Here is a 72,089-nt window from a genome sequence, read left to right as displayed (position 1 = left end):
GCAGCTGTATTTTGGATGCAAGCTGTTATACATCTCTGGCTAGAAATCTAAACTAGTGATCCAGGGGTCACAAGAGAGACATGGTTTGCATTAAGAGGTGACATTCACATCTATAACAGTGAGAACACAACTGTTCACCAAAGGATGATATTTTTTCCAGACTATTACCTGCTGAATTAACACCTGAGGTTTTAAAAAATCACAACAATCCTTTTTAAAAAAAGGCAGAAAAAAGATACATGTCTCTGGACCAATTTAATTTGGGCTTTCATCTGTGATGTAGTAGAGACCACTTTGGTGGAACTATGCTTGTAATACAGGGGGACTGCCACAGCCACTCCAACCACAGTGCTTTGTCTTGGGGACACCCTAGACCAAGGCATTTGTAGTCTGAATGATGGAGAGAAAGCGACATGATAAGCAGTTTTTAACCTTTCCACTGCATTTATCCCTCTGCTTCCTGACTGTGACATTTTCCTCACTCAGAGGGTAACCACTGAGGCACACCACACTGGTAATATAGGGCCCTCCAGTGAGGTGGCTGTCACTCATAGAATCATAGAGCTGGAAGAGACCGCAAGGGCCATCCAGTCCAACCCCTGCCATGCAGGAATACACAATCAAAGCACCCCATCTAGCCTCTGTTTAAAAACCTCCAAAGAAGGAGACTCCATCACTCTCCAAGGAAGTGTGTCCCACTGTTGAACAACTCTTACTGTCAGAAGGTTTTTCCTAATGTTGAGATAGGATCTCTTTTGCTGTAGCTTGCAACCATTGTTCTGCATCCTATTTTCTAGAGCAGTAGAAGACCAGCTTGGGTTCATCCTCAATATGACGCTCCCTCAAATTCTTAAAGAGGGCTATCATATAACCTCATATAATATCATCTTCACCCTGCTTCTTGGGATAACTGCTCCCACTGCCTCAGGTGTCTGCTGCATTCTCCTTAATGGCAGGACTGGCCCTTAGAAAGAGTTCCAATCTCAGATTGGTTGCTATCATACACACACATATTATGACATTGCAAAATGCCTACTGAGAGTCACCCATACAACTTTAACAGAGGGTTCTTTGACTACCTGCCCCGTGCTTCTTAAAGTCCACATCATAATAGCTTGGGCGTGGGACAGACCACCCGAAAAGGGCAGTTTGTCGGTGGCATAATTTCCTCCAGAGGGAAGCCGCAGCCACCAAACCGTGCAGCTTCCATCCGCAAGAAAAAGAAACCAGAAAAACTGGGTTCTTTTTGCACCAAAGGTGCGACGTAATGAGTGAGACACTGGTGCACTCATTACGTAAGTGTCACATGGCAACATGCAGGGCTTACTGTGCAGCACTTACGTAACAATGGCGGTGCCCATGTACACAGGGCGCCACCATTGTTATGGTGCCGTGCCATGTTAGGGTTATGTGGTTGTCATGTGGTCCCTAACTCTAAAATTGGAGCCAACATGGTGCTTCATGCCAGTTTGTATCGGGCCATATTATTCTTCTATCATTTTGGTCTGTTCAGTAGTTTATTTGTTCTATCCATCTATGACATATATCTCTCTAAATATTTATTATTATAGGTCCTGGCAGATATCAGACAGTAATCTCTTGCAAATATTATTGAAATGAGTATGATTTCATCGATATGTATCTGTTTATAAAACCAGTCAATAAGCCTTCATATAAGAGGTTGAAGTAGAGACTGAAATAGTTTGCTGCTTCTGTGTTTTTGAGCCCATGACTTCCAAAATCAAAGGCCTGCCCCAATAATCCTAATGGATTGACTTCCAAAATTCCTTGGATTTGTAATACTGGACTTGTTTCTCTCAGAGGCTTATCTGGATTCCCTGCAGATAGATTTTCAGGTTTATAAACTGTAATACCACTTAGACCAGCTGTAAAATTGTGGTGGATGACTAATACAACATTATAGGAAGGGCGCAGTTTACCTAGGAAATCTTTACCTAGGAAAGTCCTATGTATCAAATACCAAGGGAACAGAGATGGGGAATGGACTTTTCAATTAGTTGGCTGTGTGGCCTGATTGAACAACTGCCCTGTGGCTAACAAAGCTTTGTCTGTAGTATCAGCTTGCTCTTCATCCAACAGGGCAAATAGAGTGATTCTATGGTTGGTCATTAATGGCCTAGTCATCGGGTGGGGGTTTTGTTCTTAAAAGGGGGCTTTGTCTTATCCCTGCTGTTTAAGCCCCCTCCAAGCACTCCTCACCTGTCATATCTGTCATACATTTAATTCATCACGCTCTGTGGTCAAAAGCTACACTGATAGTATCAAAAGGAAAGGAGGGGGCTTCTTATAACTTTAGCAATCAAAGGAGATTACCAAGCAAATAAGATTTTAATGAAGAAGGCAGGTTTGTAGAAGGACAATTTACTGCATTGTGATTCAATAGCTTCCATGTTTTTTTTTAACAGCCTCATATTCCTGCTGCTGTAAAAGAAGACATGTTTCTTGTTGTTTTAACATATAAACAGCTTATTCTTTTAAATATGTACATTTTATTAAAGGATTTAAAATACATGGCTTTTGTTTCCTTCTAAAAAGAGAAATCTGTAGGAACATTTCAAATTCTGTTTTAAAATCTGATTACTAGATCTTGCTTTTTGCTGAATATTTGTTTTACCTCTAGGATTAAATAAAGTTTGCCCTCTTAAATTATTTGCATGCTGTTATAACCATAAAGATTACAAATTTCAGCCATTTCAGATGGAAAGTAGATAAAATTGTCATATGTCCTCTGTGTGTGTGTCTGTGTATAATATATATTCATTTAGCCAGGACCTAGATATAGGTACTTGCTTATTATGTACAATAGTACACTTCCTCTGTAGTAGTGGCTTACTCTAAAACATACTGACCTCTGTATTAACCCAGTCATTAACACCAATAAAAAATAAGCACCAATCTGTATATCAGAATGATAAGTATTCTTTTTAATTTCCATTTTTTCTTTGGTTTTTCATTTGACGACTTAAAAACCATTGATGGATTATCTGCAACAGATGCTAATGCTGCTGAAGGTTGAGTGCAGCCTTGAATGTCCAGAGTCATGGGGAGGGGGAATCAATTAACTGCAAAAATATTGAACTGAAAACACACATAAGAAAACCAGCAATTATTTAATCTTGCTATAGTGTCCTGCCAAATGGGTAGACCAACAGTACTTTTTGTCTTAAGGACTTGCTTTCGGGGGGGTGGGGTGGATAGGGGTCATGAATGAAGGATCCAGTTGATTGTAAGTACCCAGGAAAGCAAACGAATATTAATAATTCAAGATTGTGTATGCTATTTAATAACAAGAGAGGACATGATTACAATGTAAGCAGAACTAATATTGAATAGGAGACATTGTCAGATTCTGTATAGCAGCTTCAGCCAGGACTTTAAAACAGCTGGAATCATGTCACTTTTAATTACAATATTGTCACCAAAGTTCTGTGTGTGTGCCTTCAAGTCCCCATGAATTTCATAGGGTTTTTGTAGGCAATGGATACTCAGAGGTGGTTTTGTCAGTTCCTTCCTCTGAAATATAGCTTACAGTGTTTGGTCTTTGTTGGTGGGTTCCCACCTATACTAACCAGGGCTGGTAGCTTCCAAGATCAGACAGAATCTGTTGCCTTTAGAGTATTTAGGCCCCTGACAAAGTTATTTGTATGCTTATCCTAAAAGCTATGCTGGGCATTATTTGTCAAGTGATTGTGTGTCAGTGTAGTTAGAGTTACGCATCCAACCTTGCTGAATGTGATATGTCTATGCCAAATGTTATATGTCTATGCCAAAACTGCATTCATATTCAGGGGAGTTGTGTTAGCCATATAGCAAAGTACAGTAATTTCCAAAGTCCACAAAACAGTGACACCTTCATGGCCAGAAAGAGCAGGGACCCATGTCCACAAATATCCCTCCAAAAAACATCAACAACACCTTGAGAAAATGCAATCCTGTGACTAACATGATCACTTTATAATTTGTTTCTCCTGTATGATTCTTAACATCTTTGCCTGAAGAAGAAACCAGTGGAGCTTTGAAAACTTGCATCATGTATTTTGTGCATTGTAGTTTTAACAAACGTTAGATTTCATGCAGAATGATGTCCAATGGTAGTTGATAGTGCACATATGTCTACAAAATACACCAAGATTTAATAGAAATAGAATTCATTTGAGAAACCTAGGAATGTCATTGGCAACGCCTGAGACACTGATGATGTTGAAGGAATGTCTAGTATATGAGAGAAATCCATGGCATGGCCCTTTTACACAGCACCTTCACCACCACCTCAGTGCACCACCACAAACAGCTCAAGGTTGAATAGGAAAGCCAGTTTTCAGACAACATAGAGGGTTGCAGGGAACAGGAGTGGGTGTCTACATGCACAGCATTGGCTGTAGGCCCCAATCTAGAAGTGCTTGAGAAAGTAATGTAACTGCTAATACAGTTAAGGATTTCATCTTTCTTCCTCTCCACCACCACTCATCTTAATCACCAACTAGTTGCACCATGCTATCCTTTTCCATCACTCACCCACTCACACCAACATTTTTGCACCGTATTGTTAAGACTATCCCTAAATGTATTTTCTGATCTGTATCTTGAAGTAAACACGGGCTGGATAGAGGTTGCAGATCCTGATGGAGAGATTTTCATATGAAATGCCATCACATCCATTCAAATGTCTACTTTATTCTGACTCCCTTGTTCATTTAACTAAGGCATATCTATATTTTATCAAATACTGGATAGCATCAAGTATAAATACAGGAAAGATATATGAACTGTACTGAATTAAATGTAGTTGGTTTGGTTCTCCCCTTTATAATGCTGGCAAAGCCTTCTTTTATCTCTGTACAATATGTGTAGTAGCACCATCTGTTGTAAAACATTGTCCTTGTGTCTCAAGAGCTCATTGGCTGAGGAACGGACTGCATGAACTAATAGTCTTCTTTTAAAGTCTTACTACTTGCCAATATAAATAAGATCAGTCCAGTCTAAGAATTGGGAAATGTCATTAAAAAAAACAACAAAGGAAAGCCCATATAAACACACTGAAGTCACAGGACAGAACAATCCACCTTGTTTATATGTACACTACTAAGTTTAGCTTATTAATGTCTGCTGGGAATACACTTTAATAAATAGTTCTCCTGTGGTAAGAATCTTCCCATAAAATGCTTAGTCCCTTTTTGAAAAAAGCTAATATTGAATGCATGAAGATCAAGACACTCCAGCTTTTTTTTTAGGTGTAAAGTTTTTATTTTGAAAGCAAGGGAGCATGCAGGTATTTGCCTTCTACAGAACAGCGTCGCTGTGCCAAGACCCAAGGAATGTATCAGTGTCACTTCACAGTTTGTGATTTTTCACTGTAGCCAATATTTGATAAAAGGAAGGAGTGGGATGGGGGGGGGGTTGTGGAGAGAAAGAAACAAGCTCTCCAGTGACGCGTGCCAAACTCGTGGAAGGTAAATCCCCTAATTCATTCTATTCTTCCAGCATTCCTTGGCGGGTGGCCAAGCTAAATATTTCAGCTGGATAAAAAATGTGCTTGTTGTACACAGCCCTTTCTTGACAGGATAGATGGCTGCAGTAGAGGGGGCTTCTCCAAGCAGATAAAGAGGTGACATGTGTGTGTTCCCTTTATCTATTTATTTATTTTATTAAAAGGGAGCTTTATGAGCTGTGATTGGATTAACAGTGAACCCAGGAGAAAGAGTAAAAACAAATTGGGAAACGGGTTTAGCACCCCCACCTTTTTTGTCATCTTCTTTTAGGATTTCCTGGCTGGCTGCCACCTTGAGTCTGTTGAATGTTCTTTAGATAAATCAATTAAAAAGGCTTTAATATTTGGGTGATTGGAGCACAACATATGGGCTGTGGTGCTGGTGTCATGTGGTGCTTGCTGTTAATTGAAATGATTAATGGAGGTGTTATTTTCTTTAAGACTAATTGACAAATATAATGTAATTGAAAGCATGGCAGGCTTTTGAAAATGCTGCTAAATTCTTCCTGAAGCTAGCATTATTTAACTATTTTCTAAATCTAGCAAATAATAAAGTTTGAAAATCAGTATACAGTAACTTGTTACTGAATGTATTTTATAAATGAGTCTTAAAATTCAGTGCATCATGTCCTGCTTGGAAGTTTTAATGAACTTGATAATCAACCCTGTAGAGAACCAACATGGTGTAGTGGTTTAAACATTGGATTATGACTCTGGAGAACAGGGCTCAAATCATTCCTCAGCCATGGAAACCCATTGGGTGACTTGTCACACACTCTCAGCCTGAGAGGAAGACAATGGCAAACCCCCTCTGAAGAAATCTTGCCAAGAAACCATAAGAGTCACCATATGTTGGAACAAATTAACGTTATACAACAACAACGATTCTGTCATACAAGGCCCAAATCTTATCAAATCACCCACTTGAGTCATATTCGCATTACTTAACATTCAGGTAGTGTGTTCTGAGTTGTTTTTCCATTTGTTGACCCTGTGTTTCCCTTCACAAAGGCTCATAGGGCAGCCTATTATTATTATTTATTATTAACCTTTATTTATGAAGCGCTGTAAATTTACACAGCGCTGTACATGCAATCTTTTTAGTTAGCCTAGAGGCCTTGGGCACTTTCATTGAGAGAGAGAGAGAGAAAGAAAGAGAGAGTATGGTGGGTTTGTTTGTTGTTTGTTTGTTTGTTTACAATCTTTATGAATAGGAATGAAAGGTTTACTTCTGAATAAGCATGTACAGGGGCAGAGGATTAAGTATGACTCAGCAGCTCATGTCCACCTTGTGTGCCCACTTGCCTGCCCATAGGCAATTTTGCTTGTCGCTCCCACCCCTGCCAAAGAGCCAGACTTTCACAAAGTAGACATCTCACTGAGCTGACTGCTGGTGGAAGTGTGGAGCCTCTGGCTGTCATTGCCTCCTGCTTTTGGGGGTGAAGTTTGGCTGGGGGTCAGCTAATGAGAAATCACTTGCCTGTAGCTCCTGCAGAAATACAACAGAGGCTGGATGGCCATCTGTCAGGGATGCTTTGATTTGGATTTCCTGCATGGCAAGGGGTTGGACTGGATGGCCCTGGTGGTCTCTTCCAACTCTACGATTCTATGATTCTATGAAATATAGTAATTTTTACCTGCAAGAACTATAGAAACAAAGTAGAATCAAATATTCTAGTTTCTGAGGTTTTCCTGTTATACTCAACCTTCTATTACAGAATTGTGAATTGAGTGTATAGTCTATTCATAGGTAAGTTCCTGACTGGATTCTTGAACTTGGCTTATGAATGTATATGTCTGCTTTTGTAAAAGATTCAGGGAGCTATTTTCTAGTCCTCTGCAGACCTGCTGCTGCGACCTTCCTGCTGCTCACCAGTGGTAAGGGAAGGGAATGGAATTGTGGCAATAATTTAAACAATTAGGATGTAGCTGCTTTGGGCTCCCAGGGGAAGAAAAGTGAGGATGCATTTATTCTGTGAGTGCACCCTCTTTTCTTTCCCAGTCCAAGTTGAGCTCAGTGCTAGACCATCTTTGAATTGCATTTGCACCTCTTCTCCCATTCCTACTGGTTATCAGGAGTAGCAGCTCCTGAGATTTGCCCAGAGTGTGAGGGACACAGAATTGTGTTTGCTTTTGAATTTGCTACAGAATTGTGCTTGCTATAGAATTTCAGCCATGTACCCCGTAATAAAAGCCAGCTCTCCTCTCATGCAATAAAAGACACACACAAATATATACACAGAAAGAGAGTGACGAAGCATATTTTTATTTTAGAATTTGCAATGGCTAGATCATGTGAGTGGGACTACCTGCATTCTTCAGGGTTCCAGTTTGCATTCAAGGTTCTTGTACCTGGTAGTATTTCATGTAGTGGCCAAATACTCAATCTACACTACTGAAATGTGTGAACAGGCCTTTTCTTATACAAACATGTGACAATATATGTTGTTCTTTTAACGTAGGCCTCAAAAAATAAGGATGATGCCATTCATTCTTTGTATTTTGTTGGTTTGGTTTTTACTAAATTATATGAAATGTCTAGCAGTCTGTGGCTGGCATCCTAATAGTGACACATGCAGATATAATTTTGAGTAACACTTCTGTATCTAGTTTTTAACACCTTAAGTATCTCCTTCAACAAGACCCTATCCCAGTGTGCTGCCACATTTGAAGTGTGTGTGTGTGTGTGCTGTCAGGCACAGTTCAATCTTTTCAGTCACTAATTGGCTATGGAGATGCATTCTGGCCAGTGATACTCTTGAGGATGTGTTCAAGCTCCCCCTGAGCTCTAAGGCAGCTCCTTCTTCTCTCTGCTCAAGAACACCCAGAAGAAGCTTGGGTGCATCCTCCCAGCCATCCAGAGGCTGGGCAAGGAGCTGCACCTTGCACCCCATTGTTGTGGTGCACTGGGACACAGACTCTGATATCTTCCATAAGTAGACGGCCTCAGATTTAAATCCACTAGCCTAATGTAAAATCTTCACCCACACTGTGTTATTTGTAGCACACTTTCAGTTAATTAATCTGTTGCTGAATAGCATTGCTCTTTTGTGAGATGTGTGCTTGATCCTTTTTGACAGCTAACTGTAGGTTACCTTTTGGTTCTTTGTAATCAGAAATTCTGAAATTGTGTGGGTGGGCACAAAAAGACTTCTGCAGTCAGTATCAAAGTTCATTCAAAGGGTTTAGTAGATACTGTATACTCTTCAGAACAATAGATACAATTGACTATTAATATTTATCTTTAGTTGTGTCTGAATGACTGGAAAGCTAATTAATTTGTCCTATTTGTTCTGATAGAAGAACAAGATGAGAGGCTAAGCAACACAGATTTCTTTGTGGGCTTCTGCTAATGACCAGACATTTGAAATGTTGGCTGGGCCTGATGGGAAATGTAGCCCAACACATCTGTAAGGCACTAGATTGGGGGAAGTCTGTTCTAAGCGATTTATGAGTGATTCCTTCCATACACATGTAGGAGCAGTAGAAGATGCTTGTACAATGTTCACACGGCATGATGGTCACATTTTCTCTCTATCCCTGTGCAGGATCCATATAGAAGAAAATGTGATGCTGTTCTCAGCAGTGTGTGTTTGTGTATGCTTGACTTTTACTTAGTTCCAACCAGTAAGACTTCAATCAAGCTTTCTTCTAAATATTTTTTTCAAAAGACTCCTTACAAAACATAGAAAGTTTTTCTTACTCTTTTGGATGTAATCTCTTAATACATTTAGTAGTGAATAAACACCCTGTTTATTCAGCAACAGGGGGAGCATGTGTATGTTACCTCTTGACTTATTAGGAGATAGACAACAATTGAGTAATGTGAGGAGGTGAAGAGTAGGGTCTGTGTCAGGAGGTAATTATAGAAGATTGTGGGGTATAAGGTACAATTAAATGTTCACTAAATGCAACAGGTAATATATATATGGCGGATGGAGAATACGAGAGCTTTGGTTCTTAGAAACCAGAGTTTGGAAATGTTCCTTTTTTGAGTACAACTCTTAGATTGCTCTAGCCAACATGGACTTCCCAAACTCTCTCAGGAAGCTATTCTAAAGCTTGGCTGAGTTGAAGAGAGGCTTTCAGCCCAAGGTAATCCTTTGTTACGAAGCCTAGGCATCTGTGTGGTTTTGCTGATGTGCTTTGTAGAGGGTGGTGCCAATTTTGCAGTCTTCCCACACATTGCCAGTCTTCCCCCCCTTAAAAGATCCTTTTATATCAAGAAAGACTCTAACTCATGTGGGGGAAAGTGTGGCCTGCTTGAAATGATTGAAGTGGACTGTGGACGGGAAGTGGCTGTCTTCAGGATAGTGGGTGTTTAGAACAATTAATTCTACAACCAGACTTCCTTGCACCCACTTACCTTGCTTAGAGGAGAATATGAGTGGAAATATTTTAGTAGTATTGCACTCTTCAAAAAAAGGAAGACTCTAATTGGTAAACTAAACTACTGTCCAAAAACTTAACTTCTGCCTAACACCAAAGGAACAAAATATACCAGGTCTCTAAAAGTGATCTCAGAGCATTTGAAAGAGGATGTAATTTCCATAATCATTTAAAAAACAATTTGGACAGAAGAGATCTATTATTATAGTCCCAGCCACCAAAGACTTGGACACCTTAATAACAACAGAGATTGAGCACTGGACATCTTTTTCTTATCATTTAACAGAACCATAAACACCACACCTACCTTTGATAATCTTTGAAAAGAAGTAACAATGAAGTAAAAAAAAGAGACATCTCCATATGCAAACAGATAGTGTTATAGAGATTGCTGACAAGGAGATGCTGTCGTGGCACTAAATACTGTGGGACATGCATTGCAATGCTGAAAAAGAATGACAAAATAATGTGCAAAGTTCCAGACAAAGACAACACTTTAAAATTATAATTAATACTCATACACATTCAAATAAAAACAGCTGGCACCCTGTATTACAGTAACCTAGAGTTACACATAACAACCATGAAAAGTTAGATCAGGGGTAGGCAACCTGTGGCCCGCGGGCCGGATGCGGCCCAGCAAGGCCTTGGGACCGGCCCCAGCCCGGTCCTGCCGCCGATTGCCGCCGGGGCCTTTGGCCTCTCGCGCGCAGGGGCAAGGGGGGCAATTGTCTATAGAAGCCTCAGAAACATGCATTTATATTAAGATTTTTTTAAAAATCAGCAATTTTTTTTGTGTGTCCTCCACTTTTTAAAAAAAAGTGTCCACCATTTGAAAATGTTGTCCTACATTTGTCCCGGTTTATTTATTTATTTAATTTTTCAAAAAAAAAAAAATTATTTATTTATTTATTTATTTTTTGGCTTCAGCCCCCCAGTTGTCTGAGGGACAGCAACCCAGCCCCTGGCTCAAAAAGGATGCCTACCCCTGAGTTAGATTATGGTAAAAACAAACCCATCTTCTATACAATGTCAAAGTTACATGGTACACCAGTGTATATTGAGATTACCATGATCCTTAAAGCACTGTGGATGTCTATGTTAAACTGAGTGCCACTTTTGCAGGCCTAACTTATATGCTTGAGTGCAGACATTCCAAAATGCCATCTACAATATATAGGTGACATCTACGTGCTTCAGTAGCCACAGGTCTGGAATCCTAATAAGAAGATAGTCATTGGCTAGACATTTTAATTTAAACATCACAATGATTGGAACTGAAATACCATTAGGTACAAGTACATTAGAGAAAAGGGAGAACTACTGGATTAACAGCCTAGGACAGGGGATCCAAAACTTTGGACCTCCAGGTGTTTTGGACTTCCGTTTCCAGAAGCCCCAGCCAGCTTGGCCAGGAATTCTGAGACCTGCAGTCCAAATCATCTGGGGGACCAAAGTTTGGGAATCACTGGCCTACGATCATGCTGGGGCTTTATGTTTGTCTAAGCATCCAGTTATGCAAATTGTTCATTCTCTATATTCTATAACTGTCATTATAGCTTACTTTTATTCAGAGAACTTGAAGTATATGAGTGGCTATAAAATTTAAAATATTTCTGTACTAGACTCTTACTATGTGGGATGGGGTATTTTGGTAATATATGTACTTACTGTATATACTCGACTATAAGTCGACTTTATTTATAAGCTGAGAGCAAGTTTTGGGGCCAGAATTATGGATTTTGATATGATCCATGGATAGGTCAAGTGTAAAACTTGGAGGCTCCTTCAGTGTATATATATGAGCTGCAAGAGGGAAGCAGCAATCAATATGAGGCTTCAGTGTTTCAGTCTTCACTCCTGAGACAGTGAAGTGCAAGGGTGGGAGAAGGATTGTTAAACAAACAGCAATCAATCAGTACCCAAAGACTATCTGCTTGGCTCAGGACAGAAAGAAACTGCATGGGGAAATCTGGAAGAGCTGCTATCACATTACCATACTGACCCATAAAGTTGACCTAGGATTTTTGGGTCAGTTTTTGGGCATAAATTTTTAGATTTATAGACAAGTAGAGATAGCTTAGACCAGTGCTACTCAAAGTGGTGATCCATGCATTGGTGCCAGTCCCTGAGCCATTAGCTGCCAATCCCTAACACATTACCAGGAAAGAAAGAAAGAAACAGTTGTAGCCAATGGGTACAAACACAATACCAGTCCCAAGCATGGGGGGGATTCCTTGCCCTCCCCCAACAGATACTTTGAGTTATACTGGCATTGTCTGAAGAGGGAATGGAGATTAATTACTGAACAATTGCTTGGGCTTTCAAGATACACTTTTCCAGTTGCATCTCCGCACCTGGTATAACCTAGCATGGGGGTGGGGCTTCCAGGGTGGAGAGTACTCTTTCCCCCATGCTGCCCTGTCCTTTTCCTGATGAGGAAAATGATGGGATGGTGCAGGGGATGGGAGTGAACATGGAGGGAGTGTGGGGACCACACAGGGGAGGGGAGTGCACATGGGAAGTCCAGTGACAATGTGGGGTGGGTGGGAGTGCATATGGGGGAGCTCAGGGACAATGTGGGAGGATAGCAGCATGCAAGGGGACAGTGCTGGGGGAGCACAGAGGGAGGGCCTGACCAGGTGTCACCCCTTTCTGAGTTGTCACCAGGTTTGGTTGCACCACCACACAACCCTGGTGGTGCCACTGCACTTTTCATTGTCATCATGCTATCTTGTGAGTAAGGGGTTGTGCACACTGACCATAAAGGCCAGCCTGGGGGCAGAGTTGGGGTATAGTGCCCACAGGAGGTGCCTAAGGAGTGCCGTAACACCATGGCGCCAAGGCTATTATGCCCTTTCCAAGATGCAAAAAGGAGCTATTTTTATGGCTCCTTTTTGCGCCCTGGAAAGGCCAGATTGGAGCAGCAGCGTGTGGTTACAGCGGCCCCAATCCACCACCCCTTGGAGGCAGTCTGCACAGCCTCTAAGTCCACAGTACAGAAGTAACAGAGTATATGCATCATTGCTGTAAATCTTCTTGGCGACTCATTGAGTAGAAAGACAAAGTAGAAATAGAAAAAAAAATGTGATTATCATGCTCTCCAGATGGAGTTTTCATAAATTTAAGATTAAAGTTCCTTTGATATGCACCCACAGTTGTTTTAGTGCATGAGGTGGGTGCGCGCGTATCTCTACATATCAGGTATCCCACCTTCCTTGTCATGACAGCTCTCATGATATTGATTATCTTCTGTGGTATTCATGAACATTTTCTACTCCATCCAGTAAACAAAGAACATTGAAAAGTAACAATGCAAATGTTCTGATAGATAGACAAACTAACATTTATTTTTGGAGAAGATCACAGAGTGCACTTATATTACTGTCTAAGTGCAAATGTACCAGCCATAATTAAGTTAATGCTCCCCAAGTGTAAATGTAGCAGTGTCCATGTACCTTTCTGATATGATATTTCTGTGGATTACGACTTACGTTTTAGGTACAATGTGTTACAGAAAGATTGTGGGCATAGATAGCCCTTGTGATGTACTTGCGTTGTAGATATGGGGACTATTTGAAGGTTCTTTTAAATATCGTGTCATTAATGTTAAAGTGGTCCAACAGTGCATAAGAAAATAATTTCCAATTTAATTCTAGCAATATACATTTTAGATAACTCTAGAGGGTCTTTATTATATATAAGATGCACAGAACCTATGTCAAAGCTTTAACGTTATTTATACCATAATACCTTTAAAACAGTTGCATAATGTTTAATAAATAAAAATAAATATATGGTACTTTTAAAAATCTAAATTTGTGTTTTAAATATCATATTGTTTGTATAATGGAAGAGTAAATCAGATGAAAGGATAGTCCTAGTATTTTTGTTTATTTTTGAAACGTTTGGGTAATCAGAATTATCAGGCCAGTCTTAGCAGAGTTTATTTTGTTAATTGCTCTTGTTAAGCCTAATTACTAAATGGGGTGGAGTAGAAAGAAAGGGGAGGGAGGAATACTCAGAGGAAGAAATTCTAAAATCCAAGACTCCCATTCCAGGCAGGATTAGATGAGAGTGTCAGAGTGAGCAGCAGAAAGCATGTATGGTGTGTGTTCGTGGATGCATGGGTGCGTGGTGTGTGCATGGGTGTATGGTGTGAGTGAGTGACAACAGACAGACATATGGACTAAAACCTTGGGATGTGGAAAGGAAGACTAGAAACTTGTCCTTAATGGCTAATCAAAGGTAATGGTAAATATCATAATGCAATAGATTTATATTTGTGAATTAGTTAATGGCAGTTTTTCAATGGTGCAATTTAAATATTTTGTATGACAATACTTTTTTATTTTTATGTATTGCCCCCATGGTTATTTTAAATACTACTCATGCATTTATCTTTCAGTCGCTGTGGGACTCCATATTTCAGTCATTTTGGCACCTCATGTTTGTCTGTTTTTTTAAAAAAATAACAAGGTGTTGTTTTGTAGCAGGCATAACAAGTTAGTTTCTAAAACCAACATGCCTATAATGAAGGAGCCAACATTTTTTTCTTTTTATTATTTTGAGCCTTGGACATTCTGATATATTCACATTCTACTCCTCCAGGTAGCATTGCATGGTTTTCCCATTCTTTGGCATCATCCTATAAAACCATTTTTCACCTGATAAAAATATCAGTAAACAAAACTGTACAACATAGATGGAGTTTTAGTAGTGTTATCTTGTGTGTTTATGACTAGAAGGGTTTTTTTTTATTGCTGGGATACTAACATGAATTTGCATCTTGGTTGGTTTAATTACACTTCTTTATGTGTTGCTAAAACTTTTTAGTGCTGTGCATCAAATAACACTACATTAATACACAGTGGAGAAAATGCTACTGTTCTGTAACAAATGAGTGTTTGGGTGGCATGGGCAAGTAAGTAACATGAGTGATTTTTCCTGGCTAGTTGGAGATACTGCCGAGTAAATGTGTTTACTTTTTCCCCCCACCAGTATTTATACTAGTTAATGTGTTGCTCCAGATAATTCTGTTTCCTGAGTCCATCTTTCAGCTTGCTCCTTTCCTTCCTAGTTGACAAATGGTTTGAGTTTTGACACAGTTTTATCAGCTGGGCTCCTGCTGGGTGCTGCTTGCTTTTGCTTTTATCATGGAAAGTAAATTATTTGCAATATTCTAACTAGCAGTTGGCAGGTCCAATTTAGTATGAACTGACCTGTTGTCTCTTCTTTGCAAAGCCCAGTTGTTACCCTAAATGGAAACAAAAGATTTGGGGCATTCTTTATAACAATCTGTTCCCTCCTTTTTACAGCAAAGCAGTTCTCCATTTATTTAGTGAGCAATAGCTCCATATGCTGAAAGATAAGCTGAGATGTCAATTGGAGTATCCTCATTGGTCTCTAGAATGTTGTGCCTTGTTAAAAAGAAATGTTTTTATCAGTAGAGTGGGGGGATTACATTGATATGAGACAGTAAGGGGGGAAAAATAAAAACTATACTTATAATGATCCCCCCTACAGAAACTCTTTGTAGAAGGGAGACTCTGTGGACTTATTTTTAATATTATTTTTATTTTATTTTTTATTTAAATGGAGATTAGTAAAAACATCAGTTGAGGAGTGATGCTGTCCTACCACTCACAACAGCCAATCTAACAACAAAGAAACCAGGAAACAGCACCACAAAAGGTTGGGCTGTGTGTGGATGATACAAATTTAATCTCAGTGCACTGAAGAAATTGTGCTAAAATTTTAAGTGTAGAGAAGCCTGTGATAATACAGAAAATGTTAGCTATATTGTGTAGCACTTTTCTAAAAAAATTATATTTTGTAAAAAAAATTTCTGGCATGATAAAATAGAGTGGCATGGGACATAGTGCAGTTATAATAACAACAAAGAAGGAATACTGCTAACTATGAAATATATAGTAATTCCATATTTTTTGTTGAAGAAATATTCTGAAGCAAATATTTTTTCAGATTTTTTTTAAAGACAGAAGGGCATTGTTATGATCATCTTCTCTGATCTCCTGGGTTGCAAACCCAAACATCCAGAAATTATTAATCAGCCTCTACAAGAGGATTAAATATTCTGTTTTGAATCTGGTTAAACCCAGATATTCAAAGTTTCCACTCTTATTATTCATATTAACAAACATAAATAATAGTCTGTCCTGTAAAAGCTAGATATGAATGTCTCAGGATTTAATATGATGATTTGCAGATTGCATAAATTGAGATTTAGACAATTAAAGTACAAGGGAGCATTATCAATATGAGTTTGTTGTTGCTGTGTGCCTTCAACTTGTTTCTGACTTAAGATAACCCGATTTTCTCATCAAGGTTTGTTCAGACCGGGGGGGGGGTGCCTTCCTCTGAGGCTGAGAGAGTGTGACTTGTCCAATGTCACCCATTGAGTTTCCATGGCCCAGCTGGAATTGGAACCATGGTCTTCAGAGTCATAGTCCAACACTTAAACCTCTACAGGATGCTGGGTCACCATCAATATGAGAGTGTATGGATGAATGGATAGGTAGATAAATAAAAAAGTGTTCAATAAAAAAGTTCACTTTAAAAGGCACTGAGAAAATTAATACATCAAAAATGTTGTACACCTTGTGTGTGCTAGCCCCTGGATATACAAGCATACATGAATGTGTTTGCATGAGCACTGACAGTCTAATATGCCAGTTAGACAGCCAGTACCAATACAGCACTTTGATATGTCACTGTGTATCAGTTGCAATTTAATCACTAGGGTTGACCGTGATCAACTGTTATTTGTAGAGCAGCATATTGCTTGGAGTTCAAGAGATATTGACCAAGGCACTGAGTTGTTATGTCTTCTCTTCCTCTTTACACTAGCTGTCCTTCCTGCTTTGGAGGAAGGTAGAGAGGGGAAGTGGGGGGGGGGGGAGAAAAGAGGTCCAGATGGGAAGAAGACAGGTCCTGAAAAGACCACATAGTAACTAGGTCAGGTACTCCAGAGATTAAGGAAGCATGCTTCATCCCTGTGTGCAGGAGGCAGGGCAAGCAGCACACAATTACAAGGAATTAGAACAGCAACAAGTAGTTCAGATTTATCAGCTTTAATTGTCTATTGTCAGGACAGAGCTGCTCTTGTAGATCAGGCTGGTGCCAGTGCCTTAATACCTCTAATGGACTCTCCATTGTGGGATTATCTCTTCCAGGGGACAGTGTCTTTCTTTAAAAGTTATTGTTTTGGGATATGCAAGGACAAAAAGCAACAAAAATAAAAAGAAAAGCAGCTTCAATCTTTAGATATTTTCTAACACAGAGGGTCACATAACACTCTCTTCCCCCCCCCTCCCCTTTTGACATATTGTCTTCCTAAGGAAGTAGCTCAAGACTCTGAAGGTTTTCTGTCAGCAACCTGTATTCCTTTAGTGGAACTGAGAAACACCTATTTGAACATTAACCTTCTCCTCAGTGAGCCCCATTGGCAAAACAATAGCCTGTTGATAAAGGAGAAGATAAGAAAGAATGCATGGTTCTGGGGGGGGGGGGTCGCCTAGTTCTCGTAGTTTTAAAAGCTTTCCTGGATTTTGCAAAACAAACATTTAAACATTTGGAAAGGAGGATAAGGTGTCAGCTATTTAAGAAGAACAGATTAATTTATCATATTTATACATGCAGTTTCACTGGCTGGAAAAGGATGCAGCCATTACTGCCAGAAATTAAAATCTCCCTCCCTGGGGAGAAGAAAGAAAGTCCCTACGACATGTGGATACGATGAAGGGAAAAGAAGCTAAAACAGACATTTTCTAAATATGGCTTAGATTTTATTCTGCTTAATATCAAGAATCAGATTTTGAAATGAATAATGATTATAAATGTCGTTTGGATATTGTAGCATTTCCCCCTAATGTCATTTAGGCAAAAACAAGTTGCAGTTGCACAGCCTTGCATTTTAAGGTGATCTCTTAATGCTCATCTTTAAATGCAGTGGACCCACACCTCTTTAACTATCAACCCACTTCACTTCTAAGAAAGTTTTGTTTCTGCTTGCCTCTTTCTCACACATACATAATCTTGTTTTAAAGCATAATGAAAGTGTAAAGCACTGAATTAAATGATGATACAATGGACAGAAACACTGGGTTTATCTTAGGTTCAAATTACACTTTATGGATTGACTTAGAAAAAAGTATTGGCAAAGCCACTCCATGCTAACCACGATTATTTATGAAATATGAAGAACTAATGATCAAATTTTAAAAATCAAAAAACAAAACTGAACATCTTTGGAAAATAAGTACAATATTATTAATACTAATTATACAGCTGTAGCATTAGTATCCCCAAGCCATGTTAAGTGCTGGTTCAGCTAGCCTTCTAGGTGAAGAAAGGAGATGGAAGCACCATCAGTGATAGACTTCATTCATATTTATTAACATATAGGTAACTGGTCCACCTAAAAACGATTGGTTAGAAATTTCCAGCTGCTCTTGCAAAACTCCTGTTTCCAAGTTTTCTGTTGGTAGGGTGAGAATGAGGATTTAAAGCAGTTTAAATCTGTAGCATAGAACTTCCAAGTTAATGTTCTGAGCATTTATTAAGACATGGGCATTCATAAACTAGACAGGACATCTCAACACTGAATAGTTCCAACAGATTTTATGTAACCTTTTCTTAATGGAATTGTGAAATAAAGGTAGCATATAAATAGCATCTGTGCATGCCAGAGCTACATACTATCCTGGGTTGTAACACCTAAGGGATATAGATCCAAAACACATTGTAGAAATAATTCAGTTTGAGACTGCTTTAACGGCCCTGGCTCAGTGCTAGGGAATCCAGGGAACTTTAGTTTATTGTGGCACCAGAGCTCTTTGTCTTGTACTGTTTTATACCTGGAAGTGAGTCCCGCTGATTTTAATGATGCTCACATCTGAGTAGACACATGTAAGACTGCAATGCCAGTTAACTCATATAACACCTCTTTTACAAAATGTTTTTATTGATAGGGATAGTCCTTCTATATAGGAAGATGCCTTTGGGTCCAACCTATGAGGCAATTAATTGTGGCACTATGCATATTTAAATAACTTGAGCATCAGAATCATGGTGTTTGAGAATATTGCAAGAGCTACACTTGGTGCAGCAAAGCATAGCCAAAATAATATTGGAAGTGGTATGAACAAGTTATCCAGTATGCTCTATAAGGTACTGAAAGATGGCTATACTAATTTAGAGGTCTGTAGCTATGAGGTTTATAAACTCTAAATATTTGTGTTGTTAAACAATATAACATTTCTGGTAAATTCTAAATGTGTTGCTATTTTTCCTCGAAGAGGGAAATGTCTATCACATGACATTACCATGGATAATAGCATTCTTAAAATGACATTTGAAATCTGTAGTTTGTTCTTGAAATCCTTTAAATCCCTGACTGGAGCCTTAATGTTTTCCTTTGTGAAGCATAGTTCTTACCTGCAGGATTATTTCTCCCTCACACCCCATCAGACTTGTATCAAGATTTGCAGTAATGAAGATGGAACACTTTGAATTTAGGCAAAGGGAAGCTGTCTCTTCATTGTTGGGGTCCTTGCCAGAGATGCTCCCCAAAATAATGTTTACAATCATAAAGGTACTTATATGAAGTGAGAGAAAAGTGAAGGGATTTATTGCTGGGATTGATATGGTCAGTCAGTCCCTGCCATTGTTTGTGTAAGGAAGGGGAGGATGTGAAAATAGTTGTGCTTTAATCACTTTTGCACTTTAACACCCCCACAAAATCTTAATGAAACTTTTCATCAGTTGAAACTAATTTCATTGCAGAATGCCTCCTTTTCTATCCCCCTTTTAAAACTGACATTTATACAAAGGCAGAAGGAAAATGAAAAAGAAAAAAAACCTTGTTGCTGCTGCTGCTGCTGAAGCCTGAATAGCATCAATGTGCTGTTTGAGCTGAAGTGGCCGATAGCATCAAAGGAAGTGGGGTTGGGGTGAGGAGAGAGTTTCTGACATCACAGCCCTGCTGTTGCCATTCATGATTTGCTGTTCGGTTAGTGCAAAGAGAGAAATGCTGACTAATAAAGTTGAGGTTTCTGTGAACAGAGGGGGAAAATGAAAACATGATTAAAAAGTCCTCTTTCTGAAATGAACCACAGTGAGACTGCAAATTCCAGATGATAGTGCCTGCAGCGATGAGAGACTCGTCTGCAAAACTAACAAACTGCTAATCACTTAACACTTTTCTATAAACACATGACATGAGAAAAGTGTGTATGTAGATATATGTAGAACACTTGGGCAGCCAATAGTTATGAGGATATGTAAAGGACAAAAAAATATCATGGTATTTGCTACCATAGAGCCAACCTACTTCCAATGTATTCATGCTGATCTTTGCTGTAGGGCCGGTAGAGACGGCCCTTTAAGACGCCCTCGACACATGTTAGGGTTGCCTCTGGGTGGTGCTTCCAGATGCCCCTCAACTTTAGCACGTGATGAGGGTGTCAAAATGGCAGCGCCCTGTACAAAAGGCGGCGCCATTGTTACACAAGTGTCGTGCGACATTCGCGCAGCATTCGCACAGCGCCACACAGCACTTACGTAACGAGTGCAACAGTGGTGCACTTGTTATGCCACAGCTGCGGCGTAAAAAGAATCCACTTTTCGCAGGTTCCTTTTACTCCTCAGGGAAGCCACACAGTTCGGTGGCTGCGACTTCCCTGCAGAGAGAAAACAGGCACTGACAGGGCGCCGTTTTTAGGTGCTCTGTACCACACCTTAGTTACCAAAGCACCTGTGCCCTAAAACTGTGATTAAGTAAGACTCAAAAAGATAAAGGTAGCCCCTTGACATGAATGTCTAGTTGTAACCGACTGTAGGGGGCGATGCTCATCTCCGTTACTAAGCCGAAGAGCCAGCATTGTCTGAGGACTGTTCTGGTGGTCATGTGGCCAGCATGACTGTGCCAAATACTCTTACCTTCCCCTCCAAAGTAGTACCTATTTATCTACTTGCATTTGCATGCTTTCAAGTTGCTAGATTGGCCGAAGCTAGGACTAGTGACAGGGGCACACCCCATCATGCAGCATTTGGGCCTCAAACTGCCGATCTTCTGATCTTATGATTGCCAGCATTGGCATCTTAACCATTAAACCATCACATCCCATAATACATTCTATGGAAGGTAACTTACATAGTTATAAAATATCAGTAGTGATATTAGAGAAAATAATTCGAACACTTCTTTGTCTTCTGAACAGCCACAATGTTTTCATACAATTCTTACAATTTTTAATGATGTTGCTTACTTAATGACATTTATTACAATATTTTCATTAATCAAAACATCTCTGAGACCTATTCATGTCAAAACGAGACTTACATCTTGGTACATGTGTGGGGAGAAAGAGGTGGCTTCAGTATGACTAACTGCAATGCTTTTCTACCCCACTGGGGCCAGTTCCTGTTACCTTAACATCTTATTCACTGCCTCTGTAGGGCAGCTTCCCATGGTTAGCAGCAATATAGGTAGGCGGTTATCATGTAGGTTGAGTTATATGGTTGATTTCAACTTTGTTAACATTGTCCCACCACAGGAGATCAGTAACACTGCTATGAGAAGCATCCAGTTCAAGGAAACAGTCTGCACAGTTTGTTCCAGCAAATGTTAATGGAGCAATGCACAGAAACATCCTTGGCCATTCTAATTTAGGAGGTTGCAGCCAGTAACCTCATGGCTGCCATTTTAATTTCAATTGATAACATGGAAAAGAGGTCATGGGTTGTTTTGTGCTGTGTGATGGAACTGAACTTAACCAATGTTCTCCCCACCATCACACATTTAGATTTCTGAGTGTTCACAGGAATGTGATTCTGTACCAACTCAGAGTAAGTTTTTAAGCAGCAACTCTGCAGTTAGCAGTCATGCTACTCTTTGTCAGCATCAGTTAATTACCCAAGTCAAGGTGGCTGGATTTCTTTGCTTTAAACGAATGTTTCTTCCTAGTGCATATCCAATTACCTTTATACCCGTCAGCTTGATGCCCTTACCACCTTTCTTGTGGAATTACGTACCACTAACAGTTAAGCCAGGACACTTGTTTGGCGCTGTTGTCCTACTTACGTCCAATGGTATGAGTACTTCTCTATTAGAAGATGCCAAAGGTCTTTACACAGATATGTACTATTTTCAGTACCATGTCACCTAGAATGACAAATAATCCCTTTCACCTTCTACTCTAAGAACTTAGGCAAGTGATGGTGTGGTAAATGTGTCGGGGTGAATGATCTTTAACTTCACAGAATAAAAGAAGTGATGATTTCTCTGAGTAATATAAATTCTCACATAAACAGGTACTTGTGTTATTGTATTTTTATAGCAAGTCAAAACAGGTTTCTGCCTACATAAGAGGAAAGGCATGATAAAAACATGTCTGCAGATGTGATGTAAAAAGGAAAAGTAGGAGACTTGTCCTCCGGTGAACTGACTGGTGTTTGTAATATTGTGAGTGACTATAAATGGAGCTATGCATCCTTGCAAGTTGTTGTGAGCTGAAAGATTTCTCAGCAAAGAGCCAGGACCACTGAAGGAAGTTAGGCATCTGGTTTGTTTGGTAAAGAGAATTAGGAATGCAAGGTCTATGTGCTTCATAATAAACAAACAGGACATTGTATGCCATCATCACAGGATGTCCTTCCTTCAAGACAGCACACTAACATGGACAGGAGGGAAAAGAAATGACAAGAGTGCATGCCCCTCTAATTACTACCCACCAATACTTTTTTTTCATTAACAATGTGAGCTTTAAGCAATCATGTTTCATATACATTTTAATGATGGAGCTTTCTTTCACAACTGTTTAATATATGAGTACTTCTTTGGGAAAGCATGGTTAGGGTGGCACTTTTGGGGGTTTCTTTTTATTTTAAAAGACTAGCACAATGTCACAATTACATTTCTATACTTATTTAACTGGATCTTACTTCTGAGTAGACATGTATAGGATTACATTATAAATGAAATTCCTGACATTTAAAAAAAAACATGCAGGAAAGATATTTAAAAATAAGACAAACTGGGTGAAGCTACATAACAATATTATATTAGAATCAGTATTAGTACTACTAAAATCTTAGATGTGTTTTGTTTTTTTAGTCTTCAAAATACTTATTTCAGAGATGGAAATAAACGACACATAGAACAATTGTCTTGTTTTCTACTAAGTCCAGTGGTTCTATGTAGCAAGTGAACATTTCTAAGAAGACACAAAGATTATACCGTAAATTACACCACCAAATGTTTCCCCTTCAATAGAGGCTAAGTTAGGTGCAGGCAGAATGTTAACATGCCTAAATGTAACAGGAAAATATGTATTGGTGTGACTTGTAGAAAGGAAAAATTCCTTCTGACTGGATCAGAGTTTCATTGGATAATCTCTGTGTGAGTTACAGGTATAGCCACACCCCCTTTGTTGTTGGCAGCCGTGACTATGAGTAAATCAGAGATGAGTGGCTAATGGGAAACCTGAAACAGGGAGGAGAAAGGAAGAGTCTGTTTGGTTAACACAGACTGAAAGTATTGTATCATTCAGCCCTCCAGTGTCTCAAAGAAGTTAAAGCAGTAAGTGCAGCAGCACCTGTCTGACAGCAGAGAGAGAAAGACCAAGGGAGGCAAGCACAAGAAAAAGAGTTAACTCTCTAAGAGTGTGAGTCAGTATTACTTGAACCGAACAAGCAGAAAGCAGGAGAAATGTTTACTCTGTAGATATGTTTGAGACTTACCTGAAACGCCGTGCTGCTGGCTGGAAATATTTGTGGACTGTACCTTGGTAAGCAATTTTCTTCCTTCTTCTGAATCCAGGAGACAGATCCTTTTATCACTTTTCTGAATGAATATGGCACCGAACATGTTGAAAATGGGAAATGTTTTCTCTTGGAGGCTGTCTCTCAAGCTTAAGGGACTTTGTTTTCTGATGAGTAATTCTTTTTCACTGGTAGTGGCAACTGCCAGTTCACTGGGTTTCAGTATTACTTCTTTCTCCCAGCCTACAAAAGTGTTCAGTCTTGTTCAAATCATTCCAGAGTATGTGGAGTCAGTCTCATTAAGCCCATAAGTGTTGTGTGAAAAATGACTGAAGCTACCAAAGTTACAAGATGTGAAAACTGACTTTATTCTTTCAAACACTTTGTCTTGCCCAAAATATTTGAGTTTTAAATCTGACCCTACTTTATTTCAGTCCAAAAATCTTTAATAGAATTAGTAACACGGTGCTGGAGCTTGAAGTATTTAAGTTGGAAAGGTTGTCATTTAATCCAGTAACTTTATGCCAAGGAAAACAAAGTGATAGGTTACCATTATCTTTCTAATGGGCAAGTTTGCTGATCCTCAGATGACCTAGCTTTTAGACCGAATGTTGTGTTTATTTATTTTTCTTAGAATACTAGTACACTGCTCTATTTTAGACATCCCCTCCAAAAAAAGGGGAAAAAAGAAAGAAAACTGTCATGCTGTTTTATTTAAATGACTGTGGGGTTGTTGTTTTTCAAAGCGGGAGACAAACAGGAATAATAAGTAGTAACATTTACAGCAACCCTTTAAGCTAGACTTTTGTCATTAGACTTGTGGAGGGAGGACTGCAGCTGAGAGACAATTGTTCCACTTTGGATATTTAGGGCATGCCATAGCTGACTTTGAACCATGGGGCCTTTTGGCCCATCCTGAGAACATGCCACCAAACAGAATTATCAGGGAGCTTCATATCTTCAAAATTAAAGTTTATTTAAGGATTTTGTCTTTCCTTCTGTAGAAAGGGTAAGAAAACACAATTCTTTTGTGGTGTGGGGTTTTCCTGATAAATGTTTCTAGTTATTTCAGAAGGCTGTTTCTGGAGTGATGCTGACAGGATGCAATCTCCCTTACTTAGCTTTCCATGCCAGAGGATAAGAGGATGTCAATTGGGGGGGGGGGGGGGGGTTGTTTTTGAAAGTTGTTTGTGTGTTGGAAGCTGGTGGGAAAGTTCAGCCTTCCCCATTTGGAAAAGGCTAGGCTGGGTTCCGCTCTTCCAGCCTGCACTTTCCATTTTTAGCTCATTCAGACGCAGACAGCAGTTCCTTCCTTTTCCTTTCCTTGTTTGTGACACTTTTCTAAGGGAGATTTTCCTCAGATTCTTTTGCACACAAAAGTCTTGAGTTTTCCATTGTCTTCCTCTCCATTCAGATATTTAGGGAAGGTCCTATTCATAAGTGCACGCATGTAAAATTTTGGCATTATTTTGGTGGTGGTGGTTGTGATTGCCAGCCGCCACCTCTTGAAACTATTACTTCAGGGAAGATACCTCAGTATATACAGCAGTTCAAGCTGTTCTGTCCCTGATCCCTTCAATGTCCTCAGTGTGACACCAGGTAGCCATTTAGAACACACTGCTAAAGATACTGAGAAGAGAATGAGAAGTAAATGTGATTTTCTTTTCCAGGCTGCCACACTGTGTAGATCACATATTGTGAATCACAGAGCACTGAGAAAAGAGACAAAGTTGATAATGAAAATGGACATGAAGGATGCTGACATGACTCTATGGACAGAAGCTGAATTTGAAGACAAGTGTACATATATTGTAAATGATCACCTCACGGAGCCTGGCACAGAAGGGTGCCCTATAACCCAGGCTGAGTCTTCCTTGCCAAGGAACTTGATTTTCAAATATGCTGAAAATGGCAAAGAGGTAAGAATGGGTTCATCAAGGATAAGTGCAACCTCATCCACCCAAATCACACGCTTCTTGAAATTGGGAATGTGTTTTTGATTTCTTCTTTCATACTTGGGCACCATCGGTTTTTAAGGCTGTTCTTCAGGATCACATTAAAAATGTGGGGAAAATTCTAGCAATTCTAGTATCCTGTATTAAGAAAATTCAAACACTTCCAGACTGGCACATAGCTCCTGTCTTTGATATATGTCTGTCTGTCTGCTTGTCCCTAAATTTCTTTAAATGATGATGAGTCCAAAAATTTCATCATAGACTATTGTAGCTTAGAATTAACCCCTTTAATTAAAGAGCCAGATATGCCTAGTTCACCATATTCTGCTGTGGAAGAATACTGTATTAAAATGAGCTGAGATATATATTGCATTATTAAACTGAGTTTTTTGCTAGCTTTTTGTATCCTTTTGGTCTTCTGAGATGATGAGCCTCTGACCAGATCATTCTGTCAGTACCCTGTATTTATGTGTCTTCTTTATCTAGGGCAGAATGCCTTTATTTGTAGCTGTATATTTCAGTCCAGGTCTCTAGAGTGGGTGCATTCCTTGTTGTTGTTTCAAAAGGGCTGAGGGGAAAAATTAGCCTAGATGAGCAATTGGTTGTCTGTTTATTCCTTCCTTCATAAAGAGTAGCTATTATAGCTAGGCGTGATGTTCAGCTGGCTAATAATGGTAGGGACAGCCCAGCATTTTTGTCCCTGTCCTGCAACTTGTGGTGGAACTGCTATAACCTGTGCGTCTACTGTGGCTAAATAAACTGACCACAGTGCTAAGGAAGGGAGTAAATTCATACCTTCTGTGTAGTTATTAAAAGTATTATAAAACAAATAACATGGAAAGGCTCCCATACAGAACTAGGACCAGACCTTCAGCTGATATAAATCAGTACTCTGTTATCACTGTTGTTGGGGTTCCCAGAAAATTTGTAAAAGGCAAGTTATCCCAGCCAATAGGCCAAAGAAAATAGAAGCTTTAAAAATGTCCCAGGTATGCTGAGAAGAAGCTGTAACAGGTGATGAAGCTGTACTATTTTGTGAAATATGCTTAGCAATTGACTGATCAGCCCAAGCATGAACTCAGATGAAGTAACTTGATAATAGTGTCTGTGTGTTTGAGTGCATCTGTTTGTGCATGTTGAAATAGTCCTTTTGTTTGGTTTAAACTTAATTGCTATGTCATAAGCAAAGTTATTTTGTGAAGTCGAAGGCTTTCATGGTTGGCATCCATAGTTTTTTGTGGGTTTTTCGGGCTATGCGGCCATGTTCTAGAAGAGTTTCTTCCTGACATTTCGCCAGGAAATGCTGAGGATGCCAGCCACAGATGCTGGTGAAACGTCAGGAAGACACTTTTTTAGAACATGGCCGCATAGCCTGAAAAACCCACAAAAAACTACCAAAGTTATTTTTTTAAAAAAATTGCTTGGTCCATGTTGACAAATTTGTGTGTATAATGTGTCTTTTTACATTATAGCATTCTTTTGCAATGATTGGCAAGATTGTTTCAAATAGTGGCTTTGAGTTTGGGAACAGTGCTTGCTGTTTCTCATCAAGTGTTAAATATATGAAATGTATCAAGGGAACCTCTGGGTAGACAATGCCCTCCATTTGGTTTTCTTTCTGTTTTCTTATGCAAAGTGGAAAGGAAATATGTATTCTTTCTTGAATCTGTAACATTTAATTTCCCTTCAAGATCAGGATATCTATACATTTATTTATTATAACCATGGCCTAACCATTCGTTACAAGCTTTGGGTTGTTTCTGTCTTGCAACATTCCCAAGAGAATGTTGGGTAGTACCAATATTTGATGGAAGGGGAATAAATAGGCAGGAAGAGTGTGAGCTGTTCAAAGCTACTTCTCATGGCTAGATTATATTGCTGATGTCCTGCATCAGAATCAAGGTTTTCAGTTGATTGACACTGGTTCTTCCCACTAATAGGGAAGCAGCAGTAGAAATTTGCTTTGTTTCCCTGTGTAATATAATGTTGATCTAACTCAGGGTAGTGTACAAAGAAATGTGTTCTGATCTGAACATTTTAAGTCTAGGTTGAGGCTAAAGAATTTTGGGAAATTCTGACAGCGGAACTCTTTTTTTTTTTTTGGTTACGATTACTCAAACAGCCTCACATGTAATGACACAAGCAATGAGCTGTTTTTACAGAGAAAAACATGCTTATGAAATATGATTGACGTCATTAAGCAATGTATTTAGAGTAATGTTCCAGAAGCCTGAAGATCTTCCTTGTATTCTGCATGTGCACCTTCGTGTGCCTGGGTTTTGGCTTTTCTAATAAAAGGTGGGGTTTTGTTGCTTTGCTAAACCTACAACCCCACCTTTTATTGAAAAGGTAAGACACACCACAGAATGTCAAGTGGATGGCTTTTGTTAGTGATTATCCTAAGAAGCTGTTTTTAGTTAAGTAGTTACAAAATGAGTTGGCATGATTTTAAAGCTACTTATTCCAGTTCTTATTGTTGGATGTTTATTTATTGAGGGCACTCATTCTATGGTATGTGCATGTCTTTGATTTGGTTTTCACAGCTAAACCATTTCTTTCTATTGAGATATGTAAAGTACAGACCATGAACAGGCAATTGATCTGTACTGTAAATAATTCAGAATAATATTTCTTTGAATGTTTCTATACCATTATTTAGCTGAATCTCCCAAACTATTTTCCATTTAAAATAACAGTGCTCAGTAGATTTCAAAGCAGTAGGAAGAGATGAAGATTTGGGGGGGGGGGGGGGGGGGATGTAGTAGAACCTTTATGACTAACTGGTTTTTACTTTTGCATGAGCTTTCATGGATATAAACTCACTTCTTCGAATGCAGTACCTGTACAGAGTATTATCTGCAAAAAAATCAACAACATTAAAACAGAGTAACAGCCAGATATAAATTAAGGCCAGGGAATGAAAGAAGCTGGATGATGAAAAACACCCTATACAAATAGAAGGGTTGGCCTCAAGCAAATCTTTCTGGAGGGAACTGTCCAAACACCGGTAGCTACAACAGAGAAGGTCCTATCTAGGATCATCATAAAGAGCCTACAGAATGGTTTCTACTGAAGACTATTGGGAAAAGGAGGTCCTCTGAGATAGCCTTGTTGTTGTTTTTGTGGCCCTTCAGATTGTTTCTGTGAACCCTAAAGTCTGAGGATCCTATCATGGGGTTTTCTGGCAAGATTTGTTCAGAGAAAGTTTGCCATTGCCTTTCTCTGTAGCTGAGAGAGCATCATTTCCCCAAGGTCATTGAGTAGGTTTCCATGGCTGAGTGGAGATTTGAACCCTGGTTTCCAGAGCTGTAGTCAGATTCTAAAACTGCTACATAATACTGGCTCTTTAAGATAGCCTGGCTCTAATTATTTAAGAGCTTTTAAAAGCCTTGAATTCAGCCTGGAAATTCATGTGGTTATTGTATGATTTGGTGAGATGCATGCAAGCCCATTTACTAACCAAGCTGTAGAAGCTGAGAGCTGTCTTCAGAGGCAACCCACATACAATACACTTCTCATTATTAGAGCTACACTTAAGGAACTGGCATAATAATTTCAAATATTCATCATTTTTAATAATGCTTAAAAAATTATCCGTCCTATCCAAAGGAAGCTCAACATAAGCAATACAAGCATTCAGACAAAATATGTTTTCCCTACACCTACACATTTACATATCTTCCCTACATATAAAAAACAGCTGTTAATTTTGTTGCTGCTTATATGTATGAAGGAAACAATATGAAAACATTTCCTCTCACTCCACCCTTTTAAAAAGAATAAATTATAGGATGTAAACCATCTTTTCAGCTGCATCATTCTTTCACTGAGTGTTGTTGAAAAACAAAGGAATGAAAGTGTGTATTGTTCAAAACAAAAAGCTCAGAACAAGGCATCATGGTAACAGTGGGGAAGTGGAGGTTAAATTAACAGGGAGCTAAAATTAAACCATTCTTACTCCAACACCTGGCCCTGAATCCAGTTCCTACTTGTCTGAGGGTTTTGCTTTGTTTAATGTTGTATCGGTGTTGTATCGGTACCCTCTAAAAGAAGTAACAGCATGTGAATTTAACTACTGTAACTCCATCTTGTGCATGTTGTCCTTCTAATAAGAAACCTTATTCAATTTGGGTATCTGATATTCAAAGAAGAAACCTTATTAGATAACAGATACCCATGGTCCCTTTTAATAATAATACTAATAATATAGAAAATGTGGAATTCTGATTCTTGTCTAGAGGCTGCAGCTTGTCAGGGTGTGCTCTGTGAGAATCTAGTGACAAAGACAAATGTGGTGAGACAGCCAAAAGGTCGGTGATGCTCATAAAGCATCTAGAAAGTAGCTTCTGTAAGGACATCTGAAGCATAAGAGTGTTGAATCTTTTCAACCGTGCAATGACGTGTTTATAAAAGGCCTACAGTAGCTATTCTCTAGCAATAATTCATTAGGACTACTGGTTAGATTCAACAGTTTTCTTCCTAGCTTTCAGAAACATCGTGTCTTTTAAAAGTTGCCTTCCTTTGTTCCTTTAGATATTTACAAACTCCCTCAACCAACCCAAGGTCGTTCAAGGTAATAAGTTAGATAAAACAATAACAATAATAAATTTAAAAACATAAATACATTGAAACAGTGAACTAAAAACAGAAATAGGTATATTCTTTAGGATGAACCATAGTGAACACTGAAATAAAAGCTTAACCGAAAAATAGTCTTTGCACACTAAGTGGCAGGTCCATGGTAAAGAGGAGGCTGATGTAACTCCCCAAGAGGCATGAACAATCAGGGTGCAGCTGTGGAAAAGACCACATTTCTTTTATTTGCCAGCCTAAACTCTCCAGGTGATAGGAGATTAACATTCCCAGGTAATAAGAAAGTTCATACAGGAAGAGGCAGTCCTTCAAATAACCTGATCCCAAGCCAGTTAGGGCTTTAAATGTAAAAATCAGCTCCTTCAGTTGGCCTCAGAAACAAGCTTGAATGCAGAAAAGCTGGTACATGGCTGGTGCCATGTGAAATATAACATCCACAATAAACAAATCTGCCTGCTGCATTTTGTGCTTGCTATAAATTCTGAATAACTTTAACGGATAGACCCATTTAGAACACATTTTGGTAGCGCAGATGAGAGACTACTAAAATATGGTACAGCTGACATACCAAACAAAACTGGGTGAAGACAGTCCTGCGCACTGTCATCACCAGGCCTTGCAACAGCAGTATTAGATGCAAGAACACTCCCAATCTGCAAACCTGATCCCTCAGAGGAATGGAGAAGCAGTGGCATCCCCAACCTGGGTGTCACCCAGTGTGTGGGGTGCTGCTGGAGGCGGGGTAGTGGCCTCAGCTCTCTCCTTTGCCACATCAGAAGTCTTCCCATCTCATGGAGAGGCTTCCTGTTCCAGCAAGTCAGGAGAGGTGGGTTTAGGCCTCTTCTTTGCCAACATGGTGAAGGTCTCCTTGTGAGGTGGATTCCCTGCCCCATCTAGCTGGAGGTGGCAAGCTCAGGCTTCTCCTTTGATGTGATGAGAATTCCTGCCCTGTTGCAACAAGCTGGGAGGGGTTTGGGCCTCTCCTTTGCTGTGGTGGCAGAGATCCTCTTCATGAGGAGGCCTTCCCCACCATGGCAAAGCCAGAACAGGTGCACTGGGCCCTCCTCACCCTGTAGTGGAAGGAGAGCTCCACCAGGTGTCACCCCTCTTTTGGGGTGTCACCTGGTGTGGAACACAGTCCTCACACCCCCTAATGATGCCACTGGTGAGAACAGATTGTACTTCCATTTTGGGGTGAGTTTGCCTAGTGACCCACAAGACTTTGAACTTGATCCCCATTTCATATGCTCACTTCCAGTCTGACCGTATCCACTTTGTAGTTCAAGACTTTCACAGCTTACATGCAATGAGAGGTAGGTAGGTAGAAGGAACTGAGTATTATCAGCATATTATGGTACTCAAATCCATGAAGACTTAAACTACAAAAATCTGGTCCATTTTAAAGGTACTACAAGGCTCCTTTTTCTTTCCTCTCCCTTTTCATGCTACATCTAATTCTCAACTTCAGAAGCATATGATGCTCAATTATCTGCCCCTGAAACACCCAGAAAAAGGGTTGAACTCCCTCTATCCAGTTCTTGTCCCAAAACTAGGCCTGAAAATAGACTGAAAGGGATCTGAACAACGAATTTCATCATAGAGTGGCGTGCAGGCACAACTTATCTCCAGTGTAGTAGCAGAAAAGTAATGCATACATTCAGCAGAGAAGCATTTTTTAATTTCTACACATAATAAACACACACACTCAAACCTCTTGCTACAGTCTGTTAGTCAAGAAAACAGCAGCTTCCCTTCCTTTTCTGTATGCTGGTAGCTGGCTTTTAAACTGGTTGAGAAAGGATAAAATCAGTGTCATGAGTTTATATCAAGTGAAAATGCAATTCACCCTGTAAGGAAAGACAAATAATGTCCATCAGTGGTTTTGTGTACCTTAGGTTTGTACGTTTAATATATGAAGGGGAAATTACTATAGAACCCAAACTGATATTTTCATGGGTAGAAATAAGAGTAAGAATGCATTATTAATTCCACACTGCTGTACCTTTAGTGTGGAAAATGTACTGGCATGTTCATAATTTTTGCCATTTTATGCATATAACTTTACCATACCACCTGTAGGACTCATTTCAAAAATATATTTAAAATACTGATGTGAAAATTTGAAAGAGAAGAGATGCCAAAGCCGCATTCCTAACATTCATAAGAGCTCCTGTTAGTCTTTAGAGAGTTTGCAGTGTGTTATCTAGATGTTCTAACTTCCTACAGAATCATTACAAAGCAGGTGTGCTTAATGACACCTTGTGGACAAATCTGAAATGCCAATTTATGCCTGTATTTCAGTAACCAACCACAAAGAGATTTGCAGTAATTTTTCCTAAACTTTGTGTACAACCAAAATCCATTAGGATCACTAAAAAAGCATGGTAATACAAGATTACCAATTCATCATGATAGGAATAATTCTGCTCTTGCTTGTGAATCCTGCTAACCAATCTCTTTCTAGTCTGAGCTAAAACTCAAGGATGTAATGAACTTTTCTAATGTTCAGGATTTCTGCTTCATTGCTACTTGGTTTTGCCTCATAGATAAATCACTGGAAGTACAATTTAGATATAAGCATTCTAAAATACATTTGTTAAAGCATCCACTTAATTACTGTTTATGAAGTACAGGACTATCTCAACATGTTGTGAAAGAGTTGTGTGCTGTTTACAGTAAATGTCAGAGCAGTGCTATGTCACAGTGGCCAAACACGGAAGGCCCTTTCTGTTCAAGAGGTTTTTAATGTTTGGTGCACATAGTCTAAATATTTTCCCTTAAAACTGAACTTCTAGTGTACATCTTCCCAGTCACTTGGATGTGTGTGCATTTTGTCCCTGAATAGTTGTTCCCCCCCCCCCCCCCTCACATACCACACCCAGTATTGTAAAATGTAACTTGGGATAACACCTCAGGACTCTGCTGACTAGATCCCTTAAAATATGCCATAATAAATCTTTAAGGTGCCACTGGATTCTTGTTTTCATTTCAACAGACAATAATAGGCATCCCTCTGGAAACAAGTTATTGTTGTGATTGCCTTGGACTATGTTACTGTATGTAGTTTTCTGATGCATTCGTTGGCTGTTGCCTGTGAAAGGATTGGTAACAAGCAACACAGCCTTTTCTTTATCCCCCACTGATTGTGTTCACATTCCCCTGCCCCCTAACAATAGTCTCAGAAGTTGTGAAATTTGTATGACATTTTAAAAAAGAATCTGGAAAGACTGTAAGCTCTAGTAACTGTGAAAGTGTACGTTCATCAGGCACAACAGAATGAGAGAGAGAGAGAGAGAGAGAAAGAACCAGCAAGTCAAGCGATATAGTTGATACTAGTAAAGAGAAAGAACATCAGGCCTGGAAGATGCATCCCATCCATCCTCTTAGGCCTCCAGTATGCTAACATACCCATTTGCCACCTGTTCCATCCTCCCACTCACTGTACTTCATGGAAATAGGATATTACAGTATAATCTTCCAAAACACTCTATTTAGAGCATAAAATACTGTTGGAGCATGCTTTGAATGATTATACAAAAATCCCCTAACCGTTTCTGTTTGACAAGTTCCACGTCATACTGATTCCTAGATGTTCTTTAAACTTCAGCATACATTTGAATTAAACATTAAATATTGTGCCCTCTTGCTTACCTATTTTCTCTAGGTTGAACACTATGTAAGAGCAAAAACTTACTTTACAGTCAGATGTCAAGTACATTTCATATAGTAGTTGTGAACTTTTCTTGAAAGTTTAACAGAATGTATATGAAGGTAGATGGGGAAAGCTAGAAGAACATCTGCCTTTTTCACCTCTATGAAAAATGCACAAGAGTGACAAAAATAAACTCAGCCATTGGACATGTTACTATTTGTTCATATTCATTTCTGAAAGTCCCTCTTCAGTACAGATGCACTGTTTTCATTTCTTTCTTTTTAAAAAAAGGTTTGAAATACCGGTACGTCTATGAAACAACTGCAGCAGACTCGCCAGTCATACTCATGGGAGACAGTGTCTTAGGTGTCAGTGTTAACCTGTGTTCCATTAAGAATTTCTCCACCCCAACAACTTATAATAAATATAATAAAAATTTTATGTGTATACCGCCCTTCCTGTGATCAGGGCGGTGCACAACAAATCAAAACAATACAATACATCAATACAGCAGATCAGAGCAATTACAATACAACAACAGTACAAATACAATAAAACTGTTAAAACCAATATTAAAACCCCGTCAACCAGCTACCACTGCTGTCAGAGGGGGGAAGACTAGCTGGAACATGTGTCGGGGAAGGCTAGTTGGAACAGGAAGGTTTTTAATTCCTTCCTGAACTGGGCCAGGAGGTTGGCCGAGCGGAGCTCTATGGGCAGCGTATTCCAGAGGGTCGGGGTGAAGATGGAGTATGACCTCCTTGCTGTGGAGGCTAGTCTAGCCCCTGGAACCCTCAGTAGTTGCTGCCCAGATGTTCTGAGGGTGCGGGGTGTCTAGCCCCTGGAAACTTAAACTTGTTTTGCAGCCCAGGCTGCCCCCCCCCCCAAAGAACACTGGAAGTTGTAGTTTTGGGAAGGAAAAGGCTGTTTGACAAAGAAACACAATCACAACTCCCAGGATTCATTGGGAAAATCATAATAATGGGCTTTTCCTAGAGATAGGGCCTCAAGAAATTTATCTGTTAGACTAGGTTTCAGTGTTGTGTAGCCGAACGAATCGCAATAGGCAGGGGAATGGGCTGGAATTCAGTGAGTCATTAAAACTGACTGTAGACTCAGGAAATCTAGATGTTGTCCTTTTAAATAATGGGCACAAGTTGCCATACTTGGAACTATGAGATGCTCATGTTTCTGAAGACATTTTCCAGGCAAAGGAGAATTAAAAGAATGACAGGGATACATATGGTTAAATGTCACTAATTCCCCCCCCCCCTGCTGCCGCCGCCAATTCTTGCCTATGAAGTAATAATGCTTTCAAAAAATAAAATGGAAGGGTTGACTCCAGTATTCTCATTTAAAAATATAACTGGTTACTATGGCACTATATCTGGTTATTTTGTAAAATATTTCTTGAGCTTTACTCACTACTAGTTGAGCTCTACACTATTATAAATATACTTCAGTAAAAGGAGGAGGTCCTGTGATGTTTTTAGTTAATATGCTTTTTTCAGACTTAAGTAGAATGGCTCCATAACGCAATTGTATCCTCTTATTATTTTGGCAGGCATAATGAAACTAGTCAGTAGTGTGAGAAGAATATGACTCATTAGCTTTAACATGAATGTTTACTAAGTCTGTGGAACAAATGTCTTGTATTCATCCCCCACTTTCCACTTAAGCTGCAGATATCAGTCTTTTAAAGCCCTTATTCATGTTTCCTGGTTTACTAAGATACTCTGTTGTTTGTACAGTATTTAGAGCAAACTAAAATTTAGCTCACTTTTTGGCAGCAGAGGCAAGAGGTGGGGAATGCAAACCCCAATTTTTAGATAGTACAGTCAGCCTTCCATATCCACAGATTGTTTATCCACTAATTCAACCAGGCATGAATTGAAAATATTTTTAAAATATATAAATTTCCAAAAGCAAACCTTGATTTTGCCATTTTATATTAGGGGGACCATTTTATTATGCCACTGTATTTAATGGGACTTGAGCGTCCACAGATTCCAGTATCCACAAGTTACACAGGCATGCATTTCTGATAAGTAGTCAACTAATGACTGGTTTATAGTCCATGATATAATAATTGGTAGCACGGAGGAAGCTGAAGAGCCACTTTATTTTGTGGGGTTTGGAATGAAATTGTTAGTCATCAGTGATTTTCCATATTCTTCTCCCATTCCCCAAATCCAGAGGTTTTTAATGGTATGTCTTCTACTTTTTTGCATGAGAAATTACTGTTATAATTTATACTCTAATTGAACTATAGTCCAAACTGCTAAATATTATTACAGAAACAAAGCAAATTAACTGATCAAACTTTATTCGGTTTTGCATGTTATTTTCAGTCTATAGAATTTTGAAATACATGTCAATCTTGATCCAAAGAAAGGGGGAATAGCTACTTTCCATTTTCATGGGTTACCAGTAACATAGCCCATTCCCCCCCCCCATAAGAATAGTTGCATTTTTTAAAATCACAGTTTCTTCTACATCTTTTAACATCCATGTATTTTTTGAACACATGAATTTTCTTTTAAGTGGTCTAATGTTGGGCTCTTCTTTTTTCAGGTTATTGGTGTTATTAGCAAAGATATTATCCCCAAAGGAACACGCTTTGGACCCCTGGTTGGTGAAATCTATACCAATGACACAGTTCCTAAGGATGCAAGCAGAAAATATTTTTGGCGGGTAAGCAAGAGAAGCAAGAGCTTCATATAAATCGCGGGTGCAGATCATGGGCAACTTGAAAAGAGGAGAGAGGGGAAATTGCTGGATTTCTCTTGGCAGCAAAAAAATAGTAATATTGATAGAGAAGCACCAAATTGATGAAGGGTCCCTCCAGCAAGAGTCCTTCCAGTGAGCCTAGTAGCAAGGAATACAAGCAGCATAACAAGGATCTTTTCCTGCCACAAAAGTGATAGGGGCTCTCCCAGGCCACTTGAGGAATGGCCAAGGACATGCATGGGAGATTAATTGCTCACTCTTTGTACAAATGTATCACTAAGTAAGCACTAATACATTTATTTATTTATTTATTTATTTATTTATATTCTACCTTTCTCCCTGGAGGAACCCAAGGTGGTTCACAGATAAAACCTTAAAAATTGTTATAGAATTCAAACAATTAAAACGTCTATATATAACATCACATAAAATACACACAATATAAAATATAATATAAAATCACAAAATATACACAAGTTAAAACAGACTAAAAGGACGCCACACTTCTCTTTTGAAATTTATTTGAGTAGAGGAAATGGATGGTTTAGGAGTTCCTAATAAAGCTACAAATGGAGTGCAGGTTAGTGGCCTCCTTTCTTCTATTGCAGCCACATTTCCCAATCCTGCTGTTTCCCACATATTAGAGATGGACTAACAAAGTCTGAAGTAGAGAATCCATGCAGGTAGAGTTGGTTTTCCACTTCAGAGCTCCCCATCTCCCAAGGATAGACAGTGGTGAAGACGAGTGATTGGGATGTAGTTGCCAATTTGCTCCTCGTTTGAATTCAGAGTGGTAGCAATGACAATTAAAGTCCTATACAGCTTGTGGCTGTTATACCTGAAGGAAAGTCTCTCCATACCTATATCTGTCTGAGGTCTGCAGATTTCATGTTCCTCTTTGTCCAACCAGCAAGAGCAATATATTACAGGATGACCTGAGAGAGGGCATCCTCTGGTGACCACATTTATGTAAATGCTCCACTGGGAGCAATATATTCTAGGAAGACATGAGAGAGGACCTTCACCATTCCGAAATAGTCTTTTAAGCTGTTTTAGCTTGTTGACTTGTTTAATATGTTTTTATCCAGATTAACCTATTTTATTATTTTAATCTGGATTTGTTTTTAATTTTTTTAAATACTAATTTATTTGTATGATGCTCTATCGTCCCATTTTAAAGCGTGGGACAGAAATATTTTAATAAATTGATAAAAGAAAATGTGATAGCAGGCCTGGCCTGTTCTTCTCACCATCACATGGTGAAGTTGCATACCAAAATATGGCCAGTGCTAAATGAGATACAGGTAGAAATAGGTGCATAGATGGAGAATGGCAATGGGAGCAACATCCTTTATTTATTTCCTAATAAATAAATTATTATTATTTAGTTTATTTAATTTATAACCCATGGCATACATCTTTTACAAAACAGAATACATCTAAAAATACACAATGCAGCTTAATCTTTTTAATTTAAACTTCCACTATATCAGATTTAAAACAAAAACAAAAATATGGTTTCTATTTTTGTACAGTGCCAATCGTTTTTTCAGCACGTACCACTTCATTTCCTACTGCTATGACCTTTGCCCAAGAACAATTCTAAAACTAATTACTAGTATTTCTCAATCTCTTGCTCTGCAGTTGATTAAATGACAAATTACTTTTTCAAATGCCACACTGTTGCAAAAGACTATTTACCTTGAGCTCAATTTCAATTACAGAAATTGTTAGGGCCACTTCCTAAAATGCTGCCAAGCCTGCTGTCTCAGGATGCCCCTTCACAATAATGGTGATAGAGGGAAATAGCACTTAATGTTGGGTTTGAACATTCATTTGTTGGGAAGTTATCTCTTAACTTAATTTGCCTTATGAGTTTGTTGTGACTTAAAAATGTCTTTAGACAAAGAAGATGAATGTACAGATGTTTCCCATGGATAAAATATTCAGGGACCTCAAGTAGCATTGCACTGTTTATGCTGTAATGTGTCATGGCATTATTTATGGGTTTCCTTGTAGAAATACAAAGAAATATCTGTACAAAGAAGACTCAAACATATTGACTCAAACACATAATAAAATATTTTCTGGACTGTGCTCTGTCTGGCCAAAGGCTGAGGAATTCTTTGCCCTTCAAATGCTAGCATATCAAGGAGAAAGTTGTTACCTGTTCTTCTCCATTTTAATGAATATTCTGTAGGATTGTGTACAAATAGTCCACTGCCTATAACTGTCTTTACATATGGTGAGAAAGGACATGAGGTTTTCTTCTGTGCATCAAGGTCCATGCTGTAGCTGTGGTCTATAAACACAACTTACTGGAATTCTGAAGCTGCCTTGTTAAAACTAGTGTGCCTGTCTTATATTAACTAGCCAGGGTAATTCACTGTAACCCACAGCTGGTTCAAACAAGCTGGGGGTAGGCCAGTCATTAGATCACTGAAGTAATTCAGAAAATCTTGGAATAGGATTCTGACTACCTAACAGGATGTTGTGCCAGACTTTCAGTGAAAAAGCTGACATCATGCTTGCGTTACTTGCAACTGTCTTAGTAAATTATTGTGTTGATTCTTAGGATTTACACAGCCTCAGATAGAGAAGGTTCTTTCCTAAGGGCTTAAAAACAGCCCTGCGCATGCAAAGGAAACTGGGGAAGATAATTTCCCACATGTCATATGAAAGGCATCCTGATGTGGCTGGCAGGAACAGGAACATCTGTTGTGTGGAAGCATAAGTGCTACTTTCAAATTATACCTTCTAAAAACAGAAGGTACAGATAGGCTGTGCAAACTCCAAGGTGATGTCGTTTCTTGTAATTGCTGCATTATGACTCAGCATAGTTTAATCTTCCTTACGTTACATGGAAATATCTAGTGAGGTGGCAAAATAAAGTTTTACGAGGCCATGAGACTTGCTGCAGCGGTGTGTGTATGTGTGTTGAGGAAAACATACAGTAAATTGTGTTAGCATTGGAAAGGTGACTGGAAGTCACTTGATCTAACCTCAAAAAGTACCTTCTATCTGTAACAGAAGTGCACAGCAATGGAACGCTTGAGTTCCTGGAAGTCTGCAAATCGGAGCTAACAGACTCCTCTTGAGAGCATGATTCTTCAGGCTTTGTTCCATCCTTCTCATAACAAAAACACCACAAAATCGCTCAAGCTTCTTTGATGAAGCCACATGTATTTCCTCAGCCTCAAATGACAGGAAGTAAGAAAGTGAATCTGGTGTTTACTGCCTGTGTTAAAAGGCCAGCTTTGTTGCTATTCCCCCCCCCCCCCCCACACACACTTTTTTTAATGACTTCTTGGTTGATCCTTACATCAAACAGCATTCAGATGCAACTGAATGTGCATGCTTTTTTAAAAAAAAAAGCACAGGGGAAATGGTTCAGTGTTGCATTTGGACATAGGAAAGCCAAACTCAAATCCTTTCTCAGTTTAACTGGGTGGCCTTCTGGAAATCACCTGACTAACTGCTGAGAATAAAATGAAACAAGGATGTATATTGCCATTTATCCAGAGCACTTGGAACAAGGCAGGAAATAGATCTGAATAAATCATTTCTATTTGACCATGATGATTTAGGAACTATAAATAGCCTTTGGGGATTCTGGCTATAATGTGCCAGCCTATCTCCCACAGAGCGGTTCCTTCAGAAAATAACAAATGATCATTGTATAGATACAAGACTGTGTTATCTTTGCTCATTTTCATAATCCCAGAATCACTTCATTATTTCATCTGCTACCTGATGCAGTCCTGTTTTTTGGTAAATTTACCTTTTCATGTAGGAAAGTATTTCTCTTACTGCAAAGTCTGGCCTGATTCCAGATCTCCATTTAGTTAACAACACTTACACTTCACCTTACCGCACCCAGTCCTTCAACAAAAGGCCTGCATTCCAAGTTTGAACAAGTGTTACAAGTGGGGGATATTTGCTTTGCTTAAAACCTGGGGGTGGTAGTGGTAAGAAATGGCAAGTGCAAAAGCTGTAGTGGTGGCAGGGTAGAGGGAAACAACAAAGACTTGGTTGTGACATAACTCCACTAATCAGTCTTTACCAAAGTGACTCACTGCATTATTGCTAGCACACAGTCAGACCTTAAGTCGATAATACCATCCACTTGTTGATCAGCAATCCTAAAGTAGCTTCTTAAAGCAGAGTTACGGAATGCTCACCTTTGAACAGTGTTCCATTTCAATGCTATAAGAAAACAAAGCATTAAACAAACAAGCATCAAAAGGTTATAAAGCATTTTTAATTTGGAACAACTATTTAACTAGGAATTTCTGTTTTATGTACAGTGGTAGCCTCCTGTTTAGAAAATAAGCTGGAGAACCTTTCTATGTGTTGTATATTTAAACTCTCTTCGGAAAACTTTGTTTCCATTATATCTTTCTTATCCTCTTTTCTACAGATCTATTCTGGTGGTGAGCTTCTACACTTCATTGATGGATTTAATGAGGAAAAGAGCAATTGGATGCGTTATGTAAACCCCGCCCATTCTGTTCAGGACCAGAACCTGGCTGCTTGTCAGAATGGAATGGACATTTACTTTTACACCATTAAACCCATCCCCCCAGGTCAGGAACTGCTTGTGTGGTATTGCCGGGACTTTGCAGAGAGGTTGCACTATCCTTCCACTGGCGATCTGATGATGATGAATATCAGTAAGTAGATTTGCAGCACACTTGCACACTTGCTGACAATGGGTCTTAATGATATACATAACCATATGAGTGAGTCATCTCTTAACACAAATTTACAGTAGGAAGCATTTTGAAAAGAGATGCTGTTTTCTCATTTTAAAGCAACCTAGCTTAGCAAAAGAGCCAGTGTGGTGTAGTGGTTTGACTGTTGGAGTACAAATCTGAAGATCAGAGTTTGATTCCACACTCGGCTATGGGAACCCACTGGGTAGGTAGGAAGGACTCACTTTGTGTGAGTCACACTCTCAGCCCGAAAAAAAACCATGATAGTTTCACATCAGGGTCACCATAAGTCAGAAACAAGTCGAAGACACACATCAACAGCTTAACATTAGCAAGCACTAAGTGTTTATATGAATGTTAAGAAAAAGTAGATACAGGACATTCACTTGTGTATATTCAGTTGTGTGACTTCTGTACATTCATCTGTGTGACTTTGTGGGGCTGCGATGCAGTCCTTGTATCATTTTGCTGTCAGAACCTGTACTAATGTTCAGTAAAGGACAGCATAACTCCTGTATCTTGGCAACAGAGTTTTGGAACTGCTGGGGAAAACGTTGTACGCATCATTAAGAGACTGATGGTGTTTCACAATGTCATGGTGGCTTTTAAGACTGTTACATATTAATATATGTGCTCTCAGGATTTTTTTTTAATTACTTTCAATGACCGTGTAAGATTTTGTGATGGAAAACGAAAATGTTTGTTTTTAACTTGGTACAGCAAAGAAAAGAAGTTATCTAGTATGCAAACAGGACATAATTATGCTACTTATTATAGAGTTCTTTTTGGACTGGGAAGGGCAACCCAGAATAAGTTAAAAATCAAGATACTCTTAAACTCATTACTTAAAAAAGAACAACAAAGTGAACGATTATTTCAACAATCAAAGAAATGTCATAGGGAAGCTGAAAAAGCTTTCAGGATGCATAGAAAGAGAGATATAAAGTAATTTAACGTTACGGGATGTTCTGTGTGGGGAATCCCATGTTGCCTGTCAGGTGTCTTTGACTAACTTGCTAGACACTCCCAAAGCTACCTCCTTCATTGGCCTTGTGCAACCCCATTCTCCTCTCCAGTATGGGAGCTGGCTGGGCTGGTGAAGAACACTCTGCCCCTCTTGCCAGTCCAATCAGCTTCTGCCTTTATTTACTTATTTATTTATTTATCTGGAAAGGGATCCAAGGTGGCTCACAAATAATTTTTTTTAAAAACTTTGTAATAAAATTTTAAAGCAGTTAAAATCATCATGCTAAAATCATGTAAAATCACATAAAACATACAGAAGTTTAAATGTGAATAGAGCACACACCTTCTATAAAACCTTCCTGACAAAGATTATATATTAAAAGCCTGCCTGAATAAAAAAACATTTTTGCCTATTGGCAAAAGGTAAGTAGGGAGGGAATAAAGGGCAGTTCTTTCTCCATGCAGGACATCCTGGCATTTCCTCTCTGTTAAACATAAAAATGCTGTCTCAGTCTGTTAGGTATGGGCTTAGTGTCTCTACCCATGCATAGGATAACAACTTAATTTATAGCATCAAGTAAATTTGTAACTTTTTTTTTTTGTTCCTTTGTTTGACACATTTAGCATTGCTCATTTAAAGATTAAACAGGTGTGGAATTCCAGATAGTTTTGCCAAATCAGTCTTATTCAAATTGAGTTAGAACTTTTGGGGTTCTACTGTCTAAAATGCCACCCTTCAGTTCTTTAAAGAAAGGGCAGGATAGCACTGAAATTAATAGACAAAGAAGCTTATTTCTTACTACCGGCCTGCTCCAGAACCAACTAAAATTTGAAATATCAGAATCTAAACCTGTGCAATGTAATTGACAATAGTTCAATTAACTGGTGTCACAACAAGGTCCACAAAATAGCAAAGATAACACTACATGTACAATCAAGAGGGTTTCTTTTTGTTTGCTATGGAATATCAAATTTCCTGCTGCCGTATTAGAGCTTTGATTTCCCATTACAATAGTAATGGTAAGCCAAGGACCTCAGCAGAGTTGCTGAAGAACACTCATGACCCACTTTAAAATAATTTATGAACTAATGTAATGGTAATTATTCGTCTCCATTCCTACCTTCTGTGGAAAACTTTTTACCTCAGAATTTCTAAGTTCTTTTTCTTTTAGCAAAACAGGCATCTTATTTAGAACAAAAATGTGATTCAGCATTATTAAAATTCATCACTGAAAATGTTCAGCAGCTTCTTCTCTAGAAATGACTTCATACACCCACAGCTATTTTTTGAGGTCTCAGGGGAAAGAATTAAAATAAAATCTCACAGGCAGCTAACAAGGAATACAATACATAGGAGATGTACTTCAACCTAGATTTGGATATGAAGATATAGAAAGCCCTGTGTATGTCTTTATACTCCTTAGACACAGCATTTGTGCCCCTACACAAAGGAGACCATAAAATTTGCAAGCCACAAAAAAGGAGGCAGATAGTTTTTATAGATAGGACTTGTGCTCATAGGACATAGGGGTATGCGAGGCTGAATGTATAACATATTATATGCATGGAGCATATGCAGACTCAAAGATTGACCGACCAACACCTGTACTTTACTGAAGTGCACTCTGGTTTCTATAACCTGTCTTCTGGTATTATCCCTACCATTGCCATTTATCTTCTTTAAAAATAACAAGGATTCAAGTGACCATTTAAGTTCCTAATAGACTTTGCCAAACGAGCGATAGGACTGGGATAAAATAGCATTAGTGTCATTCATCTAACAGCTACACTCCTGTCCCACCCCTCTAATAATCTTTTGCACTAGCTGCTTTATTGAAGAACCAATGGATAAGATGGGTGTGGGGAGATTTTTGCTTTATTTGCCTCCACGAAAGTAAGGAACTAATACATTTGCTGACTCAGTAACTTCACATATGCACTAAAGTAAAGGGGTGGGCAACGGAACCCTACTTTAGGGCCAGTTCCTCAGTCCACCTGAGGTGGGTCACCCCCCACCCCCCTTGTGTGCCAACATATCCTCTTTTCCCTGTTTCTCCTTCAAAATGGTAACTGGTAGTTACATTGTGCCACTTCTGTCACTATTTTGGAGTAGAAAAAGGAAGAAAAGATATTTGAGAGGGACTGCATGGTTCTGAGGGGTTTCTGGTATGTTTCCACACTTTGGAAATGCTTTGGGTGATCTCAGAGTGATTTTCATTCAAGAATTATTCCTTTTTTAAAATGAAATTGAGGATTCAGTAGACTTTGGGGGATTGGTAAAAGGCTTCAGGGGACACAAAGGTGGGAACTGAGGACACACGTAGTCCACAGGCTGCACTTTCCCCAGTTCTGCTCAATGGTTGTTTCACATGTTACACAGAGATAAAAATAGGTTTGAAAGCAAGTGCACAATCACTAGATAGGAAGCTGCAGCCAGTAATGGATCCCAGTGAGTTCACCTACTATGATGCATTTGTTTTCAGACAAACTTCTCTTGCACACAATATATTGTATGAAGTGGCCCTAAGAATATTGGGTGTGACTTCCTGGTTCTCTCTTTCTCATGCTGTCAATCATCTGACAAACCCCTCCCCCCCATGCTCAAGAGCTTAAAGTTGCCATACATACATCACATTAACTTCCTTAAACATATTTGTGCCATACGTGAGGCTGAAAGAAAAAAATACTTGCTTAAGTATACACTCTCACCCATGAAAGTTCTTGCTGAACAGGTCTCCCCAGTCCCAGTCCTATCACTCTGTTATCCATTGCTCATGGTGCTGAAAAGTTGTACACTATTTTTCAGGTTCCTCTACTAGCAACAAGTAAGGTGACTCAATTGTAACAGCTGCTCAGCAGGCAGCTGTTACAGTCACAAAGTAAAAAAAGCAAGGCCATGCAAGAACATTCCAAGATGTTAAATTCAGGATTACAGAGGAATCCTTTGAGAGTCTTCTTCATAGTCCTGTTGTTCACATGTGCCAGCAAGGCACTCATTCATCTTTTGGAGTTATAGACATTTGCTTATTAGAAGTAGTCAGGGGAGTGAAGGATACAAATCTGTTTCCTTAGTAAGACATGTAGGAGGCTGCCTGCCTATCTACAGATCAGAGCATCAGGTTTTACTATGGCCTGTTACAGACTGCCAAAATAAAGCTGCTTTGGGTCTCTTTGGAAGTATGCTGTTTAAATGATGCATGCATCCTAAGAATCCAGAAGCTGCACCAAAAGCTGCACTCCAGTGCTTAGGAATGGAGTGTGGCTTTGGCGCGACCTCCAAACTCTTAGGACCCATGCATCATTTAAATAGCATACCTCCAAAGAGACCCGAAGCAGCTTTATTTTGGCAGTCTGTAACAGGCCTATATTTCCATTGAATGGTTCCAGGGTGCTGATAGCTACAGTGGTACCCCGGGATACGAAAGCACCGCGTTACGAAATTTCCGGGATACGAAAAAATTCTATAGGAAAAAACTGTTCCGGGTTACGTTTTTTTTTTCGGCTTACGAAAAAAATTTTTGGTGCTTTTCAGCGCTTTTTCGCACGAAATCGCGGCTTCCAGCGCTAGCGCCTATGGCTTTATTGGGTTGCGAAAGATTTCGGGTTACGAAGGGCACCGCGGAACGGATTATTTTCGTAACCCGGGGTACCACTGTACTAGCATATTAGAAAAGCAGATTGGTCTTTTCTAAAGGTTTAGAAGATCCATGCAAGCAATAGAATACAGATACAATTTACATGTGTAATGTGCAAGTTCTCTGAAGAGTCTTTTATTTTCGTATTATAATATTGCATCCTCAGTATGCACGTGATTGAACTACCTCCTAACCATGACACACATTATAGCAGAATCAGGATCATATGGAATATGGTGTACATGAGGAGGCTGTATGTCTCGTTCTCTCACCATGTATATACCACAGAAAAACACTTTGCCAAGTTAGGGCCAGTCATAACATACCACACACTTCAGGGAGCTGGGGCTAGTCATAACAGCTCACAGTGTTTCATCAGTGTATGCGTGGTAGGAAAAAAATGTTTAGGGTTGACATATTACAGGATAGAAGCAGATATTTGCTGAATCTTATGTATATCCATTTCTACCGTAAATGTGGAGGTGTGCTTAAAATAGAGGCATATTAAATTAAGGTTATTGAATCAGCACAAGATAGAGTGGAAAAAAGGAGGAGAGATTCCATTTTGTGCAAAGTATAAAACGGATTCTCAGGCCTGTTACAGACTGCCAAAATAAAGCTGCTTCGGGTTTCTTTGAAGGTATGCTGTTTAAATGGAGCCCTGGTGGCGCAGTGGTTAAATGCCTGTACTGCACCCATCCACTCAAAACCACAAGGTTGCGAGTTCAAGACCAGCAAAAGGACCTAAGCTCGACTCAGGCTTGCATCCTTCCGAGGTCGCTAAAATGAGTACCCAGACTGTTGGGGACTAATTAGCTTACTTGCTGTTCACTGCTATGATATTTGGAATAGCGGTATATAAATAAAACAAATTTTTATTAATTATTAAATGATGCATGCATCCTAAGAATCCGGAAGCTGCACCAAAGCTGCACTCCAGTGCTTAGGAATGGAGTGTGGCTTTGGCACGACCTCCGGACTCCTAGGACCCGTGCATCATTTAAACAGCATACCTCCAAAGAGACCCGAAGCAGCTTTATTTTGGCAGTCTGTAACAGGCCTCAGATTCTCAAGATTGACACTGCACATCAAGATCATTAAAAGTGTTGAAAGATCAGTCAATCAAAATTACTTCAAAAAGTTTCTCTTTGACAAGAGCTGTTTTATTACCCTGTTTCAGTTGTGTTTGTAAAGTGTTCATAAATCTTTTAAGTAAACTATCTGAATTTATGTATCTGTGTTTTTTATTATTATTTCAGCACAAAGCGATATTAATCCAAAGCAGCAAGCTAATGACAAAGATGAATTTTATCAGAAAAATGTTCCCCGAAGAGAACATAGTGTGAAGGAAATCCTGAAAACTGATTCCAGTAATCCTAGAGGAAGGGACTTATTCTATAGCCACATTTGTTCACATACTCAAGAAAAAGACTTGGAGAGCTTAAGAAAAAATTGTAGCCCTGAGAGGCCTTTCTATCCTCGAATTGTCTACCCAATCCGACCTCACATTCCGGAAGATTACCTGAAGGCTTCCTTTGTTTATGGGATTGAAAGGCCTAGTTACATTGCCCACTCACCTATCCAGTCATCTACCACACCAAGTCCTTCAGCCAGGAGTAGCCCAGACCAAAGTTTGAAAAGCTCAAGCCCTCACAGCAGTCCAGGAGTTACAGTATCCCCCCTAGCTTCTATGACTCCAGAACACAGAGAACCTTATCCATACTTGAATGGACTCTATAACTCAGAAGGACTGGGGTCATATCCTGGATATGCACCCTCGAGCCATCTTTCACAAGCCTTCCCCTATTCCAAATTCCTGTTACCACCATATGGCATGGGTATCAACAATTTCAATCTGTTTCCAAGGATGTATCCTTTCTACAGCAGCTTCCTTGGTGGAGGAAGCATTTCTAATCATATGTTGAACTCATCTGCCCTTCCAAGTTCCTTACCATCTGATGGGAGCCGCCAGCTCTTGCAGCCTGACCATCCACGAGACTTCCTCATCCCTACACATAACAGTGCCTTCTCCATCACAGGGGCTGCTGCCAGCATGAAGGACAAGCCATGTAGCCCCACCAATGGATCGCCCACAGCAGGCACAGCGGCCACTTCAGAACATATAATGCAACCTAAACCTACCTCAGCAGTGTTGGCTGCCAGCAGCAGTGAAGAAGCCATGAATCTCATCAAGACCAAGCGAAACATGACTGGTTACAAAACCCTCCCATACCCACTGAAGAAACAGAATGGCAAAATAAAGTATGAATGCAATGTCTGCTCCAAAACATTTGGCCAACTCTCTAACCTGAAGGTAGGTCTTTAAAGGAAGCATTATTTCTCAACTACTCTCAGATTTACAAATAACAACAAAAGGCTCATTGCTTTCTTAGAAAGGACTGTATTTTCTTTAATATGATAGCTAGGTTAACATGTTTTCTTCCAAGTTAGTTAACTGGCCTATCTTTTATTACTATATTGGGATAAAGATGTAATACATTTCCTCTATATGTAATGTCTATATCCCTGCACCTTTAAAGTTTTGAAAACAAAGGAGTCAAAGGCCTGTTACAGACAGGCCAAAATAATGCTGCTTCGAGTCACTTTGGAGGTATGCTATTTCAATGATGCATGCGTCCTAAGAGTCCAAAAACCGCACCAAAGGCGCACTGCAGTCCTTAGGACTGGAGTGTGCCTTTGGTGCGGCTTTTGGAATCTTAGGACGCATGCATCATTGAAATACCATACCTCCAAAGTGACTCGAAGCAGCTTTATTTTGGCCTGTCTGTAACAGGCCAAAGAGCATATTTTCTCTAGATGGCTTGAATAATATTTTTCTGCAGCAGCTGAGCAAGTTTTGTATAATATGAAGTGGGCATCACCCTATCACTTTCACTCTTTCAGTGCTTCCTCTTTTGCTTTGTGAGCTTTTGTTAACTATACTAGAAAGTGAACTCATTGTGACGTCAACAGCTTTCCTGGCTGGCATCCATAGTTTTTTGTGGGTATTTGGGGCTATGAGGCCGTGTTCTAGAAGAGTTTATTCCTGATGTTTTGCCAGCAGCTATGAAACACCTACTGGTGAAATGTCAGGAATAAACTCTTCCAGAACATGGCTTCATAGCCCCCAAAACCCACAAAAAACTAAGTGAACATTCTTGGGTTAAACCATTCAGATTTAAAACAGACATGGCATGCTGAGCAAGAGGAGGAACTGCAGCAGCAGCTGAACAGCTAGTGGTGCCAAGTAATGTATGTAGGAAGAAGTTACCAACTCAGAACTTGGTGACTAAGAAGTCAGAAAAGAAGCTGTGGGAGCTCACGTATATGACAAGATAGTAGTTAAAACAAATATCAGATGTGTAGCTCATTACCTGTATTGCCATTGAGGACTACAGCCTGTGCAGCAGAAATATTCTTGCACAATTACTGAGACGCAAGAAACTAAGCCACCATGTTGCACAGGTTCTCTTCATTCACTTGAGGAACATGTTGCTCTCACCTCAAAATCTAATGATGAGGGAAGAAAGAATATTCATCTTGACTAATGTATAATAGTAACATGTGACTAGAAAAGTGATACTTCTCCTCAGGTTAAAGCCAGCTTTATCATAAATTAGTAATGACTTGATAAAGACCTTTTTATGCAGGGTCCCAGAAGGCTTATAACATGTAACCACTCTGAGGGAGGTTTCTCATTGAGATGCACACTGTGTTTTTTAACTTTTATAATTTTTAATCATAATTTTACACTGGTTAAATGAAATGATTTTAATTCTACTTAAAATTGTATTGGTAAAGTTTTAACTAATTTTATCTTTGAGCTGCTTTGGATCCCACTATGGGATCTCTGTTGTAATCCCACCTCAATCTGCAGAGAGAGGCAGGAAATATAAATAAATCATATTATATAAATAAAGTAAATAATTAATTTCTATGAGTTAAAAATTGTTGAACAGTCCTAGAACCCTGGCAAAGAGTTATTTTATTGCATTAATAAAAAGTGGGGGCAGGGGAATTAAAGGCTTCCTAATATAAGTATTTCAACATTTCTGCTTCATCATTCTTTTTACAGTATCTGGTATATTTGGTATTCAGTAAGCAAATAGTAGCATTGGCCCTGTCGTATAACTACAATAAATGTTCTGTCTTCTAAAAGGTTCACCTTCGAGTACACAGTGGAGAAAGACCATTCAAATGTACTACTTGCAATAAGGGGTTCACTCAATTGGCTCACCTCCAAAAGCACTATCTGGTACACACAGGAGAAAAGCCCCATGAATGTCAGGTAGGTAACAATTTGTGTAGATTGAAATCCTGGTTTTAATACAAGGTGCATTTTGTGTACGTGATGCAGAGTTGAGGCCATAACTGGAGCACTGGTTGATGCCCATTACCACTGCTGAAGAGACAAACTGCTTTTCACTTTTAGAAGAGCTGGGTTTCTCTTAGCAGATGTAAACAAAGAGTGTTGATGTTTGCCATATTCTGGTTACATGTTTGTGAACCCTCAGTTGTTAAAAGGCTGGCAGTCATAATGTTACAATCAGTTTTAACATACACATTATTCATGTGGGATTTTTAAAAAAAGAAATTCAGGAACTGTATGATTTTAATTGAGAAGACTAAGGGCTGAATGATGATGGATTGCATTTTTGGAGTAATTATGCTTTTGGATTTCATGCATTAAAAATCCACCAAACACGATCCTCATCCTAACAGTCTTGTCTGTTCCCCCTTAATTAGGTTTGCCATAAGCGATTCAGCAGCACAAGCAACCTGAAGACTCATCTGCGGCTCCATTCTGGAGAGAAGCCTTACCAGTGCAAGCTCTGCACTGCTAAATTCACTCAGTTTGTGCACCTGAAACTGCACAAACGGCTCCACACCAGAGAGCGTCCCCACAAGTGCATCCACTGCCATAAGAGCTATATCCACCTTTGTAGCCTCAGGGTCCATCTAAAAGGCAACTGTCCTGCCGTCCCTGCCTCCAATCTTTCTGTAGAGGACCTCAATCGGATCAATGAAGAGATTGAGAAGTTTGACATTAGTGACAGTGCAGACAGGTTAGATGATGCTGAGGACAATGTTGACATGGCATCTGTGGTGGAGAAGGAAATTCTCAATGTGCTGAGAAGAGAGATAGAAGGAGCCACGCTGAAAGGGTCATTGCAGAGGAACCTGGGAAATGGGCTCGTCTCCTCAGGATGTAATCTTTATGAATCGTCCGATATGTCAATTGTGAAGTTGCCTCATGGTCATCCACTACCTCGGGTACCTGTAAAGGTCAAGCAAGAAACAGTTGAACCGATGGACCCTTAAATATTGTGGAAAGTGCATGGACTGAATGTGTACGGGTGAGAGTGTGCATGTGTGTATGTGCACATGTGCATACTGATGCATTTGTGTGTGAGACAAAGAAGTGATTTTTTTTAATTTATGACTTGGCAAGTCAGGGTGCCTGTAGCAATTGCTTGTACATAGTGTCAATGCTGCAAAGCAATCTTGGCTTACAGTAGTTTCCTCTAACTCCAGTTGTTAAGAAGGAACTCCAAAGTTGTATTCTCAGGGCATGAAAGGAGGCAAGGACTGTTGATTGCCTCCCCTGCTTCCAAAAAAGACAATCTTTTATCCATAATCATTTTCCAGTAATTGTATTTCATAATTTATTATGCAATTTACCATCTAAAAAGCAATAGTTAGAAAAATATTTACAATGACAGAAACTTTCATTGTACGTGAAATACAAGTGTTCTTTTTTTTTTTTTTCCTTCCTGTTGTCTTGTGGCCATTCTTTGTAGAAGTTATGCCTGCACATCTGTCCAACAAACCAAAAGGCTGCAGGTGGGGGGGGGGGAATGTTATATACCTATTTCAAAAATGAGGTTTTTGTTTTGCCAAAGGTAAATCCTGGAAGTCCTTATAGATGCAGCAGTATTTTGTAATTGGACAAGGTGGTTAGAAATGTGAAATTACCCCAAAATGTATGCAGCAGTTGCAGAGAGTAAGTCATACTGGTATAGAGACAGATGAGAGATTTTCATCTGTAGTATTTCACACCTTAGATGAATAGGAAATTCTCTGTCAGAAATAATGTATAAAACAAGGAAAAAAGTGAAAGTTGAAAAAAGCATTTCTCAAACCAGCAGTTGGGCATCACGAAACTTTGAATAAGAGTTTTACAATCAAATGACTTTTTCTGCCCACAACAAACAGTATTGCTGCAGTTTTAGCCAGTGGGGTACTGTGAACAAATCTGGTTTTTTAGATTCTTTGGGAAAGACTTCTGGGACTTCTTTTCTCTCAGCTCTCCATCCCTCCCTCAGCTATTTGCCCTCCTTCCCTGGTGACAAAGCTTTTTCTTATCAAACCTAATTGGTGTCCCCCCTTCTCTCCCCCCCCCCCCCCGTATGACTTAAAATTTCTCTCAGTATTTGTAATTAGTACATTTTGTGGTTAATTTAATTAAAAATGAAGAGGGCATTGCAAAATTGTTGAACAACAGTTACCTCATTGAGTGTGTCCAGTGGTGCAGAAAATGCTGTTTTATCTCATGCTTTGCTACTTTAGAATACAAATCAAAATGTGCAGAGGAAATGTTTAGCATGCTTTTTTTTCTTTTTGTAAATTGTTTTATTGTGCTAAGCCCAAAGATACCATGTCGGCATACAAGGTGTAGCAAAGAATACATGTATATTTATGAATATTTATACCAATATACCCTGTGTGTGCGCGCACGCATTTATTTTTATACCACTTACGTTTGTGAGCCAAAACTGTATAAGAAAATCTGTTTTACCTAGCTTGCTTCACCCTACCAAAGAGATAAATTACCAACTTCAGAACCATGATACTGTACTGGTCAGTCATTCATAAATATATATGCACAGTAATTTTTACTGACAGTTGATTACTGTATACTGTTACGTAAATAAGTTTATCCACATATTGGCTGGAATTCTTTATGACAGTTATGAATGCATAAGCTAGCATTCTGCACACGTGACTGTTACGTATTCAGGGTCCATACAAGAATCAGCATTAGTTTAGCAGCTATGTGGAGACTATGAAAGTCCACTTACCAGGAAACAGCTACTGCAAGCTACAGGGGTCTGTCCTTATATCAGTTGGGAGCAAAGGCTTCTGTTCCCATTCCACCTTATATGATCCATCTCTAGCATGAGGCAGAATTGTGGCAGAGACCCTGATTTTACCAATCATCCTAGAGATCACTCATGGGATGGGATGGAAATGGCAGCCAGTTTGCTCCCAAGCAACAAAGGATCAGACTTCCACTGATTACAGGGGATGCTTTCCCATAAGTGGGGATTGGGCTGGGATTCACTGAGTAGCACCATGGTTAGAGTGCTTATGCATTAGTAAATCCCATACAGGATTCTGGCCATTATTTCCAATATCTTTAACAAATTCTTTGAAGATTTTTCATATGAGTTCTAGATCCTGTTATATTCTTGGTGAAGAATTTGGAAAACACACAATTCAGATTTATTTTCCTTTATTGAAAAACAAACAACCCTTGATCTCACTCACCTATGTGTATGGCAAAGAATGGCAAAGAGTAGGGTGAGCTATTTAAAGTATTCTGGGAAGTCTACCATAGTTTCCTCTGCTTAGGAAAAGTTTGCATGATCATGTAATAGGGTCCTGTGCCAGGAGAAAGGCAGAATATTCATATAATAATAAGTAACAAGAGAAGAAGAGCCAGTGTTATTACACTCTTTTCCACTGTGTTGTGTATATATATTTGTATCACATAATAGTCTTAAAGAATTAGACCATTTCAGAAATGATACCATTCTTAAATGCCTTCATATTTGAATCACCAAATATATCTATGGTCTAAAAGCCCGAGGAAAACTTTAAATATAGCTTTTGAAGGAAGGATTACAGTTCATTACATTTCTGCTCCCATAAATTGTGAGGCAAATATATTTAAATGTAGCAATGTTTCATAAATGTAGGATTTTACTGTAGGAGAAACCAAAGTACCACTACCCCTATCACTGGACACACACTTGCTTTTAATAATTGCCTGTAGTGCTTTCTTGTATTTAATACAAATTTTACAAAGATTTATATGCATCAGCTTTAAAATTTGCTTTTTCTCTGTTGAATCTTCTCTCCATTTAGGAACTTCACATGTGAATGTAGCAACAATCAGTGTTTCTTCTTCTATCTTTTTTTAAAGAACAGGCTCTGACCAAAGTTAAAAGGCTTTTTACTTTGCTAGAACAAACTATCCTATGTTTACGTATTGGTTTACATTGTTATTTATGTGCAAAAATGTCAAAATGTAAATTAAATATAAAATGTTCATTGCTTTACTGATGATTCTTGTCCATTTATTAGATAATGGCTGGTATTTATTTCCAGCTTCTAGTCACCCTCCAAGCCTGTATATCAATAATAGAGTCCAGTTTGCTCCTGCAATCAGAACATAATATTATTTCATTATAATACATAAAATGTACACAACTTGTAAGCCCATAAACTTTCACTGGGTCCAACTGGGACTGGATTTTAGTCTTCACGTGCAGAAGTTCTGTTTCTGTCTGTGAAAGTGTTACCACCAAGCCACTCCTTAATTTTGCTTATACTCACCATTATATAGTCTCCATGAGATAGTGAAAACACTCTTAATACTCAGAAAAGGCTGTTTTATAATATTGACTTTAACAAGCCGCCGCCACCCTCCCACACACACACCAGCAAATGTCAGCTTCTCAGTATATTGTATGGGACTTACTTATTTCTCAAACATGTGGTACAGGGCCCTTTAGTAGTGACACACTTTCATTGCAACTATCCATTGCAGAATTGCGGGGTTCAGTCCAGATAAAGACAACTGTATTTCTGCCCCCAAGTCTGCCAGTTGAATGTGTATACCTCTTGTGCTCAAGCCATTTAGACTCCTGTATGTTTTAAGCATGCCTAGCTTTCCTTCAATTCCATGCAAAGCACATTTGGAAGATCTTGTATTGCATACCTTAGGGCCTTTCTGAACTTTGTCTTAACAGCAATGACTGGATTTAAGGCATGACAGACAAGTCCTGGTACCTTATAAAGAAAGCAGATGTGAATGCATGCTAACTCTAGAAGAGTAAAGAAGCTTTCTCATCTTCCCCCTCTCCTTGCGTCAGCCAGAATTAAATAATAAGGTAGACTTCTCTCACAAAGCTAATTTCATCATTTGCTATTTCTGTCATTAACAATAGATCTAAAACAGGCTAGGCCATGTGGCATCCTCTTCTAGCTGAACTGATAGTGAGGGGGGGAGTCCATTTTATATTGAGGCTCACAACTCTATATGATGTTTTAAAAGTATTTCTCTGTCCTTTTATATTCATTTAAACATCTGTCTGAAGAACTTGAAAAACTGCCAACACAGAACTGTGGAGTTAAGAAAACCAGAGCACCTTTGTCGTAAATGTGCCAAATGGTGCATGTCATACTTCTATATTCTACAGAGTGCTGATTTTGTTTTGTTTTTTTTAAAAAACATACAAAAAACCCAACAACCACACATACACATACACACACACCTTAGATTAACCGTTACCATCGTAAATTATTCCTCTACTTGGCAAAGAAAGACTTTTGTGATGGAGAGTTTATGGTCCAAGGTCACTTGTAAGCTTTAGAAGATGTTTCATAAAACACATTACAGTCAAAAAGCAAAGCACATTAGAACCAGCAATCCCCTGAAGCTGTGATGGCTCCGGCAGCTGCTGTTTCTTTTGTTGTTTTGGCAGAAATGAAGTAAATCCGCCTCAAAAAGCATTGACAAACTTACTGGAGTTTTAAGATTAAAGAAGAACATTAATGGGATGTTAGACAGAAAGAAACATGTAGCACAAGTCATAACTACCTCCAATAAAAGTGAAGCCCAGGCATTACGGATCGTCTTTTAACATGGTTGAAAGGCAGCAATCCCAAACTACTTTGGATTACTACTCCTTTTCCTCTTGGGTGACAATCCTAGCACACACACACACACACACACACACACACAATATGCCTATTTCTTGATATTAGACCAACTATTTGTGCAGTAGCCAGCTGGTCAGAAGTGCCTGCCACAACTGCACCCAGCTGGCCACTGCTGCCTCCTCTGCCTCAACTTCTCATGTGTGAAAATGGCAGTGGCAGTCATATAGGCCTGTTCCTCTCTCTCACCTACCCCAGCTTTACAGCAAAAGGAAATATGGCTGCTTGGTTGCTGCTCTCAGTGTGACTTGATGCAAAGTGAGTAGTGACCCAGTAGCTGGTCACCTTGGGAGCAGCAACCGAGAAGCCTCTTTCTCATTCATGCATGGGGGGGGGGTTGGACTGGATGGCCCCTGTGGTCTCTTCCAACTCTATGATTCTATGATTCCTTGCGGCAAAGGCCAGTGCAGGCGAGAGGCTTCTTGGTAGTAGGCTATTGAATTGTTGCTCCAAAGGTGACCACGTTCAACGAGAGAAGCTTCTCCCTGGTGAGGAAAGACTCAGTCCTTCACTGGGGCAGAGAGGGGCACAGATGATTTCCCCTTTTCCTTCCCAGTAAGGAAGGCCTTAATCCAAGAGAAGCAAATGACACTTTTGAAGAGTCAACCCTGGATACACAAAGGACATTTTGAAGAGTCAGCCCTGGACACTTCCCCAAGAGATGTACCTTCCCCACACAGCTTCATGTTGAACACACATGCCCAACACACACACATATACATAAACATTGTTTCTTCTGCCAATCTTCTCTCAGACTGTCTGAGGAAAGAAAGCAGAAGCAGCAGCACAGCTCCAACCTGCCATCCAAATCCAGGCAAAACTCACAAAGCGTAAGCAGGTTCCCAAGTGTGAAAGTTCTTTTTTGCCACTGTTTCTACCCTACCACCACATACTCATAACCCTTCATCTCCTCCATGGTCCTAAAAGCTGTTGGTTCCTCTTGCCATTCTTGTGCACCAATCCTTTTACTGTAGCTCTCCCTCTCCATCCCTGTTATCTCTATCGCCCACCTTGAATCCCATCATGGGAGAAAGGCACTGCCCCCTTGCTGCCTGCTTTTCCCTGACCTCCCCTTGGATCTTTCCACCACTCCCAGAAGGGCATACTGCCAAGGTGTCTGCAACTCTTGTGAAAGCCAGATTCTCTGTTATAACACTATCTGACATGTCTAGCAAGAGAAAGATTCTGGAACTGTCAAGGATGTAGCCATGAGGTCACTGTTCCCCCAAATAAGAAAAAAAACCTCAATGATTTTTTCCTTCAGTACCCAAATTTCTAGCATTGCAGAGAGACACTGATAATCACTCACACCTAAGTCTCTTACATTTGCTGTGTTCAAATTGTCTTGGCACCTTTTCTTTGGGTACATAAACAGTATTTCTAAATTGTTCAAATGACATTTTAAATTAGTGAAATACAAATTATGTGTGTGCTTTATTTGTTTTTAACTTTTGTATGGCTTTTAAATGATTTTATGGTGAACATTTTAATGTATTATTTTTGGAAGCCACCTTGGGTTCCATCTTAGGAGAAAGGTAACATATAAATGATGTAAATACAGCACGCCCACACTATAGGAGGACACGCCATATGCAACTTCCAGCATATGCTGGAAGCCGCACCAGAAAAACTCCTATCACTTCCCAAAAGAAGTAATGGGGTGTGCGCCCGCAGTACACACCACGCAGCACGCCACATGCACGAGCACCATTCCTTCTAATAGAACTCGAGCATACGCGTTTTTCCCTTACGTAGGGTGGGGGGACCAGAACGGATTCCCGCGTAAAGGAAGGGTGCGCTGTAAATAAATCATAACACTAGAAAGCTAGATATTTGGAGATTGAAGGAAAATTTAATTGGGGTGGGCAGAATTCTTATTTGAGAAGGCAATATCCTCATCCCCATCCCTACCCCCAGTTAGCTACACCCCTGTGAAATATGAGGCAATAGGATGCTTCCTGAGAGCCAGCATGGTGTAGTGGTTTGAGTATTGGACGAGGACTCTGGGGACCAGAGTTTGAACTGCTGCATGGCCATGAAACCCCCTGGGTGACCTTGGTCAAGTCACTCTCTCTCAGCCTCAGAGGAAGGTAAAGGTAGCTCCCCCCTGAACAAAGCTTATTCACCTTAGGGTCTCTGTGAGTCCTGAACAACTTGAAGGCCACAACACACAGGATAAATCCTCCTTCCTATGATAGAAAGGAGACACAGTACCTAGCTAGACCAAAGTTTTGTCTTCAATCAGGCATATAACAGGGGTTAAAGGGGAGAATTGGGGAAACAATGACCAATGGGATGACTCATTAACAAGATAGAATCCAAGGTGACCTGGCTAGTTGTATTAGAAGAAAGTCTGGCATTCTCATAGATGTCTTATGCAGGATAATTCAAAGTACCTTCTGAGAATACTGAAATAAAACCTGCCACTTTTCATTCTCATTCAGTTAGACAGCAACAGTGCTGTTTCCTACAGCGCTTACACTGCCTCATTTCCACCATGAGCGCTTTGCTCCTTGTTTTTCCTTCTTTCTGCACCACACAAGAAATGTTTGCCCACAGAATGATCTTGCCTTTATGGCTTTCATGGATTCGAAATGGTGCAAAAGGGTAGCAAATGGTTGGTTGGTTCTGTTCATTCATCCTCCTCCTCTATTGCTACTGCCAAATGGAAAAAGGACAGTGGCAGACTTTTCTGCCTCAGACCCTAGCATAACTTGACTAGCTTTGGTGCTAGACAAACATACTTTCCCAAGGATGAGGTGTGCCATTTACTGTTCTGCTTCAGGTAACATAAGCTCTTTCATGAATCGATTCTGATTCAATATCTCTGATGTATATTGACACGTGCATATCCAGTTTCTTACCCAGCTTTTGGGGGGCAAATAGCTTACACATTGTAAACTGCTTAGGGAGTGCTTAAGTGCACTGATAAGTGGTATAGAAATGTACTTAGCAATAGCAAGTACATTTCTATACCGCTTATCAGTGCACTTAAGCACTCCCTAAGCAGTTTACAAAGTATAAGCTAGTTGCCCCCAACACTCTGGGTACTCATTTTAGTGACCTCGGAAGGATGCAAGCCTGAGTCAAGCTTGAGCTCTTTTGCTGGTATTGAACTCGCAAACTTATGGTTTGTGAGTGAGTGGCTGCAGTCCAGGCATTTAACCACTGCGCCACTAGGGCTCTTGCTATCACCCCATTGCTATTGCAGTCTTGTCCTTGCTATGTGTCTCTTACTGTTTCCACAAAGTATTTTTGAAGTTTGAATTTATTATTAAATTGTCATTCACCTGTGTTGGATCGTATCATATAGGAAGTTAGAGGATTGTTGTGGTTCTTTCACAATGACATAATATCTTAAGCCAGCCCTAAAAATGACCAATGCAAAATGGGTCAGGTAAAGCCTGAAGAATCCATTAAGATTCACAAATATTTTGTCTCAATAAGTTCCCCTCAATCCTTCCACCCCAATTATATTTTGAGACACATTTGGGTAGTCTCATAGGGTGACATTTTATCTGCCCCAGAAAGAAGAGTCTCTCAACTGTCAGCACGTCCTGAAAGGTCGAAGGGTGCATTTTTAAAAAAAGTGAAAACTGGCCTTATTAATAAGCAGTTTAAACACTGTGTGGTCATGAGATTTAAAAAAATAACACTCTTAGCATAGTCATACGGAAAATTGTTTTTGCAGGACCTTAGAGACCGAGTATGAGGCTCTTGTTCTAACCTTTCTTACAAAAATGAGTGCATGCTGTCTCTGTGGGTGTGAAATATCTTTGTTGGCTCTACTGGCAGGTTTCATTCTGATTTGCCTTCAGATACATGAAGAAAATTGGTGCTTAACTTACCACAACAGAATACTGATGGTGTGACCTCATCACAGACCTGCCCAGAAACCAGCAAAACCTTTTAAAAGAAGTGCCTTTTACAAACATGAAATGAAATGAGCAAATGAAGTCAAGGGCCTTGCCGGAACATTCCCTAAAAGACAAAGTCTTGATATAATACCAAAAGGAAACAGGAGTGTTCTTTTTTCCTCCTATTTTTCCTTCCAAATGTCCAGAAATATTCTACTTTACTTACCAGAGAGTAAAAATAACATTCAAACATTGCCTCACCACAAGCTATTTCCAGTGGGACAATGGATTCTATGATCAGAGAGATGGAGTAGCAATGGGAAGCCCTCTAAGCCCAGTGATAGCAAACTTTTACATGGAACACTTTGAAAAGCAAGCCCTGGAAACAGCACCGAAAAAGCCCACAACTTGGTTCCAATATGTGGATGACACTTTCACCATTTGGAGCCATGGAGAAGAAGACCTGACTGTATTCCTGGACCATCTGAACAACATCCACCCCAACATCCAATTCACTATGGAAAAAGAAAAGGAAGGAACACTGCCATTTTTGGATGTCCTTGTCATCTGCAAACCAAACCTACGTTTGGGTCACACAGTGTACAGAAAACCCACACATACAGACCTATACCTGCACAAGAACTCCAACCATCACCCAGGACAAAAAAGGAGCACAATCAAAACACTGGTAGACCAAGCAAAATGCATCTGTGAACCCCATTTCTTGGAAGATGAACTGAAGCACTTGGACCGGGCTCTACAGACCAATGGTTAGTCCAGCTCAAACATCAGAAGGGCTGCCAGGCCCAGGAAAACCCAGAGAAGTGAAGACAAGCAGCCACCCAAGGGAAGGTATTTTTCCCATACATCAAAGGAATCATAGACAGAATAGGCAAAGTGGTGAGGAAGCACAACCTTCAAATGGTTTACAAACTGATGAAGAAAATCCAGCAAATGCTTCACTCAGCCAAGGACCAGAGAGACCCTCTCACAGCCGCAGGAGTTTACAGCATACCATGCAGCTGCGGAAAAGTCTCCATAGGGACCACCAAACGCAGTGTGCAAACAAGAATCAAGGAACACAAGAGACACTGCAGACTGGGCCAACCAGAAAAATCAGCAGTAGCAGAACATGCCACAAGCCATCCTGGGCATAAAATACTGTTTGAAAATACTGAAGTGCTGGACCATGCCAACTACTACCATGTCAGGATGCACAGGGAAGCCATTGAAATCCACAAACACCTGGACAATTTCAACAGAAAAGAGGAAACCCTTAAAGTGAACAAAATTTGGCTACCAGTCCTGAGGAACAGCAAAATTAGGACTCAGCAAATGCAAATGGGAAACCATTCAGAGTCAGGGGCTTTCCCAGCAGATAATGATCACCAATTAGCAGACATTAATCCTCGTTTGCATTAGCCTCCCAGGCTGAGGCCAGCCATCAGCACAGAACAATACACATGCAAATCACTCCTGCATTCCCAGGCTCACACAGTGCTTTTTCCAGGCAAGCATTCTCTGAAGATGCCAGCCATAGATGCTGGTGCAACGTCAGAAAGAAACTCTTTCTGGCCACATAGCCTGAAAAACTGACAAACATGGCCACATAGCCTGAAAAACTGACAAAAAACTAAGTAAAGATAATGTTTTATTGAACCCTACACTATATAGACCCCAAACTTTCAATGGGTTTGTCTAAGTACAGTGTTTTGTGAACTGGACCTGAGAATGTACTTGGACGGGAGACCTAAGAATGTTCTTCTCAGAATGTAGTGTTCACAGAAAAGTGATGTTCTGTAAATTTGTCAAAAGATATCATTGGCATATCCTTTAAACAGGGTTGAAGTCAGTGTGGTCTTATCTAACAGGCAAGCCAAAACCAGCAGCAGAATTGCAACCCTCCTCCATACAGGGCCTTCCACACACCCTTCACATCTGTTCCAGAGAGTCAGGAACCCTGTGGGGAAGATCTGGGAATCTGGAAAGGCATTACAGAGAACAAAATGAAGGTCCTGCTGTACAATGAGCAAAGGTCTCCTCATGCAATGTGAGACGAACCTCTGAGACTCCAACATTACAACATGTTTCCTGGTCCAGCCGCTCATTAGCAACTTGGTTGTTTGACTCCTGATCCACTGTAAAACTTTGTATTGGTGTCCTCACAAAGACTTTTCCAGCAGAGTTAGTAGACATTTTCCATTTGTCATTAATTTGGCATGGTGCCATCAGTATGCCAATGGCACTCAGCTCTATTTCTCCCTGTCATCAAAATTGACTGGAGTGTGGAGGCGCTCAACAAATGTCTGGGTTCTGTAATGGGCCGGAGAAGGGGCAATAGACTGAGGCTGGCTCCCAATAAAACAGATATGCTGTGGCTTGGCAATTCCTGGATATGGAAACTGAATGTTCTGGGTTAGCACTTTGTCTGAACAAGAAGGCATATTGTTTGGGATTACTCCTAGATCCATCTTTATCACTGGAAACCTAGGTCAACTCCATGTTCAGTGTTTGGTGGCAGCTTTAACTGGTCTGCCAGTCTTTCCTGGACAGACATGAATTAGCCAAAGAAATCCATAATTAGACTACTATAATGTGTTCTATATTGAAGATATAGATGGCTGACTGGAGTTCTGCATTGACACAATATAGCACTAGCCTGGAAAGAATTGCACTGGCTGCTGCTTCTGGTATGCTTTCAAGGTGCTGGTGATTATATTCCTAGCTCTGAAACTGCTTCATACCTGAAGGGGCACCTCTCCCTCTATAGGCCTGCCCAAGCACTGAGATCTGCTGTGAGGACCCTCCTTTATGTTCCACCACTGGGAGCAGTACATCGCAGGAGGACATGGGACAAGGCCTTCTTAGTTCTGGCACCCCATTCCTAGAATGCCATCCACTTGGAGGTCTATTTGGTTTCTTTACTGCATCAAGTCAACACACCACTTTTAATATTTAGGGGCCTATTTACTTTTAAATACACATGTTCATGGCTTTATCTTTTTGACTGTTTTAACTTGTTAAATTGTTTAATAAGTTTTAGCCTGTTTCTTCCTTTATTGTTTAAAATCTGGAATAGTTTAAAACTGCTTATATTGTTTAATTGTATAGTGGCCCCTTGGTATCTGCCGGGGTTTGATTCCAAGACCCTTGTGGATACCAAAATCCATGGATACTCAAGTCTCATTAAATACAATGGTGTAGTAAATACAATGGTGCAGTGTGTTTTAATACTGTAACAGTTTAATTCTATTTTAATGTTCAATTTTGTGTGTTTTTAATTGGATTCTTTTAAATTGTAAGTGACTTTGAGTTCCAACTTTGGGGGGAAATGAGATAAATATATAACAACAACAACAACATCAATTATGATCTGATGATGAAATGATGTACCTTATATAAAATAGCAAAATTATGGGGGAGGGTGCTTTGGAATGTATAACTGTGTGGAATATTTTCAAGCTGTGGGTGGTTGAATCTGTGGATGGAAATTATGTGGATATGAAGGACTAACTACACCATCCTGAGTTACTACAGTATTGGGCATGATATAAATATTTTAAAACTGGAAAGTCAAAAAATGGAATACACCCAGTGGTCGCTCTCAGAAAATTATGCATATGGCCCCATTGATTTAAAATGGTCAAGCTTGATCTGTGTGCACAAAGAAATGGATAACAACTTGACTGGTCACAGTTTTGAACCTCATCCTGCAAACCATAGCAAAGGTTGGTCCTACCATTAGCCAGCATTGGACAATCAGTCAAGCACCAGATTATGAGACACAGAAATGACAGCTTCCCTTCCCTGCCAAGAGACAACACCCCACAAGCTAGTCATGACCAGAGATTGGAAAGAGCCCTTTTGGGGGGGGGGGATTACAACTCTCAGAATCCCCCAGCCAGCATAGTTATGATCTGGCTTTATGTGCAAAAGAGTGTTATAATCTTTGGCTGAAAGCTTACACAGTTGAGCATAGCATAAGATTTCCTCATGTGGAAGTCAGTAGTGGCTCACCTAATATATTTAACACCTGATGCAGACCATTTTTTTGAAATAATAATAATAATAATAATAATAATAATAATTTATTTCTTACCGGCCTCTCCCCCATGGATTGAAGCAGGGGAAAACAACAACCCCCCTCCTCTCTTCAGCAGCCTTTTACAAGTCTGACAAAGCTTCTGGTTAGGTAGGAAAGGGAGGCAACTTGTTTTTCTGTGGAGTCAGTAAAGCCACCAGATCTGTAAGGCACCCCTTCCCATTAGTGGCCACTGTTGGGAGTGGGCCGCTGCCACCACCATGCAGTCTTTCTAGGTCTAACAGAGCTTCTGGCTGGGTGTGAAAGGGAGAAGAATTGCTTTTCTGCTTGGCCAGCAGAGCCACCAGACGCAAAAGGCACCCCTTTCCACCAGTGCATTGGGTGACTCCCCCTCCCCTCTGAAGTGTCACCTATTGCAGTCCACACCCCCTACTGATGTTCTTGGAAGTCAGATACAACTCTCCTTGTCACCACCAACAGGGCTCATTGTTGCACTGTGATATCCCTCTCCCCTTGCACTGCCATTCCATTTGCTAGTGAAGAATGGAGGAAAGGAAAGAAGCATCTGGCTAATCCAGTAGCCGGACTAAGAACATCAGCCAGTGAGACTTCTGGAGGACCCCAGTGGATCCTAGCAAAACACATAATCTATTCACCAGCAACAGAATGGGGGGAAGGGGGTATCGCAGCACAGCAGTGAATCCTGGTGTATGTTTAAAGGGGGGGGGGGGGGGGGGAGGGGAAAAGGAAAAGATAAGAAAACCTAACCCCTCCAAAAAAAAAAAAAAAAAATCCACAAGCATAAGGTGGACTTACACTTGTTTATGTCATTAATGGATGCCTGCCTTTCTGCAATTTCCTCTTCACAGTTCTCTGAGGTCTTGAAAGCATGAGGTCTGGAAAGCTTCTATGATGTACAGTGGGTCCTTGGTATCTACTGAGATCTGGTTCCAAGACCACCACCACAACCCCAAAATGCATGGATGCTCAAGTCCCATTATATAAAATGTAAAATGGCATCTCTTGTTAAAAATGGCAAAATCAAAGTTTGTGTTTTGAAATTAATTTATTTTTAAACCAGTGTGGTCATGGTAGCACCAGCCTGAGGAAGACTGGTACCCAGATACATCACATGGCGTTTCTGTTTTAGCCCATAGATTATCCTGATAAAAGGAAGGGAAAGGTGACTCTGCAAAATGGAACCAGTGTAGGCGAGAGGAATGGGAGCGCTGAACATTGCTTTCTACTCATATTTTGGCAGGAGGCCTATTTAATGTTCTCCAGCACAGGCAAGGTATTGCTTTCCTCAGCATGAGGGCTGATGTTCCATAACTGCAAATCAGTTCTTTAGCAACAGAGAGTTGATCCTGTAGAGGTGAAAAGGCTAAAAGAAAATGATTCATCCAAGCCCAGTGATTCATCCAAACCTCAGTTCTGAGACCTAAGGCTGGCATCTCAAATCAGGTGTTCGATCAGCCTATTGTTTAGTGCTGATTCCACATGAGATCCTTAAAGTGTCAGTCAAGATATAATCAGATTGATATGAAGAAATGAAAACAAGAAGCCAACAGGAACAGCCTGGCTAGGCTTCCAAGTAAGGCATTAAAATAGATACTTGTATTCACCAGTGCCACCAAATAAGCACTAGCAGCTGCGGAAATCACTTCTTATTAGGGGGTTGTGTACACTGCAGAAATAAAGCAGTTTGACACAAATGCTATGGAATTTTGGGATTTATAGTTTTGTGAAATGTTTAACCATCCTTGCTGGAGCACTCTGGTGCTGCCTACCAAACTACAAATTATATAGCATTGAGCCATGAACATCAAAGTGGTGTTAAACTGCTTTATTTCTGCAGTGTAGCAATACTCTAGTAGGAGAGACCGTTTTTTTTTTTTTTTTTGCCAGAGCAATAGCTGCAAAGAGAAGAAAGTCATTCCCTAAACTCATTAGCTTTAGAGCCTAGAAAAAGTTGTATTTTAGGACAGTAACTGGTGGTTGTTGTCCAAGTACTAATGAGACCAAACCCTGTGTAGTTTCTGGAACTGGACACAATTAGATGTTTTCAGGGTAGTATGGTGCTTTTATGGAGTCATATATCTTGCAAGGATAAGTTACCCTGCAAGTAAGTCTGAATTTTGATTGATTGATTAATTGATTGATTTGGCCTGATGCTAGCTTATTATCAAGGCTGAGCTATATACAGCTATACAAGAGTAGCCAGGACTCAGAAGCCAGGAGTCCAGAGTATGAATACAAAGAACAAACTAGGCAAAGAATACAACTGTTTCACTCGAGCTGAGATGCCGAAATTACCCATCCTAAACCTCCCATACTCAGCCCTGGTTACAACTATACAGATATGTTTATACATATATATATTTCACTTTTAAGCCCTAAGAAAGGCTCCACAGCAGCTAACAGAAGAACAATTAGACCACAATAAAACCACTTAAATTCAATTAAAGCAAGAAAGAATAAAATGACTAAAGTGTAATTAACTGGGAAGGCAAGAGCTTCAAACCAAATTAAAAGGCAGGAGATCTCTTTTTAAAAAGGATTATTTGTTCAGAGGAAGGGTTTGCTTTGGTTGCATCTACACTTCAAAATTAATGCAACTTAACAACACTTTATAACTGCCATGGCTCAATGCTATGGAATTCTGGGAGATGTAATTTTGTGTGATATTTAGTTTTCTCTGTCAGAAAGCTGTGTTGCCACAACAGTCCTGTGCAAGATTTTTGGTGAGATTCTCTGCCTTCCTTTGAGGCTAAGAGCCCTGGTAGTGCAGTGGTTAAATGCCTGTACTGCAACCACTCACAAACTGCAAGGTTGCAAGTTTAATACCAGCCAGGGGCTCAAGCTCAATTCAGGCTAAAATGAGCACCCAGCTTGTTGGGAGCAATTAGCTTACACTTTGTAAACCACTTAGGGAGTGCTTAAGTGCACTGAGAAGCGGTATAGAAATGTTATTGCTATTGCTATAAGAGAGGGTGACCTACCCAAGGACACTCAGTGGGTTTCCATGGCTGAGTGGGGACTTGAATCCTGGTCTCTAGAGTCATAATCCAGTGCCCAAACTACTGCATCACACTGGATTATCTAAAGCTTAAAAAACAGAGAGCCATGAGCTACTGTAGGAGTGGAAGTTCCACACCCTCCATTCCACAATAGAAAAGGCCAGAGGTTTTAAAAGTTTTTTTGGGGGGTTATGCCTCCTCCCAGCATGGCTTCTACTTCCTGCCCCTCAGAGGCCTTGGTCTTATATCTGAATCAATTGGCATCTGCCAGTGGGTGGGATGCACAGCAAAACCTCTGAGCATCAATGTAGTGGGATAGGCAGGATAATATGGCAGGTGCTAGTTCACCTCATACCATTTTAGGGCTTTAGGTCACACTGGCCCTATCCTCTCTTATTGTAGAGACAAGAATTTGCCTGCTCAGTGTCTGATTTTGGGCAGGGCCATGACTTATACTTTACTAAAAAGACTTTACTAAAAGGTCTTTACAACAAAACTTCTACTTTACTAAAATATATAATCAGATGGAAGGAATAAGAACAAGAAACCAAGAGGAGCAGGCTGGCTAGGCTTCTAAGTAGTGCATTAAAGTAGGTATTCATTTTTATTTATTATATTTATGCCTGGCTCTTTAGAAATGTTCTCAGAGCAGCTTCACCAGTGCTAGCAGATAAGTGCTGGCGGTTGCAAAAGTCACTCCTTATGAGGGGTGTGTCTAGAAATACAACAGTTTGACACCACTTTATAACTGCCATGGTTCAGTGCTATGGAATTCTGGGATCTGTAGTTTTGTGAGATATTTATGTAGTTTTGAGAGATATCCCTGTCGGAGAACTCTGGTGCCCTCACCAAACTCCAAATTCCAGAATTTACTTGTGGTGGGAAAAATATAACTTATCCACCATTAGAAACAAAGACCCTCAAAGCTGGTTGTGGCTATCTTTCAAACAACCATCCTTTTTTCACTGCCAATGATGTGGTGGTCAGTTTTGAAGTATTTGCTCACCAAGCAGTTCACATAGCTACAGACCACCAAGATGCAGGCAGCTCTGTTCCTCCATACCAACAAACCAGGTTTAGCCATTCGCATGGCCACTGGAAGCAGGTTTTTCTAAAGTAAATTCCCTGTAATTTCCTTCTCAAGAATAAGCCTACCCTCAATACTTTCCTTTACAGCAGGGACAGCTCACAACAGTAGAATGTTGTTGGGAAAATTCATTCCTCTTTTCCAGCCCTGTTACCATGATTTAAGGTCACCGGGTGCAAAGGGAAGATTGTGGGTGAGGATGGCTGATGATATCATCATTTCTGATCATCGGAAAGTCTCCATGCTTTCATCCTTTGAGTTCTGCCTTCATTGTGACACTGCGCACTGCTGAACAACTGACCTCTATACCTGGAATAGGCAACCATGGAAGACTAGGGGGCTGCATTAGCCCTCCAGGAGACCTTGGAGGACTAGACCCCCAATGTAACTGCTTCTGCAAAAAACAAAAAATATAAATAAATCAATTTCTTTGCCCCAAATACCTACCCAAGGCTCTGTAGAAGACATGGGAACACCTTTGAGGGCATTTCTGGACCTCTAGGGGCCATTTTGGGGTATTCTGAAGCAAAAAGCATTGGAAAATGTTATAAACTTTCATTTTGACCCAGGAGAGTGTCCAGTGGAGCTCCAGTCATGTGGAAATGTCCCCCAAGCCCCATTTTTGTTGTTGTTGTTGTGACACGTTAGGGTCATTTCCAACTTATGGTGACCCTAAGGTGAACCTATTACAGGGTTCTCTTGGCAGGTTTCTTCAGAGGGGTTTTGCCATTGTCATCCTCCAAGGCGGAGAGCGTGTAACTTGCCCAAGGACTCTCAGTGGGTTTCCATGGCCGAATGGAGATTCAAACCCTGTTCTCCAGAGTCATAGTCCAATACTCAAAACATATAATCTAGTTCTTTTAACGAGGTGATCCCTGGGTTCCTATTCCAGGAATGTCAGATGGTGGCAGATATTAAGGCAAAGCAGCAATTTCCTTGTAAAGACAACCTGCACTGCTATTTGCATCTAGTGTCACACAGTGTGGAACGGGGGATGCCAGGGTGTGGACAAGTGAGGGGGGAGAGAGGTGAAGTCAGGAGGGTTGGGTCTGCCCCTCCTTTGCCTCTGCATGGCTTCCTTGTGAAGAGGGAGCTGCATGGAGGTGAAGCCATGAGGGCTGGGCTCACCCCTCCTTCACTCCGTGTGGATCTCTTCTCATGAGGAAGTCACATGGAGGCAAAGCCAGGAGAGCCAAGCTCATCCTTCCTTTACCTCCACATGGCTTCCTCTTGAGGAGGGAGCCGCATGGAGGCAAAGCTGAGAGGAGCACGCTCACTTCTCCTCTTCTGCTGCCTTGGCTTCTTTCTCAGGGAGAGGGCCATGGCAACAATGAAGAAGGGGCGGGCACCAGTATCAGAACCATACCACCTACAGTGGGAGGAGGGCCCCACCAGGTGTCACCCTTCTTCTGGGGCATCACCCCATGTGGTCCGGATCCCCGCATCTTCCTAGTGATGCCACTGTTCGTATCAGAAAGAAAAATCTATGGAGGGCATCTGCAGTTTCCTTTTCTAGAGCTTAGCATTTAGCACTCAATTTTTAGGCAAATAGCAACCTAATTCACTGAACTATTCAACTAGAGAACAACATGTTCAGTAATGAACAACTGCTACTAGAACTGGCACCCCTTCAGCAATCTTTTAGTCCATGGTAAAAATGGATACTGGAGAGCATTTTTATTCTCCTAGAGTGAAACAATAGTTTTCATCTGTTTAAAGTTCTACATGTGGACTCCAGGCTGAAACAGACGCTGTTACCACCCCCTCTTACCACCACCCCCCACTCACAAATGCATTATCTTCACATCAGAAATCCAGCTGGTCTTACAACTCATCCCAGATAAACTTATTATCTCTCATCTGCTGCCAGAAATACTCTACACCATTAAAGGGCTGGAATCTTCAAAAATGAGCTGAAGCCAAGTGGCCAATCACTTCATATAACTTAGGAACAAATGGGTATTGGACTGGACACCCAGCTTTGTTCTTGCTTCAAATCTTAAACCACTCACAGAAATAAAAAAAAAAGTTACATTTTCTTTAAGGACCAAAGATCATAGCACAGTTCTTAGAGAAGATGATGAAAGGAAAGCTTCATTCTGCATTATTTGAAATTGCCTGACATGATATAACTAAACTGAAGAGACATTTTTGTTATTTTAAAAACAACATGCATAATCATTTCCAAACAGAGACAATGCTAATTTATTCACATCTGAAAACTGCATATTAAGCATGCACCTGGCTTAAGTGTAATGGTATGTGTACTATTATTATGGTCACAATCCTCCCACTTCCTATTCCATCTATGGGCAACCTACTCAAGTACACAAACAAAACATGTAAAATTGGAGACCTAGGGGCATTGACAGGTTACGTTCAGGTTATCTCAACGTGCAATAACCATGAGCTTGTCTACAAACACCAAGGCAGGTTTGGGAGAACTGCCCATACATAATTCTCCCTGTTAAGCTCACTCCAGTACCATAAATTGTAGTATGCAAGACCACACAGCTGTGGCCACTCTGAGTTTTCCCCCTCCCTCATGCATGCAAATGTATGCATTTCTGAACTCCTCTCCCACACCTAGCCTCACACTGACTTTGTCATGTACAAGCAAATATCCAGATTTTCTGCTCAAAACCAAGATAAATCCCCACTTTCCCCCTCCAGATTAAAGCCTGAGGCAATGAAAAGGGAGAGATTCAGCCCCAATCATCCCATATGTCATTTGGACAGCATGCTGTGAAAACTAGGTGAGACCATTTTATTTGACCTGAGTAGATGGGCCTGTAGAGTTTTAAATGACACAAGGTTTTTAGTATAAGGTTTTATAAGGTTAGATTTCTACCCTTTATTAGACTTCTAGCCAAGAATAAGATTCAAGATGGTCAACAATAAAAAGAATAAACAAGTACATGTTAAGAACATGAAACATTAATTAAGGCATTAAAAGTAGTTAAAAGCAAATCAGTAAAAAGAAACCAAGATTATAGGCTTCTTTCACTGGACCTCAGTTTAGCCACCAAAAATGAAGGATAACAGAGGGAGGGCCAGCTTAGCCTTCTATGGAACAGAGTCCCACAGCCTGGGATTAAGCATCAAGAAGGTCTTGTGTTTCCACCTATCTCATGATCCCATCAAAACTGCTTGTGAGGGTGGTGGGACCAAGAAAAAACCAGTCCCGAAGCTCCCAAAGCCTAGTAGCCTTGTGTGGGGGAGTACAGTCCTTCAGGTAATTGTGACTATTAAAAACCTCGTCTGCAGCCATGCATCCTGAATGGTAAGAATAAACAGGGTGTGGAGGCATTTTAATCTCAGTGGAGCAGCTTTGGAATGACCTTCCTCCATGAGTCAAAGGAATCAAAACAATGTCATATAATAGCCTTTCATGTAGATGATAGGACAATGTTTCAGTGTGTGGCTGATGAATTTATACATGTTACCTACCCTAAGTCTTTGAGAAGGAAATTCAAATAAAAGATGACATAAACAGCAGCAAAGCAATGTATTCCATATTTTAATATTAAAAGTAATCCATACAATTAATTGTGTATTCACTCGAAGGGGCAATACTTTGGCTCTCCCCACTTCATCCTCATGTGTCACAATGATCCCTTTCCTCCCCGTGCCAACATATTAATAATAATAACCAATTATCTTCAAATAAGGCGTGTGTGATTGGCAATGCAAATGTACAAGTACACATTCTGTTCTAGAAATTAATCATCAACACAACAGATCCAATCTCATCTTGGAACCTAAGCAGGGTCAAGCTGGGTTAGCATTTGGATGGGAGAAAGCCAGGAATATCAGGTACAGTAGGATGTATTACACAGGAAGGCAATGGCAAACCTCTTCTGAGTATCCCTTCCCTAATTCATGACATTCATGAGGTTACCATATATTGACAGGAGACCTGAAGGCACATATAGAAAGAGCTCCATGCTCACACAATTACTTGGCTTTGCTCATAAGTATATATTGAAAGGAGAAGGGAAACAGACTCTATAACCACTTCTGAATAACCCCAACAACAAGAGTATAGTAGAGTGGTTAAAAGATCTAACTAATCCACGTGAAGTGATCTCAAGTGCATGGCTTTAGGGTGGCTTTTCCCAGAAACACCCACATCAAGAAACTCCA

General features: G+C 40.0%; 1 protein-coding gene across 2 annotated transcripts; it reads left to right on the top strand.

Annotated features, from left to right (window-relative positions):
* The first annotated feature begins 13,996 nt into the window (after nt 1–13,996).
* On the top strand, nt 13,997–54,259 carry PRDM1 (PR/SET domain 1). 2 transcript variants are annotated; one of them, XM_042453933.1, is made up of 7 exons: nt 13,997–14,146; nt 25,354–25,602; nt 36,458–36,577; nt 41,034–41,286; nt 47,189–48,243; nt 50,089–50,217; nt 50,676–54,259. In XM_042453933.1, exons 2-7 carry the CDS (start codon nt 25,420–25,422, stop codon nt 51,249–51,251), a joined length of 2,316 nt encoding a protein of 771 aa, XP_042309867.1. In that variant the 5' UTR covers nt 13,997–14,146; nt 25,354–25,419; the 3' UTR covers nt 51,252–54,259. The 2 variants fall into 2 exon arrangements, with proteins under 2 accessions (XP_042309867.1, XP_042309948.1); XM_042454014.1 differs by lacking the exon at nt 13,997–14,146 and adding an exon at nt 23,528–23,709.
* Nucleotides 54,260–72,089: the final 17,830 nt, after the last annotated feature.

This window comes from Sceloporus undulatus, chromosome 1 (genome assembly GCF_019175285.1).
Source record: "Sceloporus undulatus isolate JIND9_A2432 ecotype Alabama chromosome 1, SceUnd_v1.1, whole genome shotgun sequence".
In the NCBI taxonomy this organism is placed as follows: Eukaryota; Metazoa; Chordata; class Lepidosauria; order Squamata; family Phrynosomatidae; genus Sceloporus; species Sceloporus undulatus.
The sequence above is the reverse complement of the archived record's forward strand: the minus strand, read 5'-3'. Positions and strand labels throughout refer to the sequence as shown.

Excerpts from the sequence above, each read along its gene's own strand:
- PRDM1 (XM_042453933.1), top strand. The coding sequence starts at position 25,420 with ATGAAAATGGACATGAAGGATGCTGACATGACTCTATGGACAGAAGCT. Across the intron at positions 25,603-36,457 it reads ATGCTGAAAATGGCAAAGAG|GTTATTGGTGTTATTAGCAA; the intron begins GTAAGAATGGGT and ends TTCTTTTTTCAG. Across the intron at positions 41,287-47,188 it reads TCTGATGATGATGAATATCA|CACAAAGCGATATTAATCCA; the intron begins GTAAGTAGATTT and ends TTATTATTTCAG.